At 34.8% G+C, this 72,089-nt stretch overlaps 2 protein-coding genes across 2 annotated transcripts; one reads left to right on the top strand and one right to left on the bottom strand.

Moving 5' to 3' along the window:
• Positions 1 to 21,303: 21,303 nt before the first annotated feature.
• LOC127864189 (uncharacterized) lies at positions 21,304 to 25,117 on the bottom strand. Its single transcript, XM_052403894.1, has 2 exons — positions 24,476 to 25,117; positions 21,304 to 22,829 (listed from the first exon to the last, which is right to left on the bottom strand). The coding sequence occupies exon 2, from the start codon at positions 22,620 to 22,622 to the stop codon at positions 21,654 to 21,656; it is 969 nt and encodes a 322-aa protein (XP_052259854.1). The 5' UTR covers positions 22,623 to 22,829; positions 24,476 to 25,117; the 3' UTR covers positions 21,304 to 21,653.
• A 7,905-nt stretch (positions 25,118 to 33,022) lies between these two features.
• LOC127864177 (uncharacterized) lies at positions 33,023 to 66,209 on the top strand. Its single transcript, XM_052403844.1, has 3 exons — positions 33,023 to 33,554; positions 57,583 to 58,449; positions 65,084 to 66,209. Exons 1-3 carry the CDS (start codon positions 33,217 to 33,219, stop codon positions 65,799 to 65,801), a joined length of 1,923 nt encoding a protein of 640 aa, XP_052259804.1. The 5' UTR covers positions 33,023 to 33,216; the 3' UTR covers positions 65,802 to 66,209.
• The last annotated feature ends 5,880 nt before the right edge of the window (positions 66,210 to 72,089 follow it).

Here is a 72,089-nt window from a genome sequence, read left to right as displayed (position 1 = left end):
TTTTTTAAACATCAAATAAATTACCACACCTGACATTATACCCCCCTCTTTCTCCCCCTATCCCCACCCCCCCAATTTTTTTTAATCATCTAATAAATTACCCCACCCCACATTATACCCCCTCTCACTCCCCCTACCTCCCTACCCCCCTCCAAATTTTTTTTCAAAATAAATTTCAACACCCCACATTATACCCCCCTCTAACCCCCACCCCCACTACCCCCCCCCACCCCCCCACCCAAAAAAAAAATTTTTTTTTTAAACATCTATTAATTACCACACCCCACATTATACCCTCCTCTCACCCCCACCCCCCTTTCACCACCACCCCCCCTACCCCCCCACCCCCCATTTTTTTTCTTTAAATGTCTAATACATTACCCACCCCCACATTATACCCCCCCCCTCAATCCCCCCTACCCCCACCCCCATTTTTTTAAACATCTTATAAATTTCCACACCCCACATTATACCCTCCTCTCACCCCCCTTTACCCCCCCCCCCCCCCCCATGCACCCCCCCAAAAAAAAAAAAAATATTTTTTTAACAACTTAAAAATAAATTACCACACCCCACATTATACCCCCCTCTCACTCCCCCCTAACCCCCCCCCCCCCCAATTGTTTTTCTTTTTTTAAACATCTAATAAATTACCACACCCCACATTATACCCCTCTCACCCCACTACCCCCCCCCCCCCCCCCCTCAATTTTTTTATGTCCCCCACTATAGTAGTGGGGCACGTATTGTTTTTGCCCTGTCTGTTGGTCTGTCTGTCTGTTGGTCTGTTTGCGCAAACTTTAACATTTTGGAATAACTTTGCTATATTGAAGATAGCAACTTCATATTTGGCATGCATGTGTATCTCATGAAGCTGCACATTTGGAGTGGTGAAAGGTCAAGGTCAAGGTCATCCTTCAAGGTCAGAGGTCAAATATATGTGGCCCAAATCGCTTATTTTATGAATACTTTTGCAATATTGAATATAGCAACTTGATATTTGGCATGCATGTGTATCTCATGGAGCTGCACATTTTGAGTGGTGAAAGGTCAAGGTCATCCTCCACAAGGTCAAGGTCATCCTTCAAAGTCAAACGTCATATAGGGGGACATTGTGTTTCACAAACGCATCTTGTTTATGTTTCTTTTTTTTTATTTTCGAAAGATCATCTAATAAATTATTGAATATGAACAATTTCCCCATGATGGCTTACATTATACTGCCAAGCATTCGATTAGTAGAGCGCGCTGTCCTCTGACAGCTCTTGTTAGGTCACAAGGTCAAAGGTCAAGGTCACAGTGACTTGAAATAGTAAAATGGTTTCCGGATGATAACTCAAGAATCTTACGCCTAGCATCATGAAACTTAATAGGCTCATTGATTATGACTGGCAGATGACCCCTATTGATTTTTAGGTCACTAGGTCAAAGGTCAAGGTCACAGTGACTCGATTGAGTACAATGGTTTCAGGATGATATTTTACATTAGGTCAAAGGTCAAGGTCACAGTGACAAAAAAACGTATTCACACAATGGCTGCCACTACAACTGACAGCCCATATGGGGGACATGCATGTTTTACAAACAGCCCTTGTTATCAATATCTTACATTGCAATCTAATTTTTCATTGACAAGCTCTGTGCATGCTGTTATAAAATTATCTGTATGTATTTTTGCACAGTGTTAGGTCATGATGATAGGTAGCTAACAACATTTCCTGGTCTGAAAATAATTAAAAAGTGCATTAAACTGTTTTTTTCATTTCCACAGCTTGCAATCCAACAACAATGTTTAATTTGCTGACATTGACCATTCGTTATCATTCTCAAATTAGTTTTAAAATCATTATATTTTTTGTGAAATAACTTAAAATGTTCTCCATGAATGGAGGAAAATAAAAGTCTACCAGTGATTCTAAACAAAATTTCAAAAAAATATCATTTATTATATTTCATATAATTTTTATAGTAAGTAACTGACCTCCAAACAGTTTACTTCTTGACCACTCTTTCAAATGTCGTTTTTCAGAAACAATACAAGGTCGGCCTTCAGAAATGTCAAGAAACAATAATTGAGGCCCATATTGAGGGCTGTGAATGATTATCTTTCATATTTTTATAATACCCTGGACATTTAATAATTCTCTTGTGCAAGAGTTATTTCTCAATTTCCATTTGGAATCTTGAGTAATTATACCATGAAGACTTATCGTTTGAAAATGGGCATTATTGTTTAAAGAAATCGGAGGTATTTTAACACAAATTTATAAGACATTCTATGTTATGTATTTGTACGTGTCAGGGCCTCATGATTACTTCCCCTGATATATTATGACATCATGAAATATAATGATGTCATTAAGTATTGATGACATCATATAATTTTTATTTTTTATTGCACATAGATCTCTTTACATTAATGTGGACTCATGGAATTTCATTGCGAAAAAGGTCTAAGTGCAAAAATGTTATCATTTCAATACTGTTTATCATCATAATATGTAAAATATTTTGTGTAAACATATTATTTCAAAGACAATTACTTTTAAATAAACAGGAAAGGCTAAATTAAGATCTGATCAAATGTTAGGAAATTATAATCACTGAAAATCATTCTGAACTTATGGAATTATTAAGCGCGAAAAAGTCCTCAGTGATTTTTTTCTCCTAAAATCACATTTAAAAAACTTAAAATTCAAAAGAAAGTGTTTTATCAGTTATCTTAATGAACAATATGTTACTTTCTTTTAATAACTTATAAACAGTTATACAGTGTTTCACTTAGAACTTTACTAAACTCCACACTTTACTCTGCACATAGACCTATTTGCACTCAAAAATAAATTAAATTTCACTTCGAGCTTTAGGACAAATATCAATTATACTTTTTATTTGATTGTCTGGAACTAAGATATTTTAATACATGATGGGCATGGATGTTGCCATACAAAATATACACAAAAGTCATTTTACGAAAAAATGTCTGTTTCGCTTTCACCCCTCGTAATAGTCCTCTACCAAATTTGTTCAAATTATGCCCCTGGGGTCAAATTTGACCCTGCCCCGGGGGTCACAAAACTGAACATATGCTTATATAAAGCCTCTTTTGTGCAAACTTTGAAAATCTTCCTGTCCATAACCAATGGGCCTAGGGCTACCTAATTTGGTATGTAGTGACATCTTATAGTTCTCTACCAAGTTTGTTCAAATTATGCCCCTGGGGCCAAATTTATATATAAAAATGCTCACCCTTTCAACTTTAAGCGCCCAGTGGGATGAGGGATAGAAAGAGAAAGTCACATGCTTGAGTACATTTCAACCCATGCACATTGCACGCTTTTTTCGCATAAAAAACAGTGGATCGATACAGGACCATCATGGCCCTCTTGTTGAAAAATAATTTGGTAAATGACCACACCCCAACACTATACACCCCCACCAACCCCACGCCTCCCCCTTTTTGATTGAAGTATTGAGATAGGTCCCTTCACCTTTATAAAGACCAATGGATGAGCGGTCTGCACTCGCTAGGCAGTGCTCTTTTGTATTCGGCACAGTAAGACCACGATAGTAGTACAATTTTCATAAATAAGTTCCCAAACATGTTTTTGAATTGTTTGCTTGATAACATGTCAATTTTGCATTATTTACCTTATATTTTAAGTTAATTTACAGTACAGCCAAAGCGGATCAAATGTATTTCGCGATCCGCGGCGGCAAGGTGAAACGAGTTGATGCCGCGTCAGTCGTTGAAGCCGCGTCAGTATGCGAAACTTCGCATCTGTCCGCCTAGGCATGCCATGATCCGCGACATGATGCCGAGTCGATGCGCATCATGAAATAAAAAATCTTTTAAAAATTATTAGTTACATGTAGTTAACAAATTTTGAAAGAACAATTATAATAATAATTAAAATCTGTTCATGATAAATTTATTGTGCGCGGATTGTATTAGCATATACATGTAAGCATAGTTAATGTGTCTGGCCAATTAAGTTTGTTTCCCGCCCGTAGTGTATGTATTTCACACATAAACAAGGTCACGTAATTATGTTTTCGCACATACAAGTGGTCAAGGCTCCAGCATATGGTGGATTTATAAATTAATTGCACGTTGATTTTGCTATTATATTTAAGCTGAGAAAATTAGCAGGTTGAAGCCACATCAATAATCAAGACGGTGACGACGTATTTATTGTTTTGTTAATTATCAGCTTATTATAACTATTGTTTGAATATGCGTATATAAACACGTTTTATTTTGTTCATATTATACAGTTAATATCGCTACTAATTACCCGATAATCCCGTATATTCCAGTTTTGATGCAAATGCTGGAAAATATTTACGATACACAAAAATTCTCAATATTTCCTTTAGTATCAAATACAGTTTGGCATTTGTTACTATTTATAGAGATGATGAAATAACCTCTTATCGGGGCGTTTTTTTTCCACTGAACACACGATTTACGCCTGACGTGATGTTCATGTATTTATACAACACACAATACACCCAAACTTTCCAAACGCCGTTCTACATGTCAGCATAATTTTCGCGCGCTTTTTATGAATCAAAGGATATTTTAGCACTGTTTATTTGACGCTAGAATTTGCCAAATGTGGCGTTAACATTAAAATGCGTAAGTGTGTTTTGGATTACAAATTTAATAATGATATTTGAACGAAACATTAACAGTTGCGCGTAATTAATTCTACGCTACACATACATGTATGTACATGTAGGTGGATATCTTTTCACTCGATCCGCTGCGTACGTATGCGGCAGATTTACTCCGCGAAAGTACGCGAGGTTAATACAGACTCGGCGTCATTGCCCGGATCGATGCTGAGTGCCACAGCGATACGCCGCGACAACACACGATTCGGCCGCCGCATACTAATAATCTGGCCGTGGCCTAGCCGCAGATTATATTTGTGCCGGGTTGGCTGTACTGTATCTCAATTAATGTTAGTGAATCATCATAATTTATGATTGTGTTGGTTTGATGGCATCATAAAACACATTTATATATTGTTTTGTGGAAAAAAGGCATATGTTAACAATCATGTTAGATTCAAAATAATATAAAACACATAATTACCACTTTATAAGTCAAACTTGTTTTCTGTACAATAATTAGGTCAATGTAAAATTGGGCCATGTGGGATCAAAAACCTGGTCAGCAGCTTAAAGGTTTCACAAAACTAAATTGTAACCAATGTATGACTTAATCTTGATGAAATTTGGTCAACATGTTTATAATCAAAATATCGAAGATCAAACATAAGTGAAGAGTATTCAAAACTTGGGTCACCCTGCCAACACTGTAAACGCATTATTTGTGAACAAATTACGATAAAACATAGCATGAAAGGTTAAGAGTCTCATGGTTTAGGTTTACATGGTGTATATCAGGGTTTTTTTTGGCCCCATTTTATAGCCGAAATTCGGCTATGTTCCCATTCCCAAAAAGTATACTTTTTTCCCAAAATGTGGCAAAAAATTCCCAATTTAAAAAAACAACAAAAAAACAACATTTTTTTTTAATTTTTTTTTTTAGAAAGAAGTCTAATGTGTATTTTATCTCAATTTTAATTCAATTACATCTAACAAAGTATTATATGATTTTGTTCTTTTGATTTGAATGATTATAAAAAGTTATATCAAATTTAGTATTTCCCTAATCAGTGGACTTTTCGTGTGGAAAAAAAGGCTAATGAATTTATTTTCCCAATTTCATGAAAATGCCGATAAAATTCCCAATTCCAAAGCCATGGGCTATCTTCCCAAAAAGTGGAAAAAAACCCCTGTATATAGACTTAATACATATCCATTATATTATTGGTATGTAATCAGCTGAATGTATCAAGCAGACAAAGAAGACAAACAAATGAAACATATTGTGAAAACATAATTTTTACCTCGGCTGTTTTAAGAGAAAATCTAAGGTTTTGTCATAGCCAGCTCGTCGTGTCTTCCAATGTCCGAAGTTCGCAGTCCGCTGTCTGTGTCGTGCTAAAACGGTTACATTGGCTCTAAAATCAAAGTGCTTCCACCTATAACTTTGAAACTTCATATGTAGATGCAACTTGATAAGTTCCACACGCCACACCCATTTTGGGGTCACTAGTTCAAAGGTCGAGGCCACTGTGACCTCTAAAAAAATAATTTCTGGCAAGCTTTCATTTATTCAAAACTGCAACCACTGCTGAGCATTGACACCCATTAACTCTTGTTTTATAACTTTTAATGCTAAAAAAATTAGATTGATATGACATTATAAACGGGTTATATGTAAAACACTAAAATCAAAGGAATGTATTTTAAAATGTGTAATAAATGAACACAGATGCTAACCACTGACTGCCGACTTAGTTTATCTCAATTTCAGTATTTCCAATGTTTCTCTATTTAATCAGCAGCATTGATATATATATATATATATATATATATATATATATATATATATATATATATATATATATATATATATATATATATATACAGTCCACTCTCGTTATCTCGAAGTCGGCGGGAACAAGAAAAAATATCGAGATAACGAGAGTTCGAGATATCCGATTAGGCGTTTTCAAAGAAAACATGAGACGAAAATTTACCTTGTTTTTAACACCGAAATACCTGCTAAGTGGTCTAATTAAAGCCGTCACCGTGTGGCATAATACTCTCTTCCTGATATATACGCGTTTTTACGAGGTACGATTAATTTTGCTATTCAAATGCTTAAAATGACGTTTTAATTTTTACATAATTGCATGAACACATGCGGTTATAATTTTTCTAAACTGTCGAGTAAACATCCGGTAATGTTGCTATTTAAAGTTATGATGCAATTGACGTCCAAACAAGACGAGGGTTTTCCATCTGAACATGCGTAAATTACGCTCCGGAATACCGAACTGTACATGCACATTTTGTTGTTTGAAATGCTAAGTTCAATCCATTATTAGTACAGGATCAAATAAAAATGAAAAGCCATTTTGAGTCTTGTCTTTATTATCTTTCTTACTCAACATCCCCAGATCTACATACAGGCTGTGTATTAATTGCAGTTAACTGATGTTAAAGTGACAGTTAAAGTGACAGGCCTTACTCAAGTGTTAAGGGCTAACGACATTACACACGTGTGATCATTGATGCAATTAACGGATCAATTTCCTACCGCACAGTATCGTGAGCAGCCGGGCGAAGCGGGGCGGTGAAGAATCAAAGAAATTTGTTCTCACCTTTTGCCGACACTGGAACAGTTATTCGCACTTCGAGATAAACCACAGTAAATACATGTAAAATCGGGACTTGGGACAAAATTTTATATCGAGATATCGAATTATTCGACATAACGAAAATCGAGATATGCGATGTTTATTTATATAGATAAAGAAGGAAAAAAGTTGGGACATTGAACTTACTTCGACATATCGAGAATATCGAGATATCCGATGTCGAGATAACGAGAGTGGACTGTATATATATATATATATATATATATATATATATATATATATATATATATATATATATATATATATATATATATATATATATATATATACAGGGATCATATATTCCCGCAATATTAATCGATCTGGATTTAAATGGGGAAAAAGTGTCCGAAAATTTATATCCTCAATCATGACAAATAACGTTAAAATATATACCATTTATTTTGCCATTCATGAAGGTGGTATAATAAATGTACAAGTTAAATTCCCTTTTAAAGGATTTTTTTTTAACGGAACATACGAGTTTTCTCATTTTTATCATTTGCTATTTCATTGTTGTTTCGTGTGCTGTTTTAGCTGACTTTTTCATCGTTTTCAATATTATTATCACGAGTGCGAAGCACGAGTGATTTGATACCATGTATCTAAACTTCCAGTCGTGGGTTATTCAACAACAAACAATAACTATCAGAAATCAGTTGGGAATCTTTAGAATCTAGGGGAAATAAACACAAACTCATTATGTTTTACAAAATGAAAAAAATTGCATGTTCCTGATTACCTTGCTAACCTTGTCCCGCTTACAGTAGGTCAGTCTGTACCGTACTCTTTAAAAAATAGAAGCAACATTCAAAACATCAACTTCCGAACATCATTCTATAAGAACACATTTCTACCCTCAACCATCACCAGTTCAATTCCTTGCCAAGTCATATTCAAACTGCACCATCTATTGCCGCTTTAAAAAATATGTGAATACTAACACTCAACCTTCCAGTACTAGTCCAAAACATTTTTACCATTGGCTGTGAAATCTTCAAATTTTACATACATGTTTTCGCACCAATTGTAGTTCTCTTGCTGCCCATCTTTTTAGAAAAAACATTTATGACTCGCCTTACTGCAATTCTTGTGACAAAATTGAATACTGCAACCAATTTTTCTTTCATTGTGCTAAGTTCAGTGTAGAACGAGCTCAGCTTATAAATAGTGTATCACAGATATGTTCTCCATCACTGTATGTTTTTCTGTTTGGTGATCCTTCACTTTCTGTCGATGAAAATTGTATCATATTTGACCATGTTCAGCGCTTCATAAAATCAACCAAGAGATTCTATAGCCGCCATCCATTTTCTTGTCTCTGCCACTCTTCTTCTCCATAAATTTCTACATGACCGTTTACAACCTCGAAATCAATACTATTTTTCTGTTTATGTCCCCCCCCCCCTCAATTTTTATTTTTTTCCCCTGTACAATTGCTTGTTTCTTTCCATCAATGTTAGTGGACTTGTATATATGTTGCATTCTGTATTATGTTTTTTGGACTTGTAAGTTGCACTTTGCATCTTCTATTGTCTATTTACTACGATGTCATGTCATAATGTCATGCGTAAATATATTATTAATCGGGAGAGGGCTCCAATCAGGTTTGCCTTTCAGCCCAATCCTATGTCAATGTCATGTAAGTTGTGAATATGTTACTATGTCGTAATAAATAAGTTTAAACCAATAACAATAAAGTTCACAAATTATTTCGATTCTAACACAATTTTTACTAAAGGTTTATACAATGTATATTATTTTTCTTGTGTACTATTTTATGTGAAGTTCCGCCCATAAAAAATCACTTTCGGCTGTTCTGTCGATCAGATCCGCCACTTTCATTTAATTATTGCCGGATTATTACGCTGGTGGAAAATGTATCCGCATGTTTTGTTAAGTTACAGCGTGTGCTTTCAGTGTAAAAGGTCCGCCCACAATTATTGCAGAATATCCGATTTTCTTCTTTGTTTTTATGAATGTTAACTGTACCATGCATGAAATGCACAATTTCCATGATGATTACATCGAGGTTTTCATCTCTGCAGTTACTGTCAATGATTTTATCGTGGACGAGTACACATTACGGACCAATGAGTGTGCAAGATATAAGCCAGTGAAATTATTGATTTCTATTGACACGGGGTTATTCACGCATGACTCATACGCAACCGCGCGAATCTTCGCTGCTTTGCTGCTTGGGGTCATACTCTTAATACTAGTTGGCTGACGTGCAATAAACTGGTCCTGACCAGTTTAGAGACTGCAGCAAATGTTTATCACACTTAATCGAGATAAGAATGTAATTAGGGTGTGTTAGCATGTGCACTGTGTAATCGATTTCATGAAGATGGGAGTTTTAGCAAACAGAATCAGTCCGACTGTTTGGGATTTTCAATTGGTCTTTCATGACCCAAATTGGTCAAGGACCGACAAAACTGAAAAAAATATGATCCCTGTATATAAATATATATATATATATAACAGCCAGCCTCAGTTTGTGTGACAAAAATGACTTCAAACTTTAGAACTATGAACTTTGATTCCTCTAAACATTTTCTAAAATTAAAGCTTAGTTACATAAAGAACAATACAATTTTGTATCTTATTTTGATATTAAAAACCTTACTGAGACTGATATCAACTTGAATGCATTTTTTGTATATTTTATTATTTCTAGCGATTGTAAATGCAAATATCAACGAAAGTTCCATTAACAACAAACTAAAACTAAAGTTGAATCCAAACAATTAGCTCACCATGTTAGGATTTTAAACAAAAGCATGAACTGATTGGATTTAAAATCGGATTATGAACGATCATATATTTTATTTTTTGACTTCGTTTACGACATTCAATTTTAGGAATCAACACTGATACAGAACACAGACAAGATGTATCTAGGATGGTCATACTTGTAAATAAACACACTGATGGTATGATTATTGGCATTTTCCCATTACACACTCATTGTTTCAGTCTCAGAAGGACATGTTGCATGCGTGCATGTGTGAACATATTTATCAATGGATGTTTGTTTTGCAAAATATATAGGGCGATGCAGAGAATTTCTTTGTACGATGTTCATGATTGAAGAAGTTTTTAAAGGCTCTATAAAGGTGACGATCCGTAATTATTTACCGATTTTAAAATATTTATTCCATATTTTATTTATAAAGGTTATCAAAAAACAATATATATATGCTATTGGACATTACCATAAAAATAAACTTGTTTTGAGCTCAAAGTACAGTGTCCTCCAAGTCAATCGTGTTTACAAACAATCAGTTTATTTACATCGCTGTTTACTCTGGAAAGTGAAAGTGAAAGTGACTCAGATAACCAAAAATATTTCGTTGATTTTCAACGTTTTCCGGTATCTCTCACAAAGTTGGTCTCTTCTAACTAATTAAAACGTTTGTAGTGATGTAATAAGTTACTTTCTGCTGGTAAAAAGTTGTTTAAAATAGAATTAAAATTGAATGCTCTTTCGGCTATTTTTAGCATATGTCACCGCTTTGGGGCTACACATCACGTTAGTTGCAAAGTTGTAAACATTTCTTCCAATTATGAAACGGGTATATCTTCCATAATTTTTGACAACGTTTCACCTAAGCTGTGTTATTAGCATTTCCTATGCAAGAGTAACTGAAATCTGGTAAAAATTAGACCAGTTTATATGCAAAATAATTGGATTTGTCACCTTTATAGGGCCTTTAATGTAACTCTTTTTACACTATTGATAAAGTGCAGATGCCAGATTGTACAGTGAATCGCAATTTGCAACGCTGAACCCGTTATATAAAAGCAATAGCATATCCAACGCGAATTCATTTGTTTAGAAATTATAATAAAACTTTGATAATGTTTGTGTTGATACGAATTCAAAATCAGCAATGAGCTTGCAAAGTATGCGGTTGTGATAGATGAAACGGTTTCCTGTTTTGCTGTCAAGAAGATGAGTGCATGTTTGCAACTGACAAATATGAGATATTGTTACATGCAGTTATGCGCCTTCGATTGCCTTAGTTTCATTAATTGTGGAATAAGTTGCGGTATTTTGGCATATGATTTGTATGGTGATTTCCGTGGAGTTCTTTCTGAAATAATTGTTAACTCTGCCTTGTTCTTCTTGAATGATTAAAGCTTTTTTGAGTACATTCGTTTACCGACCCTGGGTGTCATATAGCTGAGAGTTTGATTATTGCAAGTGTCCCGTATAATAATATTGTGGAAGTCAGTCATTGAGAATACGTGAAAGATTGATAACAATGCTCACAGGGATGGAAAACAAAATAATACACATCTAGGAATTCAACCAAATGAATACTGTTACATATGTAACCTTAATATGAGAAGTATAAGAAATAAAAAACGGTTTTTATACATATTTTGTGTTGAATAGTCCCACTAGCAATACTAAGTGTGTGTATTATTATGTCTGTTTTTAAAGATTTGTCACTAAGTTATGCATGTCACTTTTCCAGAGTCAACTTACTTTGCCCCCTGTGACTTCTTTGTGACCACACCTCTTCAATTTCTTTAAATTACAAGTATTAAAATAGCTTTACTGGTACCTCAGTATATATACTTTTTCATTTGTAGTTATTATTTCTATTTGTTTGTGAACAACTACGTAAACGGTGTTGAAGATATTACAAAATCACAAACATATTATATTGATGAGTATTTTTACGGAAGTTCAAGAATCATACCTCCTTTCAGTCTATTAAGACACAACTAAACATAACAACACATGTTTATTTAAATGTATTGAAATATACGAATCTACTATCATAGGTATGTTTTCTGTACATCAATCTGATATTATCAGCAGCTAATTGCTACCTAGAATTATTCAGTGTTGATTGAATCAAGCGTGTCACCTATCACTCACAAGATGCGATAGACACATTTGAGGACATTTAATCCAAGGTCAATTCATTTAAATAAACTCTTGTTTATTTAAATGATTAAAATATGTTTAGTTTTGAAAAATATGGTTTTGTTTTCGCAAATAGAACGATACTTTCCCTTGTCTTAACAGTAATGTAACAATTATCCTTTCTGCGAGTTCATGAAAATTGAGTCGTAACGTTATTTTGAAGTTTTTCACTAGGTTTTATATTTTGGGGTCAGTGTGTCATTTGTATACTGCAAATCAATGAAACGATTGAATATCCATGCACAACATTCAGGGCTTGCACTAAGCGGCGTACGGCCGTATATTACGCCCGATAATTGTTTCCATACGCCGATAGAAAAAACCATGACGTCCACTGTACTTCCTTAAAATTGGTCATACGCCGAAAATAGCAACCCGTGACGTAAGCTGTCCATTAAAATAACTCTTCAATCACGCTTGCTTTCTGTCGACTCCATGTGTTTTGCACAAGTCTCTATCAGTCTAAACTCCGCCTCCTTATATTTGCTACCGCCCGCAGGTGATAAGCAAGTTTATTGTGTGTTGTTTATCTAACGGTTACACAATTTACCCCCTGCGCGGATCGCAAATTGACCGTGACAAAGCAGTCGCTTACAATTGGTTACTTTAACAACACACACGTGCCTCTGCGCGTGCCATATGTTGTCTAATGATTAGGAGATAATTGCTGGTTTTGGGCAGACGGCACGGTAAAAGAAAGACAAAAAATATCATTAAAGAAAAACAAAACTGATCAAAGTTTAATTAATTACGTAGATTCACTACCGTATTAGGTCCCGCGAGTTTTCTCAGTTTGTTAATCCACCGATAATTACGAGTAATAACCATCTTATTCAAACTGGAATCACAGTTCGTTTTCTATACTAACAAGTCATTTTACTAGTCAGAAACATTCAGAAAACACATTTCCTGGATTAGATATAAATTATCCGAGTAGAATTAAATTGCTACGTCATGACCTTCGAAATTGCAAATGGCTGACCTATTGTAACATTCAACCCGCGTTCAGTTCAAAGCTGGCGATTCAAATTACAAGTAATGTTGGTTCAATAATGGAGAAAACATTAAATGGATTTAACAAATATTTAATAAGGTTTGTTAAACCAGATAACAACAAGGAAAGTTTGGATTATTAAAGTTAAACTGGTAAGGCATTTATTAAGTGTACGTATTTCGGACATATATAGTATTCGGATAAACAGTAATTGATATACTACTAGGGCCACGACTTTTTTTTTTATTGGTTTACAAAAATTATTTTGAAAATGGTCCATCGGGCGGTCGAAAAAAAACAAAAAAAAAACATCATTGGAAAAATAAGTAAATACTAATAACATCAGAACAAAGACATCATATCTTTTATAACCTTAACACAGAGACGAAAAATTAAATTATGCAATGAAACACATCTATATCTTCAAATGAAATGAGTCACCTAAAAGCACCTTTTGTAACATCAGGCAATTTTAAACACTCCATTAAATGACATGCGTTTTTCTCCCATTAAAACGAAAAACTGCGCTTCATTTCCGTAATTCGATGCGCACCATTACGCAATGCGATGCCCGTTGCATAAATCTTATATAAGATAAACTACTCATACACAAAGTATGTGTTTGCTCTTATTCGACTTATGACATCGATCCCCGCGTCGTCGCGGTTATGTTTGTTAAAGTTGTTGTTGTCATGAAAACTCGTTGATTTACAACGCAAAACGTCTTATTTGAACTGACGCGAATTAATACAATCATATTTGTCAACTTGGCTTTTGCTGTATTTTGATAATTTAATCCAAAGTTTAATGTTAGCAAGTGTTTTTACTGGAATTGTAAACAAAGAGCCAGTTAAAGTCTTCCGAAAATGTGCAGTCTGTGTGAATTGACAGTTTGACGTCATCAAAAGAAAGCCGCTTGCTTTCTGAAGCAATAAAGCGACAAATTTCGCGCCGACAAATTGGCTTCCTTTGTCTAGCAATCAACATGCCGAACCAATCGTGCGTTTGTTTCTCAATTGCAATCCTCCAATTTAATAATAGCACGTGCATAGCTCCGCCTTCGAATCTTTTGCAGAGAACGGAGGCGGAGTTTAACGGTTAATTGAGCTAGTATTTTACGCAAGTTGAGTTCCGATTTGCCAAAATTACTCGGCCCTAAGCATTAAAACGACAAATACATTTATCAATGATTTTCCGAGATATACCGATTTGTTCCGATTTCCAAACTTTCTGTACAGTTCCTATAAACTATGGCGGACGTGTTTACAAAATTCCTAAACACATATATCGTAAATAATGGCAGTGTTTTATTGGATTATTTATACTAATTATCAAATTGCAAGGTAATACTTTTTTATCTACTATAATATCGGGTTTGTTTAATATAATAAACATGTTAAACAATATAATTGCGTCACAGACTCGTAAATAAATTTTGATGCGGTCGACATGTTACTGACGCTGATTTTCCTATTGTCTGTAATTAAATAAATTTTGAGAAGTGCCCATAAAAGGACTGGTACATACTGTGTCACATTGAAAAATATCCCGATCTCTGTAATATATGTGAACCAATCGTTGATTGTACTTACTTGATTTTATTCGCAACCGTACTCAAACCGGATCGTTTTTTTTTTTCTCGTTTCGCTCGTTTTTCAGTGCGGTCGGGAATAAAATATATAAAAAAAGACGATTTTCGGATTTTTTTTTTTTTCCCATTTTCCAAAAATTAGGGTCGGCGGTTTTGTAAACCAAGAAATATAAAAGTCGTGGCCTAGATGCTCCATCATGGCCATTCATTAAGATTGTGTTTTGTTGCAAATGCAGTCATAGTGATGAGATAATAAAATGACAATAAATATGTGATGAAAATGTGCAACCGCACATATCTCAAATTACTTAAATGTGTTGAATGGCTTAAAAGTGTTATGATTACGTAGATTTTAATGAAAATTTATTGTTTTTTTTCAAATGAACATAGTAAAATGATAGAAATAATACAAGTTTTGAAATTAACATGTTTTGTTTTTTAAGTCGATATTGTTTGCACAAACTTATACCCTGATTTTCCAAACTTCTCCCTATTTTTAAAGCCTAGGGTAGTCTCCGCCTTGTTGTAAGATATATCTAGTTACTTTCACAGATGTACAGTGACCCAAAATGGATGGGAAGAGTTTGTGATCATTTACGCAGTATACATTCCGTTCACATCAACATTAAAGTTGTTTGGACTTCCAACATTTTTGAGTGGGACTTCCATAAGTAAAGGGCAGGAAGTCAGGACTTCCAAAATTTACTTCTTAGTGCAAGCCCTGAACATTAAATGCTGACTTGGCTAATAGCTTGCAACCTTTATCTGAATATCACATGTTATAGAAAAGGACACCTTGATTTTATCATCCCGCGTTCTATCAATTAAATATCTTGAACACAGATACTATTTGAATTATCTTATGTTTAGGTCACCTCGTCACATAAATGATCGCATGTTGTAAAACCACCTGCATATACAGGTTAAATGCTAAGACGTCAACAACACGTATTTGGGGTTTTATCCGTATTTATCTTGATAAAGTCTATTGACGTGTGTTTACATCATTTATTTATCTCAAACTAAGATAGTTGCAATATGGAAGTTAAAAAGTACATTTTTGAATGCAAAAGGAAAGAAGTAATTCCAAATTTTTAGGGATTTAAGGCTAGCCTAAAATTATCTTTAAATATATATGCAAACACAACAAATGAATCAAATAAAGGAATTTTTGGTATACTTATAAGATTAATATGTAATTCATAAATGCATGAATAACAAAACTAACTGTTATTAACTCGCATTATATGTGAAACTTGCAAAATGTGTTTTCTTAATCAAGTGTCACTATGTTGTTTGCATATTGATCATAAAGTTTATATTGATTGTGTTGTAAACTGCACTCTTAAGTGTAAAATCAAACTTTGGTAAAAAGGTCCATTTTTAATGACACTAGCAAATGTACTAGGTTTTATCTCTTTGAACACTGTAGCCATAGTTGTTGTAAATCTGATCCTTTTCTTGTTTAAGAATTAACACTTAATATTATTGTGCTATACATACAAAATTATTTAAGTTAAGAAAAAAATGTGAAAAGGTTGAAGGAAGTATGATTCTAATTCAGCTTGAGTATTGAGTAATGATTGTATTAATATAGCGAAAACACATTACATATGGTAATTTAAGTATATGAACGAACATGCCTTTGAAAATTGTGTGTATATGTATATTTTATGAATGAATAAAAGCATTTAAACAGAAAAAAAAAGAAAAAGATAGTTGCAATATAGATTGCCATTTTATCAGTCAAGTTACATATTTAATATAAAGCAATCTTCGGACTATGAGTTTTCATACTCTGCATTGATTGTAGGTCATATGTAAACAGTACCAATTACAATAAAGTGCCAGTAAATGACGTAATGACGTTTAATCATACCATAGTAAAACACCCAACGATCCTTAAACAATATATGTGAATAAAGAAAGTTCATATACATTATAAGGAGAGAAGTTCTGGGTAACCCTGCTACTATTTCAAACTCAATTAAAAGTCAGTAAACACGATTGATCACACATAACTTAGAGTCAATAAATATAAGTCTTCAAGTAATGATGTTGCAGGTCTAGATTTACAATAAACTATTATTAATAATCTTGAAGTTCAAGCTAATCTTTATGACAAAGGTGATGATAGTGGTTTATATTGTGTTCTTTTTATTTTTTGGAAGGTACTGTCCAACAATTGATACCAATAAATCCATAATAAGCGCACCCCTAGGTGTAAAAAAGTTTTCTTTTTAAATGCTATATATACTTCTTTATTATGCCCCCATGTTTTGCACATGTCAGTCGGTCGGTCGGTCTGTCGGTCGGTCGGTCCGTTTACTAGGTGGTTTCCGGATGATAACTCAAGAACGCTTGGGTCTAGAATCATGAATCTTCATAGGTACATTGATCATGACTCGCAGATGACCCCTGTTGATTTTGAGGTCACTATGTCAAAGGTCAAGGTCACAGTGACTAGAAATAGTAAAATGGTTTCCGGATGATAACTCAAGAAAGCTTATGCCTAGGATCATGAAACTTCGTAGGTAGATTAATAATGGCTGGCAGATGACTTCTATAGATTTTCAGGTCACTAGGTCAAAGGTCAAGGTCACGATGACCCGAAATAGTAAAATGGTTTCCGGATGATAACTCAAGAACGCTTATGCCTAGGATCATGAAACTTGATAGGTATATTTATCATGACTCGCAGATGACCCCATTAGATTTTCAGATCACAAGGTCAAAGGTCAAGGTCACAGTGACCCAAAATAGTAAAATGGTTTCCAGACAATAACTCAAGAACGCTTAGGCCTAGGATCATGAAACTTTATAGGTAGATTGATCATGACTTGCAGATGAAACCTTTTGATTTTCAGGTCACTAGGTCAAAGGTCAAGGTCACAGTGACTCGAAATAGTAAAATATTTTCTGGATGATAACTCAAGAAAGCTTATGCCTAGGATCATGAAACTTCTTAGGTTGATTAATAATGGCTGGCAGATGACTCCTATTGATTTTCAGGTCACTAGGTCAAAGGTCACGGTGACCCGAAATAGTAAAATGGTTTCCGGATGATAACTCAAAAACGCTTATGCTTAGGATCATGAAACTTCATAGGTACATTGGTCATAACTCGCAAATGATCCATATTGATTTTCAGATCACTAGGTCAAAGGTCAAGGTCATGGTTACCCGAAATAGTAAAATGGTTTCCGGATGATAACTCAAGAACGCTTATGCCTAGGATCATACAACTTGATAGGTAGATTGATCATAACTTGCAGTTGACCCCTATTGATTTTCAGGTCACTATATCAAAGGTCAAGGTCATGGTGACCCGTAATAGTAAAATGGTTTCCGGATGATAACTCAAGAACGCTTGTGCCTAGGATCGTACAACTTGATAGGTAGATTGATCATAACTCGCAGTTGACCCCTATTGATTTTCAGGTCACTATATCAAAGGTCAAGGTCACGGTGACCCGAAATAGTAAAATGGTTTCCGGATGATAACTCAAGAACGCTTATGGCTACGATCATGAAACTTCATAGGTACATTGATCATGACTGGCAGATGACCCTTATTGATTTTCAGGTCACTAGGTCAAAGGTCAAGGTCATGGTGACCCAAAATAGTAAAATGGTTTCCGGATGATAACTCAAGAACGCTTATGCATAGGATCATGAAACTTGATAGGTAGATTGATCATTATTCGCAGATGACCCCTTTTGATTTTCAGGTCACTAGGTGAAAGGTCAAGGTCACGGTGACCTGAAATAGTAAAATGGTTTCCGGATGATAACTTAAGAACGCTTATAGCTAGGACCATGACACTTCATAGGTGTATTGATCATTACTGGCAGATGACCCCTATTGATTTTCAGGTCACTAGGTCAAAGGTCAAGGTCACAGTGACAAAAAACATATTCACACAATGGCTGTCACTACAACGGAGAGCCAATATGGGGGGGCATGCATGTTTTACAAACAGCCCTTGTTCAACATGTTTTAACACAGCTGTTGATGTGTGCCACCTGAATAATGTTTGTTTTCATTAGTCTTTGAGTGCAAATACCTTGATTTTCAATAAGAATTGTATACACAATTATGCAGCCGCCATTTTGGAAAAAAATGGCCGCCATGTTTTTACTTTTGGTTGCTAACGGGTTTTTTGGAAAGAGCACATATTAAGGTACATTCATGGAGAATTTGGTGCTTGCTTACAAGTTTGCAAGATTTTGCTGATAAATGAACCTAAATCCCCAAGCTATGATTTTGCGAGAAGAGAATTGGTTATTGGTGACTTTGTATTCGATCAGCGTGACTTCACTAGTTATTAAACGATAATATTCTGAACCCATTTACTAAAACGATGATTAACATGCATGTGCATAATTCTGTGTCACCTAAAAATGTATTTAAGTGGCTAAGTCACACTAATATGATAAGATTAACTCTTTTATGTATGTAACAAGTCAATTATGATTCTGACAAACAACTTTGTATAACTTGTTATATTCTGAAAATACTTTTTACTTCCTTTATTACTTAATTTATTGATGCGTAATGATGTCAATTCGTAGGGATTCTCTTCAACAGTTGTTCAAATTTGAATCCAGCGATAAAAACTGGTCACAAAACAAATGCCACATATTAAATTGTACAACAAAATGACTGTTGAAGTCTTCTCTTATTTGTTACTCTCCTTGCATCTTGTATTTTGGTGTTCTACCCTGGGGGTCACATTGTACATGAAATTAGTTTTCTGTATTATATCTGTGGTTCTAAACTGGTCATTGGTAAACCTGATTCTGTGCTACAAATATAAGCTTCTTCATATGTATAAACAATTAATATTATAAAGAGCATATTTAATTATTGTAGTAATTATTAATGTATAACCAAAACACTGTTTCATTTGAACAAATCTGCTAACAATTATACATTTTCTGACGATGTGCATGCATTTTGTATATGACTGCATTTTATACTGTATAACAAAAGGTTTGACACAATTTTATTAAACTCTGATGTGTTTAATGTTTTGGCATCACTATTTTTTTATGTTTTGATTGCTTTCGTAAGCAAAAAATGTGCAACAAAACAAAACACAAATGAACAACTGCAAGTAATTGTTTTAAAAAAGAGAATGTAAATTTGCATGTGATTTTATAAGCACAGCCGTTTACCAAGAATACCAAAGGTGCTTCCACCTATAACTTTAAAACTTCATAATGTATTTGCATCTTGATGAGTTCTACACCCCTAACCCATTTTTGGGTCACTAGGTCAAAGGTTAAGGTCAATTTGACCTCTGATACAAAACTTTAAAATAGGCTCTAAAATCCAAGTGCTTCCACCTATGAAGATGCACCTTGATGAGTTCTACACACCACACCCGTTTTTGAGTCAATTTGTAAAATGTCAGGGTCACTGTGAACCACGGTAATTCATTTACTTTCATTTATTCAATACTGCACCCACAGCCGAGCGTAACTTGGCACCCGCTATGCGGTGCTTTTGTTTTATCTCTTGTATTACAGGGACCGTTACCATTTTATCAACAAAGCACAAACAATGTATTACTTGCGTTTTTATTTACAGTTGAAAAGTTCATAATAATATGTCCAAACTGGAAAAACGAGTGCGTCTGCCATTGTGTTATTTTTGACAGAAAGTAATGTATTTCCTGCACAAAAAATTACTAGTTAATTAATTAAATAAATATTCCTAATGTTGATTTTAAAATATATTTTTAAAATATGTTTGCAACAAAAGTATTGTTTACAGTTTGGTTAGTTTTTTGCTACCTGGGCGTAGGCATGTTTGAATTTGGATCAAATGGTGTAAGAAACTTAGGATATGCCTTTAACTATGTAAGTACCTTTATCTGTGAGGGCATCAGTAGTAAATGGCTCAGATTGGTGAAAACAAAACACACTTTTTAGCTCACCTGATTGCTCAGGTGAGGTTTAAGGATCGGTCTTAGGTGAGGCTTAAGGATCAATCTTTGTCCGTTGCCGTCCGTCCACATTTGGTTTGTAAACACTCTATTCAGATTTCTCAAGCATTCTTTTTCAAAGTTGCTGATAAGCTATATGGCCACAAGATCTCAGTCAAGTTTGATAACGGGCAAAATCTCAGAATTATTGCCCTTAGATTGTCATTATTTTCATAATATTACACAAAATCCTTGTAAACACTCTAGAAACAATTTTGTTTCAGATTTTATGAATCTTGGTAATAATATTTGTTTGTGTTCAGGGCCCTCTATCTAATCTGCCGCCGAATTTCGGCTGCAGTCCCCCACCTGAAAATATATTTTTTCAGTGGTGAAAGGTCAAGTTCAAGGCCATCATTCAAGGTCAAAGATAAAAAACAAATCCAAGGGAAGTAACACGCTTTAAAAGGATATAATTCCCCCAAACAAACTAGACTTACCTTAAGTTGACGTTTGGTTGGAATTCTGTGTAGTCATATGACAACTGGAGGGATCAAATGAGATGTGCACGAGCAGATCGATATATTGTCAGTCTTCAACACGATTTCAAAAAAGTTATGTCCATATCAAATGAATACAGATGAAAATTTTAAACTCTCACCAAATAAAATAAAGGGTGGTGAGGGAGGGCATTTGATCCCTCCAGTTGTCATATGACTACACAGAATTCCAACCAAACGTCAACTTAAGGTAAGTCTAGTTTGTTTGGGGGAATTCTATTACGTCATACAACTTCCGTGCTCAAATGAGACTTCAACACTGAAGGACATGACTTTTTTGAGCTACGATATAAATATGGGCCAATATTTAAAGAAACCTTTAAATATTACCTTATAATAATGTGTATCTATTGCAGCACAGCAGATTGAAAATCTTCACAGTTCTCTATTGGCTTCTCATAATACTGGGCAAATGTTCTCTCACTTGACCACCCAGCAACTTTTAGAATCTCCGCCAATGGTAAACCACTCTGCTTAGCTTTTGAAGTTGTAGCACAACGAGCACTATGCGTTTTAAACTTATTTACATCAATCCCAGCTTTACTCATCATGAATTTGACCCATCTAGCAATAGTAGTAGGTCCAACAGAGTTATAAGGCTTAATATAACTGATAAACAAATTCATATTTACTCCACGTAATATCCTTGTACGTGAAATATATTCTTCAAGTGTAGTGTACACACATATAGCATTATCTAAATTGTATTTCTTTAGCATAACAAAAGGGTTTACTTTACCCTTACGACATTGCTTCAATAACCCACTATAGTATACAACAAAGAATGAATCTTCTTGTTTCATTCCGTCCAAAGTTAATAAACTAACTGAATGTGAACGACTTGCTTGAGTGAGCACAATAAGAGTTACTAATTTGCAACATAACATCTTCAAAGTCAAAGATGAAACTGGTGTCAACGTCTTCAAATAACGCAGAAGAATGGCCACATCCCAGGTCTCTGTATATTTAACACGTCTTGGCCGTAAATTGAAAACTCCTGTCATATATCTGACAACTAATGGATGTGAACCAACAGAATGTCCATCTACTAACTTACACAAATTTGACAATGCACTACGAGCAGTGTTCAATGTTTCATAGCTATATTTTTGTTTGTATAAATAAGTAAGAAATTCTATTACTGATTCAATAGTCGTTTGAAAAATATCACTTTTCCTTTCGCAACAGAAGAGAACCCATTTCTTGATGTAACACTGATATTGCTTCTTAGTGGATTTTCTCCAAGAAGCCATGAGAATTTCGACAGATTCTTCCGATAAAGCTCGGCTTTTGAAGGAATTCCTGATATATGACATACCATCAAATGCAACTTGTTCACCAGAGGATGTACCTTTTTGGTTCCTGGAACATTCAAAGTCTGTTTCTTCACCTTCAAGATGAGAGGATCCTGTATCAACATCTCGAGGATTGGAGTAAACCAATTCTGCGTTACCCAAAGAGGTGCCACCAGGACCATCTCCGCAGCATCCACCCGTACTTTCTGTACTAGGCGTCCCAGCAAACTGAAAGGTGGAAATGCATATATCAGCATATTTGACCAGTTTAATGCAAATGCATCCACAAAAGCTGCATCAGGATCAGGTTTCCAGGAGACATATCTGTCAAGTTGCTTGTTGAGCCTGGAGGCAAATAAGTCAATTTCAGGCATTCCAAAGCATTTGATTATCTCATTAAATAACATCGTATTTAACATCCACTCTGTATTATCTTGAAATTCTCTAGAAAACTTATCTGCAGAATTATCAACACCAGGAATATGGGTGGCAGACAACCAGATATTTTTCTGACAACACCATGACCAAATATCATTTGCCAAGGCATTCAAATGTTCTATTCTACCTCCCATATTATTGAGATATGTCACTGCACATGTATTGTCTGATCTTACTTGTACATGACAATTTTCGATAGATTTGCAAAATGACCTTAGTGCATGTGAAACAGCTAACAATTCCAGGTAGTTGATGTGATTTTGGTACTCAAGGTCTCTCCATCTACCTCCTATTTCATTTTGCTCACAAACAGCTCCCCAACCATCATTTGAAGCATCACAAGTGATTACTAAACTTGGATTTGCATGAATGAGTCTCCTTTTTTGGTGACCAAGATTATCAATCCACCATTGGAGCTCATTTTTAATGCCCTTACAGACATTCATCCACGAATCAAAATCACCCTTCATGTTTTGTAAAGATAAAATTTTTTGTCTCTCAATTACTCTATAATGAAGAGGAGCAAACTCAACAGCAGAAAACGTTGAGACCATGAGACCCAAAACCCTAGCAACTTGTCGAATTTTTGCGAAAGTCATGTTTTGCAATTCTGAACATGCTTGGACAATGTTTGCAACTTTTTCTTTGGGTAAAGTTACTGTCATGCTTACAGAATCAATTAGATTCCCAAGAAATATTATTTGCTGTGTAGGGACCAAAACAGATTTCTGTTCATGTGTAATGAAACCTACATCAGTTATCAACCTGACAGTATCTTTAACATTTCTTTCACAATCTTGCATTGTGTGTGCTAAAATTATCGAGTCATCTATGAACCCAGAAATTGTGATACCAAGCATGCGCAAAGATGCGAAAACGGGCTTAAGCAGGCGAGTAAAACTTATTGGCGCCGATGAAATACCATTTGGAAGGCATTCAAACTGGTAGATTTTGCTCTTAAAGATGAAGCGCAATTTTACTTTATGTTCCGGTGCAATAGGCACTGAATAATATGCATGCCTTAGATCTACTGATGCAAAATAACAGCCAGGAGTGACTAGTTTGAGAACAGATTCAAGGGTATCCATTTTAAAATGGTGGTACTCGATAAATTGATTTAAATCTTTTAAATTCAATATCAGTCTACATGTACCATCCTTTTTCGGAACAGTGAAAATTGGAGAAATGAACTCGTTAGGGTCATGTTCAACTTGGGTAATAACTTTCATTGATAATAACTCTTGTATTTCATGATCAATTTGATCACTTTCATTTGAAGAAAATCTGTTTGCTTGACAAAATGTTTTAACTGGGTTTACATTATCAATGAACTTGATGTGAAAATGCTCCACCATATCCAAAATGGATTTATCACTAGTTATTTTTCTCCAATTTTCAACAAAATATTTCAATCTACCAGCTTCAAAGGTACTAACCTTGTCTATTTCCTCGGTGCCAATGCTCGGCCGTTTTTTGAAAAGCCAGCATCACCACGGCCTCGACCACGAAATCGGCCTCGACCTCTAAACCCCGATCTGTATGGATGGGGACGACGGAAGTCACGTCCTCTGCCAAATTGCTGCCCAATGCGGCCAATTTTGTTGAGATCGTTTATCTCACGAACATTCCTATTAACGTCATTGTCATCACCATACAAAAAATCTGTACATGGCAATGATGGAGAGGCAAGATAATGGTATTTGGGGTCCAAACTGCTTTTGTGAAGCTCTTTTCTTCTTATGTTAATGTTTCTGTAGGTCTGGCCTAAAAGGGCTATAGCATTGGTTGAAAGATCAATGGCCTTACTACATGCAACTGATGGGTCTTCTGTGGAATTGGCTAATATGTCAACAGATTTGGTAATGTTAGATGCTGCTTTCACCAAAAGTTCTTGAACACTTTGCATTTTATTATCATCATATTGAACCTGAGATCGCAGCAGACGCCATATCCCTTGATTAACACGAGTTTTAACAAGAGCATCACAATTTTCAGGCCGATGCACCTGTTTCAAAAGCTCATTCATTTTATCATCAGACAGTTCGTTCCTGAAAGAACTATTCACAAATTTTGCTAGATCATCATTGACCTTTTTATCAACAGGGTCAGAATTACTAATACGTTCCATAAGGTTCCGAAAAACCGGATTGGGACTTACACTTTCTTGATCAATTTCATCAAAAGACTGTCCATCGTCATCATAGAACTGGTCCTCTGAATACTCTTCATCGTAATATTGAGTAGATTCAAGTTTCTCAATACGTTCTTTCTGACTTTTCATATTTTCATTGAGCTCTTGCAAAATAGAGAGAACTTCACAAGTGAGTTCAGGCTCCTTAGACATAGAACTTGTGGACGTAGAACACTGACCTTTGTTAGAAACAGTTTTAGGTGTGTCCTCAGACACCGAAGAGGTCTTATTTGCGACCAAAACCGACTTACTGGGTGGTTTTTTACTGTTCTGGACTTCTTTGTCCGCCATGACGTGTTAAATATACAGAGACCTAAGAAAAAATGTGCCGGATATCGTAAACCGGTCTCTAACACGTGTTTAGACTGGTAAAAATTTCCGAAGAAATTTTTTACGAAAAACAAGTTTCTTTTTATTTTTTCCGAAGAAAAATAACGAAATTCAGTAAAATTAGTTATGAATGACAAAATAATTCCAATAATTGCTACTAATAGCAATAAAACTGACATGTGCGATACCGAAGTATAAACCGCGAACGAACTAATTCGTTACGGAAATCGATCACGCCAAAGCGTCTGTACTCAACGAGTAGCTAAATCGCACTGACAATATATCGATCTGCTCGTGCACATCTCATTTGAGCACGGAAGTTGTATGACGTAATAGAATTTCTATTTTATTATTCGCCAGGTACAGATCATTTTCACAAGGGAAGTATTATTTTAAAGGGATATAAAAAATCAATGCGTCACAGAATGGGGCATTGTGTTTCTGACAAGCAAATATCTTGTTCTTGATGATATGTAGGCAAAGTTTGACAATGGGCGATGGGGGGTCAAAATCTTGGTCACGGGGTCCATTTCTTGATGCAAATCAAAGTAATAATCGTAACTGACTCATCTGGCTGAAACCTTAGATAGATAGATAGATAGATAGATAGATAGATAGATAGATAGATTTATTTCGGCATAGGAAGCATATACACAGTTCACAACATAACATAGACTAAAATAATAAGCAATTATTAAAAACAATATCATGTACAATAAACTATGACATGCTCACCAAACCAAGGATAACACAAAAAAGAGCAAGCCCTTATTTCCATTGTGGTCCTTAAGGATCGGTCTTAGGTGAGGTTTAAGGATCGATCTTTGTCCGTTGCCGTCCGTCCACATTTGGATCACTGGGTAATATTTTTACAAAGATTGAATGAACCGATTCCTCTCAGCTGAGCAAACTAGGATAAGGGCCATCTTAGCCCTCTTGTTTAGTGTGTTGTTGACTATGAATCATGGACAGACAGAGACAAGATGCAAATACTATTTTGGTTTTAAGTTTAATTTGTACTGCAGGCTTCACATTTGCACATACTACCAGAATAACTGTTAATTAAATGGAATACTTATACTACACATAATAATATCAATTCCCAAGCTAAAGCTTCAATGGATTTTGATGTATATTTAAAATCAAGTTCAAATAATACTGATTAATTATTGTTACTGCGATATATGATTTCATAAGGAGGCTGAATGTGTAACTGCCTTTTCCTTTGCTAATGCAAATTTTGGAGAATACGAGTTACCCATTAACTTAATATCGATAATTGAACAAAACAAAGATATACAATAGTAATACTATACATAATTGAACCTTAGTAAAATAATTCTCAAAAGTATCAATTCGATTTTGACAAGAATAAGATGTTGAGAGCGGATTTTAAATCATTTTGGTCAATACAATAGACACTATGTAGACGGGGAAGTTTTTTACTGGCTCACCGCATTCCTGAGGATTTCAGATATAGCCGCTCTATCATGGTTGATATCGGAGGTCTGATTTTGATGTTTAGAGTGATCACCCGTCAATAGTAATCTACGCTAGAATTTGGGGGTTTTAATACTGGTTCCCTTTTTTGAAACGTGAAATATTTATAATGGCAGTGTATGCAGAAACAAAGACTAATTCTGAATGAGTGACACAATTACATGTATAGCAATCGACTTAAGAAGTACTACAGATCCACAAAGATGTTAAGAGCTTGCTAGATTCAGGAGCAACAAAGCCAAATGCACATAGTTAAACAAAGAACCAAGAATATCTTTAGAAATAACATTAATGAAAATTTCTAAAGTTTAACTGCAGTTGTCAATAACACACACAAAGTAAAGATATAGAGAATAAAATGTTGGTGACGTGGATGGATAATGGTGATCTGGCAAGTCAGAGGAATTTATCGGGTGAGCCGAAGGCGAATCTGTTGACATCCTCAGACAAGCCAGATAACCATTTTCCATCCATGTCACCAATCTATTATTCTATTTATCATGCCACATATATATCTTTTTATGCCCCCGGTAGAGTGGCATATAGCAGTTGAACTGTCCGTCAGTCCGTCTGTCAGTCTGTGCATCTGTCCAAAACTTTAACATTGGCTGTAACTTTTACAATATTGAAGATAGGAACTTGATATTTTACATGAATGTGTATCTCATGAAACTGCACAATTTGAGTGGTAAAGTGTCAAGGTCATCCTTCAAGGTTAAAAGTGAAAAAATTCAATCCAAAGGAAGTAATAAGCTTTAAAAGGGAGATTACTAAACCTGCCAAATGATATATTGAAATTTATTTTATTTCAAAGCAGCGCAATAGGGGGCATTGTGTTTCTGACAAACACATCTATTGTTATTTTATGCTTTTTTGCATCGTTTATTTACACTGTAAAAGAGTTTTAAGTGGAAAATTTGGGTGGAATAATGACGTCATTTCGTAAAACAATGACTTGATTTCACAGTAAAACAGAGCGACTGACATATATTCGAGGTCACGTGGTCAACTAGCCTAATATCTTTTGGGTTATTAGTTTAACTGGTCATCAGGCTGATTTATAGACATGTGTCAGGATAAATATAAATTATGAAGTGGTTATAAACTTATCAATATGTGGCAAAGAAGATTGAATGTTTGCACATCAAATGTAACTAGGGCAAATGCAACTGCCAAAAAGCATATACCAGTTGTTAAAATAAGAATATCATTTAACAGCAATTTGCATGTACTGGCGAATATTCCCTTCTATATAGATCATTACATCATTGTATTTACTGTCAATTTTTTAGCTCCACTGGCCAGAGGCCAGCGGGGCTTATGTCATGGTCCTGTGTCCGCCGTGCGTGCGTTTGTCTATGTGTGCGTGCGTTAACTTTTCTTTAAACATCTTCTCCTAAACAACAAGACCAATTCTGATAAAACTTCTCACAAATGTTCCTGGGGTGAACTTCTTTCAAATTTGTTCAAATAATGCCCCTGGGGTCAAATTTTACCCCGCCTCGGGGGTCAATAATTTGAACATATGCTTATATAAAGCCTATTTTGTGCAAACTTTAAAAATCCTCTTGTCCATAATCGTAGGGCCTAGGGCTACCAAATTCGGTATGTAGTGACATCTAATAGTTCTCTACTTAGTTTGTTCAAATTATGCCTCTGTGGTCAATTTTGACCCTGCCCCGGGGGTCACAAAAATGAACATACGCTTAAATAAGGCCAATTTTGTGCAAACTTTAAAAATCTCCTGTCCATAACCGTATGGCATAGGGCTACCAAATTTAGTATGTAGTGACATCTAATGGTCTTCTACCAAATATGTTTAATTAAGCCCCTGGGATCAAATTTAACCGTTCCCCAGGGGTCACAAAATTGAACATAATAAATGCATGTATTGGGCCAATTTTGTGCAAACTTTACAGGGCCCTCTCTTGCCACCTGGGGAGGCCACCCACAGCCCCCATGAGGGGTAAATTTCGTGCCAATTATCTTTTATAGGGAAATTTTTTACTTAGTTTCTTATTGAATGAATTTTTGTGTACATGTTTGCACTATATCCATTGCTTTTTTATAATTAAGTATATTTGACACTCATATTCGACTATACACTGTAACTCCAATATAAAGCGCTCCGTTAAAACGCTGAATCCAATATAACGCGGAGGGTGCTTGGATCCCATTTTTTCTCCAACCTTCCATTTGATTTCTGATTCAAATCCGTATTATGCAACTTCATGTATTTTCAGACAATTCAAAGATGGCGGCAATCACAGTCATGTTGATTGCTTTATTCAACCGTCCGTTGAACCGATTATAATCCCTTCGAGGTTAAACAACACCGACAGCTAATTGGTGTTAATCTGTTGTGTAATGTCAATAAAGGTGTGAAAAACTCGCGTGTCAGTGTTGATTACATGTATTCCTCATCAGAGCGGTTCAGTGCGATAATTTCCATAAGTGAAGTGCAAGCGGGATAGTTCTACAATTCAAGTAATTCAAAACGATTGAAACATTCTTACTTTGATATGGTTGCAGTTTGACTATATTAAATGAGCGGCTGTGAAATATACTGCCTACTGTATAAAACAACTTTTTCTGTCATTTCATTATCATTCTAGTATTATGTCATTTAATCTTTCAGTTCATGTATAAGAAATTAAATAATGCAGACGATTTATTTACATGCGAACGCAGTGTACCAGCAATTGTTAACAGAGTTTCACTTTCATTTTCAGGCGGTATCAGAAAGTCCCCGGGAAACACGTTTTTTGCATGCGTATGACGCAATAAAACATTTTTTTACATGAGTCGTATTGCATTCAATCTTAATTTAAAGTCGCTCGTCCAATGAAACATCTGCCCCATAATGCACTGTACTCTTAACACTTCTGAAAATGGCATATATGCGTACGGTTGTGTTTACGAATTTCTTAAACATATATCGTCATTAATGTTCAAGATTATTATTTTTAAGTGATGTTGCAATTTTATTGGATTATCGGATAAATGTGCACATAAGAAAAGAGGTATGTGTACTGTTATCGATACGATTCGGTTTATATGCATGTATTTGCGTCAACACAGCATGGCAATATACATGGCCTATATTATAGGCTATTCTATACCTGTTTTTTTTATAGCGCCCTGCAGTAAATGAGCTCAAAACCTATAACGCGGATCCGTTATAACGCTGTTTCGCGGCTTGGACCCCATTGACAGCGCTATATTGGAGTTACAGTGTAGTGTAATGATGTATTATAAAGTGAATGTCAATATAATAAAAGGTGAAATTTCTGTTGATCCAGCAGTATTTCTCTCCTATTGTACACACATACATGGTCCTTTATTAATGGCAATATACCATTATCAGTGCACACATATATATTTTAAAGACACATTTTCTTATCTCATCTCTTAACTAGTCAGCGAATATGTTTGTTTTTAATTTAAAATATAAACTGTGGGATAAAAACAATATTACATTACTTTATAAGGAATTGTGAATAAAATAAATTCTGGTGAAAAATACAGATATTCATTACTTTATTAATAAAACGAACGAAAATTATTTTCAACAATCACATGTTAACAATGAAGATGCCGCTGTCGCCGATGCAAGTGTTTGACAGTTTTGTGTTTCATGATTTTGCACAGAATCATCATCTATCTCCATAGACTAATCATTTGATGAGGCGGACGTGGTTTGGGTTATATTAATTCGATCAAGTTCAGTTTGTTTAAAGAGAATATCTATTTTTTGGCATGATGAAATTGTTTTTTTTTGTAAGCTTTCTGCAGTAAGAAAAGAATTGTGTGACATTTTTTCCCGGAATAGGTGTCGACGTATAAATCATGCAGGTGCGCGAAACGTAATATTTCCCGTCTACGATACGATTAGGCTAGAAAACATTAACAGTATCTGTTCAGCGTTACGGGTTTTGTGTATTTTTTTTTGTTTTGATTTTTTTTTCAAGGGGGAATTTTTTCCACAAGATAGGGGAAAAAAGTATACTTTTTCACGGGGGAAGCCGCCGATATTCGGGGGTAAAAAGGGCCCTGCTTAAAAAAAAAATTCTTGTCCATAACCATTGGCCTATTTCTATCAAATTAGGTATGTATTAAAATCTTAAAGTTCTCTACCAAGTTTGTTCAAATTATACCCCTGGGGTCAAATTTGACCCTGCCCCGGTGGTCACAAAAATGAACATATGCTTAAATTAAAGGTCTATTTTGTGCAAACTTTAAAAATCTTCTTGTTCATAATAATAGAGAATAGGGCTACTAAATTTGGGTATGTAGTGACATCTAATAGTCCTCTACCAAATTTGTTCAAATTATTCCCCTGGGCTCAAATTTGACACTGCCCGGGGGGTCAAAAAACTGAGCATATGCTTACGTTCCATAACCGTAGGGCCTAGGGCTACCAAATTTGGTAGGTAGTGATATCTTAAAGTTCTCTACCAAGTTTTTCAAATTATGCCCCTGGGGCCAAATTTATCCCTTAAAGGCTCCCATTAAAAAGTTGTTTAAGAAAATTTGATTCGTCAAAAAACATGGCCACAGTATTTATTCAGTATGGGATGAATAAACTATTTTCGTCTCAAACTAAAAGTTTATCGAAATACACTTGGAATAACTTTTTAATTATAAGAGATAAATGCATACATGTCGAGCGTGAAAGGTAAACGAACATGTTAACTATCCATAAATGTTAACCCTTTACCAAATGACACATTTTGGACTACCCCAAATTGAAAGAGATTGCAGACGAGAAATAATATTGTAAAGGACTATTTAAAAAGTGGCTGAGTGGGATAAAAATGATTGTGATAAAAGGAGAAATTGCTCATAATGAGCAATTTCTCCTTTTTGAAACCGGAAGTCCTGTTTTCAAAACGAAAACAAACTCTTCAGAAGGAGGTATGGTCTATTGGAACGTCAGATGGAAAAAGTAAAGGAAAGTTAGGTCAAGCTAATTATTTGTCATGATATCTCTTTAAACCTCACGCCATATACAAGTCGTGTTGCCATGATCGCAACAGCTTGATGAATTTTATTCAAATTTTTGTCTCATAAACATTTACTTTGTTAAACAAACAACCTCTACAAAGTTATCATTCCTACTGCCTTTCGGCACCTCATGAACCTGAACCAAAGAAACTTGTAACTTTATGTTTCCTCAGGCAAATATCTTCTTTGTACAATTAACAATGTCTTCACCGCATTAACAATCCTGCTACACTCACTAATGCCTCAAGAATGAAGTATAGTTGAGGTTATCTACCTCATTAGATATTTTGCATATGTCATGAACTATATAAGAAACAGAAACGTTGAAACCAACATACACTTTTTGGAATTTAATGGAAAAAGATTCATGATTGAATGAATGAACTTTTATTCATCTTGTAGAACATGCGTAAATTTGATCTTCAGCATCTAAAAATATGTGAAATAGAAAAAACGTCAATATCTTTTGGAGAGATAAATGTACCTACACAATAAACAAAGGACCTGTGTGACAATTCCCGGGCTTTTTAGTCTGTTTAGTTAACACCGTTGTAACATTTTCCATATATAAAAATGCTCACCTTTCCAATATTAAGAACCCAGTGGGACGAGGGATAGAAAGAGACAGTCACATGCTTGAGTACATTTCAACCCATGCGCATTGCACGCTTTTGTCGCATAAAAAAACAGTGGAGCGATTCAGGGCAATCATGGCCCTCTTGTTAATACTGTATGGGGGAAAGGATCTGATATTGTAATAAAATTGGTTTATGTTAGAACCTGCTTAATATTATCATTATACTTCCATGTTCATAACATGTCATTTATTAGAGCAATTCAAAATGTGGTGTTTTAAAAAATTTGGTTTAAAGGTTTTATCTATACAGCTTCGTTGGTACAGTTTAAACTCAAGTAATCAAAACACACATTACCCAATAGTCATGTGACAGTATACATAGTTACACTGTAAACCTCTATCATACAAGCGCCATTTGACGGTTAACTTGGGTGCTGTTCAGTTAGAAATTTCATATCACTTGTCTATGTTTAATAACATTGTGTGGGTGTGTGTAAAACATATGCTTGGACATAACTATTTCAAGTTATTTCAGATTGTAAAATCTTGTTTGTTGAAAGTGAATTAACAAAATGGCGACATCTGGAATTTCTAGAAATTCTGATGTGGTTATGTATTATTGTTGTACAATCTGCAAAACAGAGCGGTCTGTAGAAATAGATGCAGATTTTTACTGTGAAAGATGTCTTAAATACTTCTGCAGAACATGTATAAACTCCCACAGACAGCATGGTTGGTGGTTTTATAAAAAATCTCCTTATGGAAAGGATAAAATAAGGAAGTGGCCACTTTCTAAGAAGATGGAGACTTCTCTTTTAATATGCATCATACACAAGCGTGAAAAGTTAACAATGTTCTGCCTGGACCACAATCGTCTGTGCTGCTCTGAATGTGTTGAGCTTTATCACAGGTAGCTAAAATTATTGCTTATTTTATATCAGTATAAATAACTGCATTGTATAATTCAATTACCATCATCCATTTTAGTTTGTTTGGATTATTGTAATATTAGTTATGTAAGTTTTTCCAAATCAGTGCATGTGAACAATTTGTTGTTCAGCTTTAATTTGTTAATTTGTGTTTGTTAATAAATAACTCTTCAATGGTTCAAGTATATGGATTACAAGATATTGGCCATATTTCAGCAAAAAACATAGTGTAAAAAGTCCTTCACTGAAATGACTAAATTATAAACTCTTTCTTTGTTGTTTCAAGTCAAAATGGTGATTACCGGAATAAACCCCTTTCGGAAGAAACCCCCTTCGCTAAAAACGGCAGGGCGGAAGAAACCCCCTTTCATAGTTTGCATACCCGGAAGAAACCCCCTCGCTAGTTTTGCATAGGCGGAACAAACCCCCTTCGAGTTTTCAGACAGGCGGAATAAACCCCCTTCGTTTTTTCAGACAGGCGAAATAAACCCCCTTCCTAAGTGTTAAGTCTTTCCCGCAGAGGTAGTAAAATCCCGACTCGAACAATTCCCCAATACATCCGTTTTAACCCGACTCTATTACTGCATGCTTGCTACTTTTCAAGTTTATATTCATTTCCCAATAATCCCGTTTATAACATTTTTAAAGCACTTTCTGGTAAATATTAACGATAAAAGCTCTCAATAATTTCTTTAACACAAACCTTGCCATTTTTTCTCTTGTATCAAATAAATTTCGGCATATGTGACTATTTATAGACTGGATGAAATATTCCCACCAAACATGCATCAATCCCCTGACTAGTTGTGTGCTTGTTACAACGCTCAATACACCCACGCTTTATATGCTGCATAATTTTCGCGCCCTTTTTATTGAGAAAAAGAGTAAACACAAAATAGAATTTATACTGCAAACATATTTCAACGTTGCGGTAACATTTACATTCGGAAGTGTGTTTCGTATTAAAAACGCGTTAACACCAACTTACGGGAATGTGTTTCGGATTTACAGTAAAGAAGTGTACCGGCCGTTTGTTCACAAGTTGTTAATGAAGTTGTTAATGATACACACTAATATTCAATCTGTGAAACTCAAACATCGTTATCGTGATAATTGAATGAAGGTGCGAAAATCTGATTAAAGGAGTGTAACGGCCGTTTGTTAACAAGCTGTGAAGAATTAATCAAGATGGTAATAAAACATAACTTCACACGAGCCGCAAACGCGCCAATCATGACACAACTTCTCATCATTATTTACAATAGCCGGTAAATTAAAGGACCTTTTATATAATTAAATGAAGGTGCGAATATCTATTTCCAAACTGTTATGTGCTGAGTAAAGAGGTGTACCGGCCGTATGTTCACAAGTTGTTAATGATGAGATGCTCGTGTGAATTTGTCTTGCACTCGTTTCAGTGAGATTATACCATTTATATGCGTTAATTTGTACTAGATTGATAAAAATAACAAAAACACAAAATTAGCGCCCAGAGCCGATAGTGACGAAGATATTTCGTACATATTTTCCTATAATAACCGAAGCATTCGTCTTTAAAAATAAATTGAATCATGCAAAAAAACGTGCTTCCCAGGAACTTTCTGACAATGAAAGTGAATTTCTGTAAACAATTACCATGCGTTTGAATGAAACTAAATCGTCTGGAAAGGGGTTTGTTCTGCTATGGAAGGGGGTTTATTCCGCCTGTCTGAAAACTCGAAGGGGTTTGTTCCGCCTATGCGAAACTAGCGAGGGGGTTTCTTCCGCGTATGCAAACTATGAAAGGGGGTTTCTTCCGCCCTGCCGTTTTTAGCGAAGGGGGTTTCTTCCGGAGGGGGTTTCTTCCGTACACCCAAAATGGTAAATGCAATAATCATGATGGACCTAAAGCTGTGACAATCAACAGTTAATAAACATTAAATTTCTCATAAATAATGTAATGACTCCCATGCGGCAATGCGAGCTTTATTTCAGAAAAACCTTAAATCAACCTGCCTGTATAATGTCTGATGCATGTATTCCTTTACCCAATTTACATGTATGAAGGATAGGTCACACTTAATGGCTGAATGTTTGAGCCTGCATTTTTTAACTCACTTGAGCTTATAACCTGCTCATTGTGAGCTTTTCTCAGCCTGATCTCTTTATGTTGATTGTTCGTTGTCTGTCCAACAATTAGCTAATGAAAACTATAGAGGCGCCACATGTATTGCCCAATATTCATGGGACTTGGTAAGAACATAAATTGCCTCAATAATATTTCTGTCAAATTTGAAACTGGGCTGTGTGAGATAAAAACATGTAGGTCACATAGTCAAATTGAAAAAAACAACTGTTTTTCAACTCTATACAACAAAAGCATTGTTCGCATACATTCTTAAATGTGCCAAACCGTCGTACCTGACCAACGTTATGAAAACAGGTCCGAATGAAAATGCTTTGTTGTCTGTCCAAATGTCCAGTAAATAATTAAAGAGCAAAAGTTTCTTTATTTCATTGAATTAAAACATAAAAAACTAAAAGCGAGCTTGAATGAAATATGAGGAGTACAAATTACCTTGTTTTTTGTTAACAGTCATGAAATGTTACTGCACATGCGCACTGAATACTTTCTCCTATGCAAGTAAATGTGTTAATAGGTTTTACTGTTAAACCAAAACATGTTCTGCAACTCAGATCCTTGTATTCGGGTATTTAATACAGTTGATGTTGATATTAATTTACGCTTAATAGTGCTTTTTCATTGATTTTTATATCTTTGTGGTTGGTTTGTTGATATTTGTAGTTTAATTCTGAGTTTGCATATAATTTTCAGACCGGGAAATGTATTTCATTATAATATTGTAAATACCTAGAATTGCTTTTAAAACTTAGTCTGTAAAATTATGTAATTGATAGCAAGATGTGTTTAAATTATTTGAGGTACTTCATTGAGTCCTTTCAAGTATAAAGGCGATGTTTTTGTGTAGAAATAATTTATTTACATTCTTCAGTCATTGTGACACCTAACTATAGGCATCTGAAAACATTGGTGCTCACAGAAATGTGCATGCCAGTATACAATTACTGAATTTTCAATTGAACACTTGCATTGTCTTTAACTTCATTTTGGTTTAAATATTTTTCTTAAGAATACTGTGATTGTGTTGTGATTTGTTAGTGTTAATTGTTCAGTGCTGTGTTTATTAGCTCACCTGAGCGATAGCTCGGGGTGAGCTATTGTGATCACTCAGCGTCTGGCGTCCGTCCGTCCGTCCGTCTGTCTGTCTGTAAACAATTTGTAAACATCTTCTTCTACTAAACCATTGAGCCAATTTCAACTAAATTTCATGTGGAGCATCCCTAGGTCATGGGACAAAAGAATTGTTAAAAAAAATTTGATCACATAACCAAGATGGCCGCCATGACCATATATGGTAAAAACCTTAAAAAATCTTCTTGTCAGAAACCGCTCATCAGATTTTCAAAAAATTTCACAGAGATGACCTTTGAAGGCTCCACTGAAAAAGTTGTTCAAAGAAATTTGATTCGTCAAAAAACATGGCCGCAGGAGCTCGTTGAACTTTGCATGTTTATTCGTTTTTGCCTATTTTGTGAAAACTTTCAAAAATCTTTCACATTTTTTGTCCGATCCTTTCCAAATTTGCACAGTGTCTTTATATCAATGAGGACACGAACCCTACAAAAAATGAGCATTATTGGTCCATGAAGTACAGAATTACCTCCCCTTGAATTGAGAAAATGGTGTTTATGCAATAAAGTCCAAATTTTTCATCCAATTCTTTCCAAACTTGTTTATATATCAGATTAAAGAGAATAAAATTTTCTTTATTATGGTTTTTCTTTCATGAAAATCCATAAAGGATAAGTGTTATTAATCGTTGCTTAATTAATGAACAATGCGAATTATCGGTATTGATTTTTTTCCTGACATGCCGTCCCAGATATTAACCGCTTTCAGCTGTAGACTGTCCATCAATACATCGTCGTGTTATTGACCTGAAAAATTCATACGCAGTCGGCATTAACACCGGTCATAGAGACAAATTACTGATGTGAAAACAAATTGTACATCGTAGAGGATTAAATAAACAATTACATCTGATTAAAGATTAAAGATTGCTGCCGATTTAAATCAATTTGAGTACTTTTTGCGTATATTTGATGCCGAATGGGAAGCTGTGTTTAGACTTAAGTTGAGAAAAATGGCAACGAGATACTTGCCTGTTGGTAGCTAAAGAAACTTCAGCGTACAGTTTATAATGGGTGGCCATTCCGCGCTGTAGTCTACGGGCGGGTAGTGAACTGGTTGAGAAAAGTGGAAGCTTGTGGAAAAGCGGTTTGAGAAGTTTGTAAGAAAACCCTGAATTATCAGTCTTGTGGGAAGAAGGCATTGCGTCTCCACGCAGAGGGCCCTTATCACATAAAGAATATAAGAACCATCAAGACCAACCAGGTAGGGTTTTTATTTTTTTAAACTAACACCCCGAATTTGGTTGTATTTTCTGTTGCTAAAGTTTACTGTTTAGGTTGTTTTGCATCAAAAATCGGCAAGATAGATCTAGCAAATTTGCCAATTTTTTTTTATTAATAACGTATGATTCATTGATTGTGAGCTTTTAAAACATTTTGACCTTTGAATAAAGCATAAATCAGAAAAAGAATTTTAACAGTAATTGAAAATACGATCAAATACGCCATTTTTGCTGACTGGGACAGGTCATTTTTAGTTAGATAAAATGTTTTATTGTCCCCAACATATGAGCCCAGCAGCAAGAAATGTTTTTTTTTTACTTTTGTAAAACAAATATGGGCAACCTACCGTAATCCAAATTCGCTGACACCTTAATTCGACGATGTTCTATTTTTATCGATTAAATGGATGATTATTGTCTTGGAATCATTTCAAAGTAATACAGCCCAGTTTAAAATTATTATTTTGTGCTATTAAACATTCATTATTTCTTAAATTATTTGCTAAATATTGCTTCATGTAACCGTTACATCGTCAAATTTGGGTCACACCAGGATACAATTATTTAGCATTCAAACAACGATTGGGATAAAAACTAGGGGAACCCATGCTGAAATTTTCAATTTTAACTGTTTAGCAGAAGCCACAATACCCAATTTTCTTAGGTGTATGTGGAGGCTTCTGGCAGCATGATTCTGTGAATATAAATGGTGACATTTGATTCTGCATTAATTAAACATGTATTATTGACTTTTTTAAAGTATGTGTGAAAAATATAATTTGTAACCACTGTTACAGGTTTTATCTGGTTCTTCAAAACCAACACCTGCAGTCGAGTCCATGCCAGACAGAGGGTGCATGTGAATGAATTGCCTTTTGACTAAGTTTTGTGTTTTCCTTATCAAATACATGAAGATTTTTAAATATATGTGTATGTTGTTTTTTTAAGAAAATAGAATTACCAGAACAGGTACAGGCACCCTTTAAATGTGTCGAATCCAGGAGCTTCTGGGGGCCTCTGGCCCCCTTGTCCCCTGGACCCACCGAGGGCCCTGCGGCCCCACTGGCCCCCAGCTTTAAGTTCAGGATTTTCAAAATATCCAACTTTGACCCCTGCAAATGCTTTGCTAAAACTTTGGCTACAGTTTCTAAAATTTGGCTACACAAAATTCCATTTGGCTAAAATGTTGGCCACAGAAATTTTTGGGCAAGAGGAGCCCTGTTTGGATTGTATTTGGGTCATCTGGGGTCAGCAACTAGGCACTAGGTCAAATAATAGAAAAACCTTGTGTAGACTATAGAGGTCACAGTTTTCATCAGATTTTATTGAAATATAGTCAGAATGTTTGTCTTGTTAAAATCTGGATTGGGATTGACTTTGGGTCATCTAGGGTCAAAAACTAGGTCAGATTAAAAAAACAAACTTTTGTAGACAGTAGAGGTCACAGTTTTCATTAGATCTTTATGAAATTTGGCCAAAATATTAATCTTGATGAAATCTGGGTTGGGATTGTATTAGGGTCATCTGGGGTCAAAAACTAGGTCAAATCATAGAAAAACTTTGTGAAGACAATAGAGGTCATAGTTTTCATATGATCTTAATGAAATATGGTCAGAATGTTTATCTTGATAATATCTGATTTTGGATCATATATGGGTCATCTGGGGTCAAAAATTAGGTCACCGGGCCAATTCTAGTAAAACCTTGTGTAGATGAGAGAGGTCACAGTTTTCATCACGTCTTAATGAAATTTTGTCAGAATGTATTAATTAATAAAATTTGGCTTGGGATTGTATATGGGTCTAATAAAATTTAAGTTCATGAAGCAAGGTTAGTCAGGTGAGCGATTCAGGGCCATCATGGCCCTCTTGTTTTTCATTTCATTTTTATACCCCCGGAGGAGGGCATATAGTGATCGCACTGTCTGTCTGTCTGTCCGTCACACTTTGCGTTTAGGTTTCGAAAAATGCTCATTACTTCTATGTCGCTTCAGATGTAACCTTCATATTTGGTATGCATGTGTATATGGACAAGGCCTTTTCATTCGCCACAACATTTTGACCCCTGTGACCTTGACCTTGAACTTAGGGTCTGCATTTAGGTTTTGAAATCTGCGTTTATGTTTCGAAAAATGCTCATAACTTCTATCAAAGCGTTTATAGTAGGGATGTCAACGAATATCCGAATATCCGAATATTCGGTCCCGGACCGAATATTCGGATACTGTTTTCCGAATCGAATATTCGGAAGAAAAAATAAAAAATCGAGTAATTTCAAAGACTTTGTATTCGTAAAATTTGCTTCAAACATTGTCAAAAATGTTGTTCCTCGTGTCATAATGTTTATTCCGGTTGGCGCGATAATGCGTCGCTATGGTGATGACAGTATACCGGTCATAAATCCCGCTAACAAAGCCAGACACTTTGTGTCAAAATTATGATAGGTGCAAATCGCGTCGGCAATCAAAACACCGACCTGCACTTGATCCAATGACTCGAATTACATTTAAAATTATCAAAGATTAAATGAGTAAAGGAAAAGCCAACGTTGTGTAAAAAACAAACAAGACCGTTTGGCAATTAAAACACCGACCCGTCTTGATCTAATTACTCAAATTACATTTAAAATGATCAACGATTAAATGAGTAAAGAAAGAGCCGACTTGGTGTGAAAAACAAAACAGATCGTATGGTTATAATCACGTTGTCCAATCAAAAAAGCTTTTAGAAAATAATTTACTCAACCTTTAATGAGTATTTGCGTATCGTATGGTCCAAAATTAATTAATTACTCAATATTCAATCAGGTATTATACTTAAAGAAATGTTTTTGGTATTGCACCCTCATTTAATTGAAAATATTATAATTGCTACACGCATAAAGTAAATATCTGTCCAAGCAAAATGCCACCTACGCCTTCCGCTGCTTGGAAGTATTTCACGACATCATCCGAAAAGAAGTCGCCGATCCAAGTGTCTTTTAAACGTGGCAACTTTAAAAGACTGACTGTTTAGTCTGTAAAACAGGTTCAAAGTGTGTTGTGGCTATGTACATAATTCATGTAAGTTCAGCTTTAATTATATGTAGATCTAACTGTTTTGTCATGTAATTATTTTGTCGTCATGTAATATTATGTTTCTCGTTCTATTGTGGATGTACGATATTAATAGTTTAAAAACAGTTTTTGTCATTCAATTTTAACAATAAAAAGTAATCAACAAAATCAGCTTCGAATTAGCGACGGCAACGCTGTGTCAATATTTAGTCACTTTCGTTGAACTTCCGGTAAAAACAAAAGTAGAATTCATGGAGTAATGGTACGGTAAACAAAGTTGACTTTTTTCCAACAGATGTTGACCGAATATCCGAATATTCGTTCGGAAGGGTGACCGAATATTCGAATACCGAAATCGGTATTCGTTGCCATCCCTAGTTTATAGGCATATGTCATCCTATGGTGACAGCTCTTGTTCCAATTATCATTATGTCAATAAATTTGAGTTGATGACGTGATGCATAGGTCTTATGAATCCCAGTCCGGTTGTACATTTTTTGAAGTCATCAGGACCCAATGTCCTGTGACCTTTAAATACTTTTGGGAATGTCTGGTTTGTCCCATCTTCATTAAACTTTTTCAGAATATTTTATGCCCCCCTTCGAAGAAGAGGGGGATTATTGTTTTGCACATGGCGGTCCGTCCGTCGGTCTGTCTGTCAGTCCGTCCACCAGATGGTTTCCGGATGATAACTCAAGAACGCTTAGGCCTAGGATCTAGAAACTTCATAGGTACATTGATCATGACTGGCAGATGACCCCTTTGGATTTTCAGGTGACTAGGTCGAAGGTGAAGGTCACAGTGACTCGAAATAGTAAAATGGTTTCCGGATGATAACTCAATAATGCTTAGGCCTAGGATCATGCAACTTCATAGGTACATTGATCATGACTGGCAGATGACGGCTATTGATTTTCAGGTCACTAGGTCAAAGGTCAAGGTCACAGTGACTCGAAACATTAAAAAGGTTTCCCGATGATAACTCAAGATTGCTTACCCCTAGGATCATGAAACTTCATAGGTACATTGATCATGACTGGCAGATGACCCCTTATGATTTTTCAGGTCACTAGGTCAAAGGTCAAGGTCACAATGACAAAAAAGTATTCACACAATGCTGCCACTACAACTGACATCCCATATTGGGCATGTTTTACAAACAGCCCCTGTTTAAAAAGAGCAATATAGAAGCAATAAGTCCAGAATGACTTCCCCTTGAATGTGAGAAAATTTTGAAATCCGCTTGTTTACGTAATTAATTCCACATTTTTCATCCAATTATTTCCAAATTTGCACAGTATCTTTAAAATCAATGAGGACTTGAACCCTATTGAATATGAGCAGTATCGGAGATATAAGTACACAATAATCTCCCCTTGAATTTGAGAAAAATTCTCCTTGTTTGCGGGATTAAGTTCATAGTTTCCATCTTATGCTTTCATCTTGCACAGTGTTTTAGCAGTAGAGCAATTCAGGCCCCCAGCGACATAAAATTATACAAATATTTTATACAAATAAATACAAACTGACAATAATTATTCATGTTATTGGTAAAAAAAAATCATTCATTTGTACAAAGCACATTACTCACATGTATAGTCCATCTTCATGAAACTTGGTAATAACATTTAATTTTGTTCAAATGATATCAGTGGAGTTCAAAACTGGTCATGTTGGATGTAAAACTAGATCACTAGGTAAAATTGAAGAAAAGGTTTGTTGACATACTTGTAGATAACATTTGTTGCATATTTTTTTCATGACATTTGGTAAGAACATTTGTCCCATTCATATCTCAGACTAGATCATAAATGATAAGTGGGGTGAAAAACTAAGAACAATGTATTATGTGAATTGGGAATAAGACATCAAACTGGAAATGGGCATCATTTTGATGATTTTCTCAAACAAAACTATTCATTTCATGATCTGATTTTATTTTTGTATTATTTTATCTATACTTCAAGCTTAATAAGCAATTTTCTATGACTCTTTCATTAACAGTGATTTTTTTAAAATAATTTTAACTGCATTTTTAAACTGTGTTCATGCGCCGCATGGACACAGTTTCATTTTATTAGGATTTTTAAAAAATCAATAAAAAATCCAGTTTTGTCGTAAAATAAATTTAAATGATGTTATATATGCACGTTTATATTTTAATTATATTTTGTAAAACTCAATAAATACAACTTGTAAAGCTGCGTATTATGCACTGTTGAAAAAACACAATTTATTCCTCAAATTGATGTCTTATTCCAACTTCACATAATACTGTGTTTAAGTCACTATGTAAAACTGCATGATTACAAATCTTATAAAAACTATAGGTCAAATTGATTTTATAATGCTCGTGAAAGCATTTGTTTCAATGATATCTCGGCCGATTTGAAAACTTTTGAAGTAATATCATTTGTCCAAATGATTTCATTGGTTGAGTTCAAAGCTAGATGACTAGGTTGTATTTAAAGAAAATATTTAAAAAACAGTAGAAGTATTATATGTTTCCTCAATATCCTAGAAACTTGCTGAACATTTATTCGAGTTATTTCTCCACAAAATAAGATATGATTAAAGTCAATTTATAAACATGTCTTCAATGCTGCAGGTAGTTTTGCTTATAATGCTACAGTAAAATTACATGTATCTTTTTTTTCACTCAAAAAGTCATATGTGTGACCCACTTCTAATGAAACTTGCTCAAAACATTGATAAAGTGTGCTGTCATAATATCTGTTCTGCATAAACATTAAACAATTTTTTTAAATGACCACCAGTTGTTGGGGCTGTTTTAAATACCATACCAGGAAGTGCTATAATTGTAATCACCCTTTTCGGTGTAGTTCGGTGTGTGGCTGTAGTGTTAGGTGTCCGTTTTGTACCGTCTTTGTTACCACTTTAGATTCACATGTTAATATATTATCAATTAAACTTTAAACTTTGTTAGAATGTTTATCTAGACAGTATTAAGGCCAAATATGAATCTGATTCATGTGCGCGGCCGGTGCATACAAAACTTCATTATTGAATACGCCTGAAATTGGTGCGAAGATTTCACGTTGCATGCAGCACATCCGTGTATATGAATTCATTACTTATCATATGTTTGACCAATAACAAAGGCTTATTAAATAAAGTAATTCCAATGTTTTTCACACTGTCATAAACCATATATAAAACTGTCGTGTATGCGCTGTTTGAAATTCTTTAAAAAAATGATTTTAAAGTTATTTGAAAAAAGCATCACTTACCTGTGTGTTTACATCCATTGACATGAATTAGTGAAAAAAAGCATCACTTACCGGTGTGTTTACATCCATTGACATGAATTAGTGAACCCTTTAAAGTCATGTGATCCTGCTTCCTGAATATATGTCAAGGCCGAGTTCAAATTTTGTGTCATTTGTGTGTTGAAAGTAGTTTACCAGATGAACAATAAGAAAATCCTTTGTGCAACTACAGAGACCATATTTCATGACTCATTCTGAAAACAACAACAAATGTGTACCTTGACAATATCTAGGCCAAGTATGAAAGTGGATAACATGCGTCTAGAAACAATGTCACCAAGTCAAATCTTAAACTAAATTCTTAACACTCTAGTGGGGTCAAACAATAGACCACCAGTTGAAGCCTTCCATAATTCATGTCCAGGAACTCAGATTAGCCCTTAAAGGGACTGTCAACCACGACGACGAATAAAAGGAAAGTTGTAAAATACCGTATGTTTTTAGCATTATAAGTTTATATTGATTACAGGGGTGGCGAAATCTCAAATCAAAGTACTGACAGTACTGGTGTTACGATGCTTTTGAAGAGGAAGGATATAAAACATCAATTTAAGTCTATCTATATCACCACAATTGTGTATGTTGATACGAACATTAGGGTACGATTAAAAATTTGGGTACGAAAATTTTGGTTACGAAAAAAATTTTGGCACGAAAAAAATTTGCGTACGAAACATTTTTGGTACGAAAAAAAGTTTAGGGGTACGGGGAAGTAGTACCCGTGGGTAACTTGACCCATTGAGCGAAACTGGGAGGCGGGTCACATTCTTGTTCATAAAGTATGGCAATACCTTCATGATGATTCTCGAAAGTAGGTATGAGCACATAGCCGGACCATGTGAGCTCAATCGTATGAGCACTTGACTATCCGAGTTCGCCCACGAACATATGGATAAGTTAACTAATAGCAAAATGACCTTATACACGTATATGCTGAAATCTTACAATCGTACGAAATATCAAATATGGTATGTACACTTAGGTGGTTGTGTAATTTCTGTTAGAATATCGTATTCAATACTGTGAAACCATTATTAATCGTCAGGCATTAATTTTAATAAATTTCGTCAGTCGACCGATCGGCCAATTTAAGATCCTAACGAACAATCATGCTCTATGTTTGAAAAAAAAACAAACACTAAATTGAACAATATTTTAAAACTTTACCGTAGACATGAGGCATTAAATTCCAACATAATCCATGCACACATTCACTGCTGTTTCGTAATCAAGATTAATCCAGTTTTGACACAAAGCGATGTAGATTACACAAGGTACTTAACTGACACGTTACACTTCTTTAAAACGCGTGTGCAGTACAGCTGTATCGAATGCGTTGACTTCGTTTATGTAGAATGGTAATGAATTAGCGCTAATTGTTTATAACTTTATTACCCATTAGGTGCATTGTGTTTTTCAGGGGTGTTGCATATTAGCCATCACGCAGCGAATGCCGATGAAAGATAATAAACCAAATGAAAAGATGACGATGTGTGATCAACATGCGTATTTATCACAAATTAATAAAGAATATTTTAATTGCTGTTTGTTGTTTGATTGTTTGCGTTTAACCACACTTATTACTATTTTATATGTATCAATTTATTTATTTTTAAATTATTGACATTATTGATTTATATACCGGTAGTTTACTTTTAAAGAACAAACACACACATAGAGTTTATAATTTTAATGTTGATATCAGAATAAAAAAGCATTTTATTTGAAAAAAAAACACTTAAGAAACTGGAACCTCTTTCGTATAACACAAACAGTTTTAAAACGGTATTGACAGCATTTTAATAAAAATCATACCAACTAGAACACATACCCAAGAAAATAAACAAAAGTGACTAGTTTGATTTGCTTGCAAAAAAATGCTTCATTTCATTTAGAGAGCAAAAAAACAGGAAACAACATTGTTTCATCAACACAACATGGACAATTTTTTTTAAATCAGTCCAGCTTTAAGACTAATTTGCAATTGGCTTCATTGTTACAAACACTCGTTAACGGTTATTCGATCCCACTTGTCCGCTAATCATAACAATGAACATGTGAATGGCATACATTAACCCTTTACTTGACAGCCATTTAGCCAATATAAGCCTCTACAGTTACCACAAGACCTAGCTGCCTGCTGACCAGTGGCTGATAGCCATCTTATCAATATCAGTACCCCATCTGTACAGGCATTATTGGAAAAACGCTGTTTTATGACCCTCTTTGCTTTTGAACCCGATATTCTCATAAAAATTGAAATATTATTGAAAAATACTCAATATGAAAGTTTTAGCTAATAAAATTTCCTTTCCTGTGGTGTAAACTGTATGTTTCTACCTTAATTTAATGGTCAGTTATAGTCATGCAAAGTTGACTGTTGTGTGTTTTACTGCGTTTCAATGCAAATCTACCTCTTTGGAAACGCAACCTTCATTGCCTTTAAACCTGATTTTCTCATAAAAGTTGAAATATTATTGAAAAACACTCAATATAAAAGTTTTAGCTAATAAAATTTCTTTTCCTGTGGTGTAAACTTATGTTTCTACATTATTTTATTCATCAGTTATAGTCATGTAAAGTTGACCGTTGTGTGTTTTACTGAGTTTAAATGCAAATCTCTTTCCAGCTCATATCGAAACTTTGTGAAGTTGGTGTTTTGAATCAAATACAAATAATTATATTTTGGAATATTTAATTTTTTTCTTACTTTCCAAACTACAATTCTTCTTTCTTGAAGATTTTTTTATTTTATTAATTCATTCTGCAAGCCTCAAAATTCATGTAAATTCTTATAAATAACTATAGAAAAACACAGAGTTTCTCAAACAACTTCATTCATTTTCAAAATCAATTGCATTATTTCTTATAAAATTCTTACAATACTTGGTATTTCTATTACATTAATTCACCAAATGATTTATAAACATTTATAGATACCGGTAACAATTTAATTGGATGTTGCATAATGTGCCATGAATATTCATATAATCAATTTGCATTTTGCATTTTATTACCGATCGAAATCCGGCAATGTCGGCGTCTTCAAAAAGTCTTCAGTTCGTGTATTTATTTGCAAAATTCAATTTTTAGGCGGCTACTTTATTATCAAATACTCCAGTTTATAATCTGATCGCCGACATATAACTTTATAACCCAGAAGTCGCCGACAAACCTGTGTATTCGTGTACCAAATTACAAAACGCCGAGGTAACATGGCACGCGCGCCAACGTCATCTGAAGACTACTGCTGCGTCCGGTATGTTTATTCAAAGTGTCTAAAACCCGTGTTTCTTATCCCTAAATGTTAGATTAGCATGTGCGCTATTAATTATTATGTTGGTCAGTTCAAAGGCATATTGAAGACCGCCGACTGCGTCTTTATTTTATTGCCCAATCAAGCACCGATAATCCAATATCCTGTGTATTACGAAACACAAACTTTAGATAAGCACGTGTCGTTTGTAAAAACATTTGAGTGTACATGCCATGTAACATATCGATGTAATTCTCGTATATGATCTCGGAAACAAACATTTACCATAAAATTGAATCAAACAACAATAAGAATGAAATCGATTTACACCCAAATCATATTATATCCCTATGGAACGTGTTTAATTTTGCTGCATTTTTAACGAGTTATTAATACGTTTTCGCAAAATGTCCAAATTAAATACAGTTCGAGAATAGCAGTTATTTTAGGAAATTACGAAATGCCCGAAGCGCTCACATCCCGGAACGTGATTTACGCATGTCAAATGGTAAACCCTCGTCTTGATTGGTCGCCAATTGCATCATAACTTTAAATAGCAACATTACCGGATGTTTACTCGACATTTTAGAAAAATGATGAACGTAGGTGTATATGCATTTCTGTTACACTTCAAACGTCATTTTAAGCATTTAAATAGCAAATTAAATCGTGCCTCGTAAAAACGCGTATATATCAGGTAATAGATATGGTAGTAGAAATGCGTAGATAACAGGGAATCCATACAGGCGTAAATACGCGTATTTGACAGGGAATCGATAGGGTCGTAGAAACGCGTACCTGTCAAGGAAAGAGTTAAGAGGGTCCATTACTGTCCCTTGATAACAAAAGACTAGTTAATTGGCATGTGACAAACAGGCCCCACCTCCTGCAGTGATTCTCAAGTGTGTTCCCGCATTCGTAACACGATTTTTCGCAACTGCGCTTGATCGCGAATATGTATTTCACACAAATCGGATAGTGACTGACGCATTTTTTAAAAAATTCAAAATCAGAAATCGGCGAATTTAAGTGCTGACGAAATTGTCATTTTTATAAAAATGCCGAAATTTTGTGCTGTCGAAAATAAATGGTTTCACAGTATGTAAATTTTAAATGATTGTGCCCGCACTTGAGTTTGTTGCCTTGTTTGAGTCTATACGCGCCTAGGCTGCACCCAGTCTGTGTATTTGTGTTTTTCCAAGGTAATGAGTTACCTCCGCGCTGAGGCTGCATAATGTTGGGACCCAGAGTGTGTCCAGCATTCCTACCTAATAAGATTAGATTGACGACAGTTGGGACGAATTTTGAATGATAGCTGCAATTTCCAGCTATTTGTTTTGTACTGAAATACTTTTTGATTTTTTATATGGTCAACTGCTGCCGGGGGGGGGGGGGGGATGAGATTATCCGGAAAAAAACACCTGTCCGGAACGGTGACCACAAAACATACAAAATATAACATTGCGCCGGAAGCGGGAATCGAACCGGTGTCGTAAAGGTGAAAAAGCGAACGTCCTTACCACTGCGCTAGCGGGACGGACAATTACGCAAAGAAATGTTGTTATATCTATATATATCATAGCAGTGCAGCGTTTACAATTTGCAGGTTCGAAATTGTTCGCATTCTTTAGTTTTGTGATCACGTAAAAAGTTATATTACATGTTTTATTCGCAATTTATTTACTAAATCGAGAACAAATATCAAACAAAATAGAGAAAATATATAGTTGTTTCATTGGTCCATAAAAATAAAATGGATGTAAAATTACTAATTTTAAATTAACGTTCTGATACACTTATTGAATCTGTTTCCCCAGGATATGCTGTTCTATTAATATTTACCTTTATCAACACGAAGGACAACTCTGCTAGGAGAATGTTATCAATGAAAATCAACGAGCAATCTCCTACGCAGTGGCGAATGCCAAGGGAAGTAACTGAAAAATCGAGTTATCTCAATCGGACTGGCTCGGTCTTTTACATAGGTTCCCATTGTGAAGAATTTTTTTAACTGGTTGTCATGTAACAGCTTATAACATATTTTTTATTCTTATGAGTTTATTCTTACGATAGAAATTAAAAAGGATAATATGTATATTTCAATAATGTATATATGCAATGTTAAGATAAAGCTTGAGCATTTAATAATACATATTGGGAGGTATTTGCAAAACTAAGACCTGATTTAAGATTAAATCCAAATAAGAACACAATGAGTCCAGAGTCAGCATTTAGATACGAGATTTTGAGTAACACGCATGGTCAACAAACAGCACAGATGAAAAGGTCACCTATTGTCTGGTGTACAAAAGTTATAGTACTGACGAACGTAACGGAATTACTCTATACCAATAAAAATTGATTAGTACCAATATACATTGATTAAATTTTAGAATATCCGCCAAGCAAGTAAATACATGAATAGGTTGTTCCTTCTATAACATTCTAATAAGTCAACCAATCCGTAATAAGCCCGGACCTTGGTGACCAATCGAAATTACAAGTAGATTTTATGTAAATTAACCTGGGGATAAAATGCAGTGTTTTAGTTAGTAGAAAAGACTCCGCGGTTAGATTTGAGAAGAACTTGGAGAGTTGTCACGTCTTCTTAACGTGGCAGCCATGTTGGCTGCCGCGCTGTAAAATTGTACTTCATGAACATTAGAAGCGTTGTGTTAGAAATTATTAAACAGAAATAAATCTCGATGAAAACAGAAATGAACTTTGGTTGTTACTGTGTGATATCAACGAACAATACGCAATTACGCTACACAGTACATTTTATGGTTGCCGTGACTTCAGGACGAACATTGGAAAACATTGGGAAACGGAGTACAAACAACACTATACGGAATCACAGGCCAACGGATCAAAAAAACAACGCGACATGGAAAACGGTCAGTTTTTTCATAAATTATGGCAAACAGGGGTTTATTTAAAATGTTATCAAGTAAGAAATACAAAGTAAAAGGCGTTATGACAACGAAATTTTTAAGAATTGTTTTAAAGAATTTTACGTAGATAGGTGTTAAAGAAATGATTAATCATGTACGGAAAAATTATGCAAGTATCAAAATCAATACAGTTTTTCATTGATCAGTATTTTTTCTAAAAAATCGGTAAATTGAGAATAAAATAAATGAATAAGAAAGTATTTGAAATTTACATAATTATATGAGTTATAGAAATACTGAAATTAGATGCGCACAAATAATTGAGGGTATTTAAAGAGTTTTTTATATTTTTTGTATTATTGGAATATATAATTATGTACGGACACATTTTTGCATAATATAAATACATTTGTAATTGATGGTATTTTTTAAATTTTTGATATTTTTGCAAGTTTTCATGAAATATGAACGTATGAGGAAATTAGAATATTTGAAGAATGTTTCATTAATTTGACATTATAGGAATACAGATATATGAGGCATATACATTTTTATAATTAAGGAATTTTGAAGGCAGTTTAATATTTTGATATTATATTAAAGGAACTTATAAGGTAGGAATAAACATTAGAGAGTATCCGATTTTGACGTCATTTTATATAAGATATGAAATAGAAACCTGCACATAAATGGGAATTAAGAGACGTACACAAAATCAGTATACTTGACTATGGTTTCATGCATTCATAGAATAAAGAAATTAGGAGGGTAAACACATTTATAAGAGAAATAATGTTGAGTGCGAATATGAATAGGGCAGACACTTAAAAAAAATATTATGTAAATATGTATATACGAAATTTTGTTTATTGCAAATGTATGTAGGGTATCGGTAATATTGAAGGTCTTGAGTAATTTTAAGTAAGAATTTAATGTGTTCTGTCACGAAAACTGTGCAGTTAAAATATACTGATATATGCGCATTAAATTTCTGTTATTGAATAAACTCTATAAGGTACATAGAGGTTTATGAGAGCCTATCATTTGCGAAATGATGGAAGCCTACCATTTACTCATGGTGGAAGAATACTTATTGTATTAGATTTATAGGATTAGTTCATTAGGAGAACAAGACTTGAAATTTGAAGTATACCGATAAATGTTCTGGTATTATGAATGCATATTGAAAAAAGTCTGCCCTTTTTCATCAAAAATTTCACAAGTGTTTAGAGAGACGCGCGTATTTAAGAGCGCCCAGGTACATATGTCGATAGAAAAGGTCATTAAGTACATAATGATACACAAGCGATTAGTGATTTTAAGATACGAACGCGATACGTCTGTTTAAAGTGCAATACCCTAGGTAAATAAAGTAGCGCATACCTGTCACAAATTTACTGATAGTACGTACGTAAAATATCGAGCTGTTATGTAATGTTTAAAGGAGTGTTTCGATAGTAATTGGTGTAATAAAGGTTGTATTTACTAAGGCGTTCTATTAAGTTGTCATGACGGTATTTAAGAGGAACTAAAGGGGATATTTATAAATGTTTGCCATGATTTTGAACAACTGATACTTGTATCACCACAACGCATATGAAAGATCGAGATTTGAAGACAACGCCGAAAAAGAGCGACTTCGCGAGATAACGCCTTCCACAACGAATAGAAGAAACAAACAACATGATTAGGATGGAACATCACGGTGTTTACTCTCAAAGTGAATACCTGGTTCTATTGCTAAAAGAAGACCCAACGCCAGACGTTTTCGAAGGACAACAAGTGACGCAACACTGGACACAATACTTGTGACGTTAAACACTATAGGGTAGATGCAGCCGTTCAACTGTTTGACGTGCGTAGATAACGCATTTGGAATGATACTTCCGAGGCCTAAGACATCAAGGAGAACACTGCTATAGTTAATACCTCGTGAGCATTATGACCAATAGAAGATCTTAATGTCCCGAGAGAAACGAAGATGCTGGGACCATCAACGAACGAACGTAACGGAATTACTCTATACCAATAAAAATTGATTAGTACCAATATACATTGATTAAATTTTAGAATATCCGCCAAGCAAGTAAATACATGAATAGGTTGTTCCTTCTAGAACATTCTAATAAGTCAACCAATCCGTAATAAGCCCGGACCTTGGTGACCAATCGAAATTACAAGTAGATTTTATGTAAATTAACCTGGGGATAAAATGCAGTGTTTTAGTTAGTAGAAAAGACTCCGCGGTTTGATTTGAGAAGAACTTGGAGAGTTGTCACGTCTTCTTAACGTGGCAGCCATGTTGGCTGCCGCGCTGTAAAATTGTACTTCATGAACATTAGAAGCGTTGTGTTAGAAATTATTAAACAGAAATAAATCTCGATGAAAACAGAAATGAACTTTGGTTGTTACTGTGTGATATCAACGAACAATACGCAATTACGCTACATGGTTATCAAACCTTAGACGACGTTGTTCCAGCATCGTCAAAAACTATACTTGTCCACCGACAACCATTTAGGAAATTTAACTTGCCCGTTGCTGAACTACACTTGTCCGTTAATGTTTATATAAATTGTAAACGCATTTATTGATTAATGTTAAATAATGTGGAATATATCAAAATGAGTATGATTTGCTTGTTTTGTTTATAATTGTATTTCAATGGTACATTCATTATAGCAGTATATTATAAACAATATAAAGACTTTCTCAAACTTTAAATCTTGCAAATGTGCTGAACATAAGTACATTGTAATCTTAACAAATTAAACTAGTCCAATATGTGGACCTCATCAGACTGAGGCTCCGCTACTGGTAGCAATTTGATTATATATAACCATTGAAAATCTGTTAGCCAAGTTTCTTGAAAAGTTCTGGTGCGTTTACTTAGATCATATTTTTTATCATAATCTTTCTTAGTTTTTTGGGAGGTGGGCTGCTCAAAGCTTCGGGTTTCTGCTCCGTTCTTAAAGATTAAAAAAAAAGTTTCATCTTTACCATTAAAGTCGTCTTAAATAACAAGGTAGACCGTGTTTTGATTATCTTAGATTGATACTTTTTATTTCCGTCTGATTGTAAAAATAAAGAAACAAGTCTGTACACATGTCTAACAGTCAGGCCCAATGCTGAAAATGCGGCATGCTCCCTGTCTCTTATAGAATAAGGAAGATCACTGTGCAGGAAAGTGCACGTATTTTATCTTGATTGCTCCGCAAATAGCACTGACAATGTAATCGCGTGTCAACACCTGGTTTTGTAAAACTTAATTACGGCTTTAATACAATGTATTTTGTATACCTGGACGCGACTTTTAAAAAACTTGTTGTCCACGGACAACTTAATTGAAAAAAGTCAGTTGCCCAGACAAGGAAAAGTAAGACTCTGGCAACTCGGACATTTGATTTCGTCACCCCTGGATTATAATAGCACGACAGGTATATTACATTACTTGAAATAAGTTGTTAAGTTTTCATATTTTCAGTATATTCGGTAATAAATTTTACTGGGTATGTCTACCAGGTAACTACCAGGCAAAAATATAAATAACGCCAGTAGATTGAAAATCATCGTCATGTGGTAAACCCAGGAATGCAAATTATGCATGCGTAGTGAATTGTATATATTTTATGTATACAATTATCAATATACTTATTTGTAGTGTGTATATCGTTATGTCACAAATTTTTCGTGATGTACTTTTGATTTCACATCGCGAAATTGTATTACTTAATATACTGAAAATATGAACTTTTTTCAAGTTATGTAATATACCAGTCGTGATTTTTTTAATCAATATAAACTAATAATTGTAAAAAAATGCGGTATTTTACAACTTTGATTTTCTTCGTTGCCGTGGTTGACAGCCCCTTTAAGGTTCATGATGGCTTTCTTCATTCATACTATGTTTTTTGTTTAATTATAATATGACATGATGCCTACATTCTTTATACTCAGAAGAAAGTCAAGAGTGGGCTATTACCGGTATGCAACCAATTATGATGGGAGCTAAACATTTTGAAACTATTATATTCAAAGAAATGGTTTCATAAATGATAACATGTTTAAATGCAAGATCAATTTGCCATTGCTATGTGCCTTCTCATTTCAATGTCATATGATACCTTTTTGCACCAAGGGGGCAAATTATACTTCTGAATAATCACTTGAAATTTGTCCATTGCTTTACATTAGACGGTAATAAGAATTTATCTCTTGATTAAAAATTATGGAGTTTCAATATTTGTCAATATACTTGTGATTTGTGTCGAAATGGTTGAGTGTATGTGTGTATGTGCTAGTCCATTGTTAATTTTTACAGTATTTAACAATAAGTATGAATTATCACATCATTCTTCATCTATTTATGTATGAAGCTAATGCCAATTTATGCAAGAAAGCAATTAGTAAAGAGGAATTAAGTTCTCATAATTTATAACCTTAAAAGAAAGAAAAATATTATAGTAAAAAACACATATTACCATAAAACGTTGTGTATAAGGCGCATTTATGTATAACGCGCATCTACTTTTTTAAGGTAAAAAAACGGGAAAAAAAGTTTTTGAAGCAAAAAATATCGGGGGGAAAATTTCGTACCGCAGGCTAACTGAAAATCGTTATATTTAGATTGCCGATCTTACGTGTTCTTTTATTGCTTCCATTATTAATTATTTTAAAGACGATAACGATACAACTAGTTTGTGTTTTTTTTTAATCATATTATGCGTAAAAATTAATGTTTGGATTTAAATGAATTATGCATGAAATGCACACTTTCCACGAGGATACCATCAAGGTTTTCATCATATGTCTCCGAAGTAACTGTCCACGATTTTATCGTGGAGTACACATAACGGATGGATTAGTTATAACTAAGAAATTGACATTATTGATTGGTATTGTCACGTGGTTATTCATGCATGACTAATTCACAACCGCATGTTTTATTTACAATGCCGATATCATGCGTTCTTTTCGAGTGTCTATAATTGACAGGAGACTTAAACGACTCAAACTTCTCAACACCATTACGACATTACCGGCGATAAACAAACAATGGAGGTGTGTGAAGCCGTTTGCTGGTTCGCATGTTTTGATAATAGCCCAGCTACACAAAACTTGACAGGTGACGCAAATTGCTCGATAATCACATCCCCAATCTTGACAAGACGTATGAAAACGTGTAAACAAACACAACATCAATTTTATTAACACATTTGAAAAGCAAGAAAAATATTCATAAATATATCGGGAAAGACCTTGCCGACATACTATTGTAAATCGACAAGTGCCCCCAAATAAATTGTGTAACCCTAGTACAGTAGGGTATAATATTGTGGGAAAACAATAACATTTAAATAAAAATGGCTTCCTTGTTTTTCATTCTCTCCTTCAAATTTATTTGATTTCAATGCTCTGTACGTACCTGAAAAAGATAGAAAATATTTATGTTAACGTTATAATGTTTGTCCATCTTATTCAGATCGTAAATATAACACTATTATTAACATAGTTACAGTTAAAACACCGGAAAACAGAATGATGCAAATTACCGCAACTGGGTAACTGACAGGGAAAAAATGTCTTCGCATGGCTGTAGTTGTTTTTAAAATGAAATTTTAGGGTAAAAAAGTGCGCCTTATACACAACTTTTTACGGTAACTGCTTATGCAAACACATATTTTATTTTATACTTAGATTGCCATTTCATAAGAATTATTATGCCCCCCTTCGAAGAAGAGGGGGTATATTGCTTTGCTCATGTCGGTCTGTCGGTCTGCCACCAGGTGGTTGTCAGACGATAACTCAAGAACGCTTAGGCCTAGGATCATGAAACTTCATAGGTACATTGATCATGACTCGCAGATGACCGCTATTGATTTTGAGGTCACTAGGTCAAAGGTCAAGGTCACGGTGACCAGAAATAGTAAAATGGTTTTTGAATGATAACTCAAGAACGCATATGCCTAGGATCATGAAACTTCATGGGTAGATTGATCATGACTTGCAGATAACCCCTATTGATTTTGAGGTCACTAGGTCAAAGGTCAAGGTCACGGTGACCCGAAATAGTACAATGGTTTCCGGATGATAAATCAAGAACCCATACGCCTAGGATCATGAAACTTCATGGGTAGATTGATCATGACTCGCAGATGACCCCTATTGATTTTGAGGTCACTAGGTCAAAGGTCAAGGTCACGGTGACCCGAAATAGTAAAATGGTTTTCGGATGATAACTCAAGAACGCATACGCCTAGGATCATGAAACTTCATAGGTAGATTGATCATGACTTGCAGATGACCCCTATTGATTTTGAGGTCACAAGGTCAAAGGTCAAGGTCACGGTGACCCGAAATAGTAAAATGATTTTTGGGTGATAACTCAAGAACGCTTTTGCCTAGGATCATTACACTTCATAGGTACATTGATCGTGACCCGCAGATGACCCCTATTGATTTTCAGGTCACTAGGTCAAAGGTCAAGGTCACAGTGACAAAAATCGTATTCACACAATGGCTGCCACTACAACGGACAGCCCATATGGTGGGGCATGCATGTTTAACAAACAGCCCTTGTTTCAATTTGAAACACTGAATATGTCTTAATAAAAACACATTTTGTCTTGTGGCACTTCAATGAGTATAATAATGATGAGTTAAATATACATAACTTTATGTTATGTATATGCATTCTAGTAATGGCATTACTTAAGAGTGGTAATATCATTATAATGAATAAATGCACAATTTGTTGTTCAATGCGGTTTGCATTATTTCCCAAACACACAGTAGATAGATACATATTTATTTATATATTTTTATTTTAATAATAATCATATAGTATTGCCTCTAGAAAAGTAACATGTGAATTGATGTAACATATGCATTGTTATTGTATGTGCCTAAATATTTTTTTTTGTTAAAATGCCCCTTTTAATTTGTATTCTAATTAATATCGTTTCGGGGTACACAGTTGGTTATTGGTCAGTTGATTACTATTCAATCACTTACTGTCTCCCATGTGGTTGTATTTCAGACTATGCGTACAAGTAACTCCATTACCTCAGGCTGCCAGACGGAAGTCAACCAACTTTGAGAACCTGTCTGTCAGCACGGAAAATACTCTTTCACAACTGAAACAATGTCAGACGTATCAGGAGGACAGAATCAAGTCTCTTAAGGTTTCATACAAAGAACATGAGAGGCTTATTGTGGATGGTTTGCGTGTGAATATAGTATCGTATTTACACGAATGTGAAACCAGCACAGTTAATACAACACATAAACATATGCAATACCCAATCAGTGAAATGCGTGAGGGAATCAAATATTTATTAGCAGATTTTGAGAAAAGCACTATTAAGGAGAAGAAAGAAGAGCTAAACCTGAAACAAACTCCTCTCAATGTTGTGAGAAACAGCTGCATTAGACTTCACTATGAATTGTTCCATCTTCATGTAGCCATACCGAGAGTACTGGGTAAACCTGAACTCTCTTTTATTGCCAGTAAAAAATGTCTGGAAAATATGCAACAATCTGATATATTTATAAAAGAGAACTTTTCAAACATGCAGTTTGTAAACAAAATGGCGACACAGTCTGATAGAGTTTTCTTCTTCTGTTGTTTATCATGCATGAAAAACAAGAATATCGAAGAATATGCAGTGTATTACTGTGAAAAATGTCAACAGTGTTTTTGTAGACAGTGCTGTGAGCTACATCATGACTATTTGTTTAGTGAACATGTAAAGTATAACCGACTAAATATGAGGAACTGGCCAGTCTCAAAGTATTTGGAGGCTTTTATACTAATGTGTGAAATACACACTCATAAACAACTAGAGACGTTCTGCAAAGATCACAGTCAGCTGTGCTGCTCAAAATGTGTTTCCTTAAGTCACAGGTATTTAAACATTAAAAATCCTTAGAACAATATAATTTGAGGTATTTCTTATTTGTCAGACTAGTTATCTTTTGCTCGGGTCCATTTAATCGTCAGGAATTAATCAAAGCGCTGAACGCACTAAAGATGTTCGCTATTGCATAATTTAACATGCAATTCATTTTACAAAATCAATCGCAAGTTTGAAATGAGCACACGTCATTCAACTTTATAAAGTGTGTGTCATAGCACACAGGTCGAGTTTTGTGGTCACTTTTTATCATCCTTATTATTTCATAGAAATAACTTAGACAAAATAAAAACAACATGCTTTTTGGACGTTCTGAAAGCATAGAAAGTATGATGAAAATGGTAATGAGAACTTAATATAAAGAAAATTTGCAGTCACCATCATATTAATGGAATATTTTTTCTGATATCAAATAACTATCTCACCAAAAATATAAATTCATAATGAAAGTTCCGTGTACAAAACTTTTGATTTTTTACACCATATACAAATTCAAAGTATACAATAATCTTCGTATCTTGTATATGGAGGAATAAAAGTATATAAACATTGCTGTTTATGCTTTACTTGTTACCCAAGCAGTTCACACAGTGTAAACAACGCTGACATAAACATAGGTATAGAGCACTAATGCGCTTTGTTTTACTCAGTTTTCATCTTAGTGACTTTTACATAAGGCCAACAGACACGCATGAATATTTTTGAATATTTAATAAGCTGATTCGAGAAACAACCTCTGAATTGTTGTTACATCACTGCGTATGTGCTCAATTCAAAGGATGTAGCACTGTTCAGTGTAAGGATTTCCGGACTACTCTCTGTATGCTCAAATGACACAAATTGTGGCCCTGTTATAATTACGCGTAACAATCCATCTCGCAGAATTTCACTTTCACCTCCAAGAGGAGAAAACAATCATTAGCGAAATAGTATAGTGTCATGATAAGAGAAAATCGTTTATTTATCATACCACAATGTTTACCGTACTTGGTCAGCACGTCTGGAAATCATTCCTTAATGTGTGGATAGGCTGCCATTATTAACAAGTTTGCTATTTTGAATTCAATTTTGTATCAGAAAGCATTGTTCTTTAATGTGGCATTTTCAATTCGCAATTAGATTTGTAATGACCCTTGTCATGCAAAATGGGTCTTATTCCATATGCGCCCATCATATAAATAGCCCACTCAGCTATCTCTCCTTCTGGTAAGGAGAAACATAACATATTGAGTGATTTTATAGCGAACAGCATCGCCTATGGCCTGACTGTGCAAAAGCACATGTTGGGTTTAACAAACGCTTGCCGAAACGCATAAGACCCATTTTCGCATGATGGCGCTATTGACATGTGATTTAAATGTTTCGAATGAAAACTGCGTTTAAATCAAATATCAACATACGATATATTTCGAAAGTGAAGAAAGATACTCATAACAAGGCGTATGAGGACACATATGAAGTGCTCTCTCGTAGTATATATATATACCCCCTTCTAAGAAGAGGGGGTAGATTGCTTTGCACATGTCGGTCTGTAGGTCGGTCTGTCAGTCGGTCCGTCCACCAGGTGGTTTCCAGAAGATAACTCAAGAACGCTTGGGCCTAGGATCATGAAACTTCATAGGTACATTGATCATGACTCGCAGATGACCCCTATGGATTTTGAGGTCACTAGGTCAAAGGTCAATTTCATCGTGACCCGAAATATTAAAATTGTTTTTGGATGATAACTTAAGAACGCATACGCAACCAACAGGGCGAACTCTGAACAATATAACTGAAGCAACTGGTCTGTAATCCTAAATCTATAATTATCAGTCCAATGAAACATAATCATTTGAGTAAAATAAAGTGGATCAGTAAAAATATTATCAGAATATGAGAATTTTTTTGTATATTTTGTATATTAAATATTGTGTTAATGTTTAATTTTGTTGATTAATATAAATATAAGCAGGACAGGGGAGGTAATACACTTTTATATCTTTCTTATATACAGGGGAAACAAATGCAATAAGTTTAAATTTTATGTTTAATAAATAGAGGATATTTGTTAATGTCAGTGTGAGATCATTTGTTATTTTTTCATTGTCCCTTGACATATTGCTTTTATATTATGCATACTTGTTCACCCCCAACCTCACCCCCCCATTTTTTTTAAACGTCATTTAATAAATTACCACACCCCACATTATACCCCCTCTCACCCCCCACCCCCCTACCTCCCACCCCCCAAATTTGTTTTTTTTAAACATCTAATAAATCAATAAACCCCACATTATACCTCCCTCTCACCCCACCCCCCTACCCCCCACCCATCAAAAAAAAAAAAAAAACAATTTAAACATCTTATAAATTACCACATCCCCCATTTTAACCCCCTCTCACCCCCAACGCCGCCTACCCCCCACCCCCCCATTTTTTTTCAACATCTAATAAATTATCACACCCCACATTATACCCCCCTCTCACCCCACCCCCCCTACCCTCTCATCCCCCCCCAATTTTTTTTTTAACATCTTATAAATAACCACACCACACATTATACCCCCCTCTCACCCCCACCCCCCCTACCCCCCCCACCCACCCCCCCCAATTTTTTTTAAACATCTAATTAATTACCACAGCCCACATTATACCCCCCTCTAACTCCCCCTACCCCCCCCCTAACCCCCCACCCCCCTAAAATATTTTTTTATTAACATCTTATATATTACCACACCCCACATTATACCCCCCTCACTCCCCCCTACCCCCAAACACCCCCATCCCCCCCCCATTTTTTTTTAAACATCTAATAATTACTACACCCCATATTATACCCCTCTCACCCCCACCCCTACACCCCCCATCCCCCTCCCAAATTTTTTGTTTTTGTTTTTCGAACGTCTTATAAATTACCAAATCACACATTATACCCCCTCTCACCCCCCCTAGCCCCCCCCCCCCCAAATTTTTTTTAAACATCTAAAATTACCCCACCCCACATTATACCCCTCTCTCACTCCCCCCTACCCACCCCAGCCCCCCCCCCCAACATCTAATTAATTACCCCACCCCACATTATACTCCCCTCCCACCCCTATACCCCCCTACCCCCCAATTTTTTTTTATGCCCCCCTTCGAAGAAGAGGGGGTATATTGCTTTGCTCATGTCGGTCGGTCGGTCTGTCGGTCTGTCCGTCCACCATGTGGTTGTCAGACGATAACTCGAGAACCCTTGGGCCTAGGATCATGAAACTTCATAGGTACATTGATCATGACTCGCAGATGACCCCTATTGATTTTGAGGTCACTAGGTCAAAGGTCAAGGTCACGGTGACCAGAAATAGTAAAATGGTTTTTGAATGATAACTCAAGAACGCATACGCCTAGGATCATGAAACTTCATGGGTAGATTGATCCGGACTTGCAGATGACCCCTATTGATTTTGAGGTCACTAGGTCAAAGGTCAAGGTCACGGTGACCCGAAATAGTAAAATGGTTTCCGGATGATAACTCAAGAACGCACACGCCTAGGATCATGAAACCTCATAGGTACATTGATCATGACTCGCAGATGACCCTCATTGATTTTGAGGTCACTAGGTCAAAGGTCAAGTTCACGGTGACCCGAAATAGTAAAATGATTTCCGGATGATAACTGAAGAACGCTTATTCCTAGGATCATAAAACTTGATAGGTAGATTGATCTTGACTCGCAGATGACCCCTATTGATTTTCAGGTCACTAGGTCAAAGGTCAAGGTCACAGTGACCCAAAATAGTAAAATGGTTTCCGGATGATAACTCATGAACGCTTATTGCTAGGATCATGAAACTTCATAGGTACATTTGTCATGACTGGCAGATGACCGCTATTGATTTTCAGGTCAAAAGGTCAAAGGTCAAGGTCACAATGACAAAAAACATATTCCCACAATGGCTGTCACTACAACGTTGAGCCCATATGGGGGGCATGCATGTTTTACAAACAGCCCTTGTTATTGTTTTAAATATATTTAATATAATATATTTAGTTGTTTTCCGTTTTAGCAATTATAAAGCATTTTCGAGGTTGCCTGTAGTAATTGATGAACTCATATCCTTGTGTATGTATTGAGAACTGTGAAAATAACAAGCTAAACCTTCTACTAACCTTCTACTATTGCGTTGCTAGCACCCGTAAATACAAAAGATCGCCGCTATCTGTTGAGAACCAAAGAACGTTTTCTAGAAATACCCGTTGTAGTAGCATGAACGAGGTTACGAAACAGGTCATTTGTATTATTATTATAAATTGTTTATGATATTCGGGTTTAGCGATTATGAAACATTTATTGTTTTTGTCTATCGTATCGCTTAAGTTATTGCTGAACTTATGTTCAAAGTTTTATAAATTGAGAATGTAAATAAGCGTTCACTTTTCCCGAATCTATTTATAGCCTCAATTAACGACCTGTACTACGTCATTGAGGTGTATGTGAGAGCGTTACCTATTGCGTTGTTATCGCCCGTGGACGTTCCTTTGTTTATCGACTATTAATAGCCTCATATTATGAATGGACTGAGCAAAAATACTACGTCATGAAGACGCTGCAGAAAGTGGACAATTTTATTCATTCATAAACAATCTCCTCCGCGACATGTACAATACGATCATTGTTTATTGATTCTTTTCTATAACAGCACTGTTCTAAACTATTGCATTGAACACGATATTAATATCATGTTTCTATTTGTGAATGAATATAATTGGAGAACTCATACCTCTTGCATAAATGAAACAACTCTTTCTCGCGCGGATACGCGTAGTAAGCGGGTATTGGGCTCCTAGGCTAGTAGCTAAGACGTATCGACCTGAATTTTAGACTAACCACCTTAGACGGTCGCTTAGCGACCATCAAAAAATGGTCCTATGGTTTATACAGGCGTTAGTAGTTAAATAACTAACAATGTAGGGTATGTTGTATTGTGTTTACATAAACTCTGCTAATGACGCTTCTTGGTTTAAATTTGCTATGTACAGTAGTCTTATGGTTTTTATAATAATAATAGATTTGTGGCCAGGCTTCAAATTATGACAATCAGTTCATACAACGTAGGTAGTATGGCACATTGTAGGGTGACTCTGTAGGATTATTAAAATAAAGAAGACTGAGTGTTTTTTCCAGGCCCTCATTGCGTGGCTCTTCGCCATTCCGCCATTTTGAAGCGCCCCTTTGCCCTTTTTAAAGGCAAACGCCACCATGCATCCTAATAGATAACATCTTAATTGCCTCAGAGTTCAACTATGACGCTCCGACTGTGATTGATTTTATTCATAGGTGTGCACGTCTAATCGAGTATTTCAATTGAGTAAATCCATTTTTGTCTGGATTTTCTGTTTAATCTTCGTAAAGTAAAATAACTGGTTCATTAGTGACTTATCTAAAGGATCGTTATTATAGTCTATAAGAGCCAGTGGGTGAGTTGAACGTAATGAAGAAAATGTCAATTTTCAAATCATTCGTGATATAATTTTTTATTTAAATGCACACAAAAACAACATGTTTCCCATGCTCAAGACAAGACTTTATAAATGACCAACATATAAATTTTTGCTTTTTATCTTGACAAAGGACACACAAAGTAGCTTCAAAATTTAAGCTACAATTAACTTGTTACCATGGCGTTAACATAAATGGCGTGTTTCCGATTACAAATTTTAGTATGCTCATTTGAGAACTCATAACAAAATACAGTTTTGTGCAATGGATTCAATTATACTTTTTATTTGCTAAATCACTTTTCGTGTCAAAATATTTGTTTTTTATGATATTATGCACAATTTTCACGAGGATAACACCCGTTGGCAATCATCAGTCTCTGAAGTAAGGGGCTGTCCATAAAGTATGTCACGCTTTTCTTTACCATTTTTAATCCCCCCCCCTCACCCCATGTCACAAACTGTCACAAAATCTTGGACCCCTTCTATAGTACGTCACATACTCACACTTTTGAACATATTTTTTTTAATTAATAACTTTTACAGATTTCTTAAACACAATTCACTATTAAACAATATTAAAATTTCACTTGGGGACTTTTACATTATTAAAATGACTTCATTACTAGAATAGTTGATTGTCAACAGTTGTCACAGTTTTTCATTGAATAACATGTTAAATTAAAAAATGTTCACTTTGGACATCATCCATGCATGGTGAAGTGAAGTGTTCATCCATAGTTATGACTGGCATCTATTCAATGAATATTATTTACTTATTAAATCTGCGTGGATGTTGTGCTAAGGTGCCTTTTAAAATTCGAACAACACATTCAGAAGATACACAATTCGTCTTATTTTGACAAAAAACTAATTCAAATTCAAATTATTTTTTTTTTAATTATTTTAAAATTCTACTTAAGAAATAATAAATATATTTTTATAAGAAATGTGTGACATCACACATTGGCCTGACCCACCCCCTCCCCATGTCACAAACTGTCACACTTTCTAACACCCCCTCCCTCCACCTGGAGCGTGACATACTTTATGGACGACCCAAACTGGTCACGATTTTATCATGGACGATACATACCATTTACATGTAGCATAGCCAACAAACCTCCACAAAATCCCTGAAATTATTGATTTTCTTTCAGAAAATGCAAAATAGTAACACTTAACTCAGCCAAGAAGCAGGCAGCAGAAGTACAAGAACTGTTTGAGAAGCTCCTGATCAATATGAGAAAACTGAGGAAACTGCAGAGTTGCTGTGAGTCTGGAATCCAGGATCTGAAGAGTTCATACCAGGGGCAAGAACGCATGGTACACAAAATGAACGACAAAATTAAATCCACTATGGCCAAAATTGTGAGGAGAACTTTAAAGAAAATACCTAAAGTTGAGCAAAACAAAAACCATGAATTAATGCATTCCACTTTGTTTCATATAGAAAATATTACTTTAAATGAAGCAAAAATTACACTATCAAGTCTTGAAGATTCTCTCAAGACTGGCGTTGAAACCTGCATCCGTCATCATCATGAATTAAAAGCACTCCATGAACTCCTTCTATACAGCAGGGACAACAACAACGAGAACCTCTGTATTATAGCTAGTCGAAAATGCATTGACAAAATACAACAAGTTGAATCATACCTGGATGAGAACAGTGTTAAACTTGAATGTTCGGTATTACAACAGACTATACAAGGCACTGAGCAGTACATTGTCAGATTGTCAGGTCTGGGGAGGCTGGAAGAGAGTATGAAAGCTCACACTGACATTGAACAGTACTTGTCTAAACTGTCAGGTCTTGTGAGAGTTGTAGGTCCTAACTATGTGTTTACTGTCCGGGAAAGTCTGAGCACACTGTGAGAATACCAAGTGATTCAAAATCATGCTCTATCACAGCCATCTGTGTTTTCCCAGATGGGCAAGTGCTTCTTGCAGACAGAAATAATAAGAAGGTCAAGCTGCTGAACCAGCAGTACCATGCGGTGAGCCACTTGGATGTGAGGGCTGAGTCACAGGACATTTGTCAGATCACACCCAGAGAGGTTGCAGTGGCTGTGAATAAGACTAAGAGTCCCAAACATGAGGTCCAGTTTATCACAGTCATCCAGGGCCAACTCGCTCTTGGCAAGATGTTTCAGTTACAACATGAATGTACAGGTATTGCCCACAACCAGGGTGACCTATATATCAGCTCTGGTACTGCTCTGTACAAGTTCACATTGAGTGGCCAGCTGGTCTGCAGACTTTATAAAGATACATCAGCTGATGATACAGGTAAGAATCATGGTGGATTCATCCTAATAACATTAGGCCAGCATTATTTTTTTTTACGGGAAATTTTCAAAAAAATTGAGAGGGGGGATAAATAAATAAAATAAAAATAAAATCATGAAAAGTAAGCAGTCTACCAAAAAAATAAAAATAAAACTGTCTAAACTGATTTTTTTTTTTTTTTTTTTAAATTTAAAATTAAGCCAATTAAACCTCATGTATACTTGCATTAACCTTTAAGTGTTTTATATATCTTATTACACTGTTGTAGAAGCTTTTTATAATAATAGTAAACATATTTTAATATATATTTATATGTAAAAGCACCTTTTGCATGTATTATACTATATTGCTTCAATAGAGACCATTAACCACGCCAGGTGTGTAGTGTATTATTGTGATCGTTAAACTTTTGTTGAGTGTTAATCATATGTATGTTTATAACAAATATAGCATGCATTTGACTTAAATAAAAAAGAATTGAAAACTTTTTAAATTGTTTAATAGCTTTAAATAACAACCAACTTTGTAACTTTCGTCCATGGGTGGAATATGCACACTAAAAATTACTATTTAATATACAACAAACTTGCTTTACATCATAATAATTTGTATCAATCATGAGAAAAAATGAGCCACATAACAGGAAATTGGACCTTAGGGTGATTGCGACTATTTTGGCTCCAAAAGAGCAGTCAGATCAGGATCCAAACTGTTCAATATAGATGTCATTCAGTCAGTACTTCTTTTTGAAAAATTTCAGGTAAAAAAAAATAATGCTGGCCTAATGTTATCAGGATGTGCTCAGGGCCCTCGTTTGGCCGTTTTTGGGGCCGAAATTCGGCCCCATTCCAACCTTAAAATAGTATGAATAAAGCTGGGGTCAACGCCTTGGAACGGTCAATGCAAAGTATTGGGGGTTTAAACCTGGTTATAGAGCGTTCAACCTCACACTTGGCCCAGAAGGAATGTAGTTGACAATTGTTAATAGTTTTATTTGATCGTTTGTCAAAAAGTTGTAACTCTGTTACTCTTGTATCTTCAATGCAATTGAGTAATTAAATAGTAATTAAATTTAATGCGTTTTAATTCCCTTTTATTATTGTTTAATTTGAGTTACAATGCAATGACGTTAAATTTTATTTACACTTAAATGTATTATGAATATTGCTGGGCCAAGTGTGAGGTTGCTTTGCATTGACCGTTCCAAGGCGGTGACCCCAGCTTTATTCATATTTTGTGTTTATGTTGGTTTGTATTGTGCTGTATTGTGCTGTTTTGTACTGTTTGGGCAATCGGTCACTTGCCTTAAATAAAGGACCAACTAATTGTTTTAATGAAAATTCAATACTGCTCCAGCAGCTGGAGTTTCACTTCTTTATATTGACGTTGAAGTGGTTTTATTATATACAAATCAAATGCAGGTCGTTAGAACATGTATGCGGCCATTTGCAATGTTCAAAAAGTGTTATCTAATGCGTGATTGGCTGTTGCTATACACATGTGTGCTGGTTTCTCTATTAAAATTGTTTTCTTATGCGTGATTGGCTGTTGCTATATATACTCGTGGACTGGTTTACTACATTAAATAATTATTATCGGAAAATAACCTACCTCCAGTTGAAAAAGTGTGCCAGTCCGCAGATTAATCATAAGCTAATTATATAAACTTTCGTTTTTGATTTTCGGAGAATAGAGTAGTTTCGTTTTCAAAAAAAGATACCACGGAAATTTTACTTGTCCCCGGACAAGTCAGCTTTCAAAAACTGCTTGTCCGGAAGGGGAAATAGACGACTCAGACAACTCGGACAGCATATTTCAGAACCCCTGATAAATATAAATAATATAATCATTCTCCGAAACTGCAAGGCTCTTTGGTTTGTTGCGTTGCATGCCAACCATATAGTGGTTCTTTGCTAAGTTTCCTCAAAGCATGTCTCCCTGGTCAAAACTGTTTGCGCTTCATGGGTCAACTGATTTATATAGATTAATGTCTTTGATAATCCCTAACAACACAGACACGCAAGGCTCAGGGGTTCAATATTTGGTGTGTAACATGTTAGTGTTTTCTTCTTCTAGGTGTGATCAAATCATACATTTGGAGTTAAAAATAACCGGTCCTTGTTTCACATGCTTAATATTTACTAATATAATAAAGAGTTAAACAATATTATTCTCTCAAAACGCATGGGTTAGGTGATAATTATTTTGTATGTGACATTGTATGGTGGTAATCTTCGTAGGTTTTGTATCATGTCCATTAATGGCTTCACATTAGCCCTAACAAAATATTGAGGTAAAAGACAATATACCTAGAAACCTAGATTTATTTCATTGAACATTTTCTTAAGTGAAAGCCGTATAAAGAATTAGATAGCACATGTAGCAAGGATTTAAATTGTTGTAGTAGAATTACTCTGCTGACTGTATATAACTAACTAGCAAGATTAATTATATATAGAACACAACTTTTGAACTACTGTATGTAATTGTATACTTTAAAATAGTATTTTACTTTAAAAATTTCGTAAAAGACTCACAGTATTGTCAAAATAAAAAGGTGTGAACTTTTGCACATATTATTTTGTTCCTCTCTTATTCACAGTTTAAGTTCAAATGAAAATTTCTATGGAATGTGTTGTCTGTATTATTTTAAGGAGAAACAGCAATAACATGTTTTGGATATACAATAAACAGAGAGAGCTATATAAATGTGAAGATAATAATAAAGCTTGGAACAAATACATAGAGCCGATTGAGCACCAGGGCCCTTGCTACACTTTTGGGGATTGGGGCCGGGGCCCTTAGAGGGGGGAATTTCACGTCGTTTTCGGCGAAAAGGGGAATTTTACAAGATCTTTTCACCAATCATTCAACACTTAATATTGCCCTATTTTAATGCAATTTACATAAATATACATTTAATCAAAGGTTTTTAGCAAGATACCAGCTGGCAACATAGGTATAAAAGTAAAAAAAAATAAAAAAAATTGTTTTGGAGGGTGGAATTTTTAAGTGAAATAGGGGAAACAAGTATACTATTTTAAGGTGGGAATGGGGCCGAATTTCGGCCCAAAGAACGGCCAAACGAGGGCCCTGAGCACATTTATCAACAGAGCCTGAGGTGTGATAAAGTTATTTGCATTCCTTGCAGAACAAATCTTGCAGTATGAAAACATTATTTACAGTTGATAGATCATCATATTTCGGCTAAATAATAACTCATTTTCGAAAAATAATGTCAAGACAAATAAATAAAACTTTCTTGTGACTTTGACGGACATACAAACATCGGGAGCCAATGTTATTTTCTTCAGAAGCTGTGTTGCATTCTTTTTTTTTATAAATAAAGAAAATATATGAGTGGGTGGGGAACGGGATTATTGATGCACGTACCTGTGGTTTAGTCCTAATGTTCATTATAAAGAAACTTAAAGTACCGGTAGTACTTCTTGGACATTTTTTGGGATGTTGATTTTTATCTATAAAAATATTACAGGATATGCATTTTAATAAATATGCATATTTATTAAACCTACCCAAATTGTTTAAACACACCGAAAGTAATCAATGGTGACACCTCTGAAAAAACTCTTTTTTTTTTAAATTTCGTATCACATAATATGGGCATGATATCAACAATGGTGTTCTGAAGATTAACTTTTCTAATTGAAATTGTTTCTGCTCCGTTTTTAATTAATTTGATTTTAAAATATGCTACATTTGTCTCGTTGTTGTTAATGTCCGTCATTTCGGAAATGCAATATGAAAATCATTTGTTAAATACTCACCTATTGGCTAATAGCGTGTGGTATTGGCTGCAATAGCCAATGAAAATCGCTGACACTTTACAAGTCGACTTGGCACAACGAAACAACCCGTAATATAAACAAATTTTGAACAACACTTTCGGTAATCTCCGCAATTTTTTTTCTAGTTTTGGATAAAATACCTGGTCGGCGGGTGAAATGTAAATAAAAAAAAGAAAGTGACTTTTATTTTTATTTGTATTTGTCGATAAATAGGGGTCGGGCGCTCCCATAAAACAAAAAATTGAAAAAATGCTGGCTTTGAAGAAGCACATAGTAGTATATCTATCTATCTATCTATCTATCTATCTATCTATCTATCTATCTATCTATCTATCTATCTATCTCTCTATCTCTATCTATCTATCTATCTATCTATCTATCTATCTATCTATCTATCTATCTATCTATCTATCTATCTATCTATCTATATATAAATATATATATGAGGTAGAGCAATAACCAAGACCAGCCTTGCCAAATATGCAACATAAAGCAAAAGATAAAGCAAAATGATAAGCAACTAACAGTAATAAATAATAACTGAGAGATTTGCGCTAATCTAAACCGTAAGCTTACAAATTAATGAAGACAATTAAAGACATAAAATAAGCATGGCAAAGAGGTTATTAAGCACATGGTAGTATACAAATATATGACAGAGCAATAACCAAGACCAGCCTAGCCAAATAAGCAGAACAAAACAAAACAAAAACATTGATCTTCATACAATGATACACTATTAATTATCAAAAATAATTATTATTTATCTATCCAAATTGCAAACTTACGATATGTTCCCATAATAAGCTATTTCATTTGATTACACATTTAACATAAACATACACGAAACTTTCAATGTGTTTGTAGATTAACACTTGCTTTTCATCACCATTTCGGCCTTTGTTTACATTTTAGCGGAGTGATGCTATCTGCGTAAATGGGCATGAAAATTGTTCTCATGATTGTTATTAAATATCTCGATAAATTAACAATAAATGCAGTTTTTAAAGGTAATTACTTAAAATATGCTTGGTGTCCTAGATATTTCCATGAAAGAGCGTAAAATAACTTCGATGTGTTTCGCCAAGATTTCTGGAATTTATTGAGACCGCTGCAGAGATGTTGTATGTTGAGGCACGAACAAACACTCTGCTAGGAGAATGTCTTTCTAGATAAAATGTTTTGTGCCTGCCAAAAAGAGTTAATTTATTAAGTGCCTTATTCGTCTGCTTGCTTTAAGATTCTGATTTCATTTCCAGTCGGTTAATATTAATGCTTTTTACTGATAATGATTTAATCACATGAAATTAAATTGCTTGGATTATGAATAGTTTCTATGAGTGTCTCCTTTATTTTTGTTCTTCATATATATAGTTAAACCATCAATAGAGATACAATTAAAATTAGGAATAATTGTGGTAAAAGTGGAAAATTCTAAAAAAGAGCAATATCTCTGTATCCCATATTTTTTAGAAATGTCTGCAAAATTATGTAATTAGATATATGCTCATTTATAATGAATCAAAAAAGTTTCCAACAGTTTTTACAGATACCTGAAGTGTTTCATTTTGACATCAAAGAAATATATTATAAATTCATATGGGCACAGTAACAATAAAAACTATTTTCATATTATTCTTCAAGTCTTTGCTGGTTCATTATATAAACACATGGCCAATTGTTTAGTTTTATATGGCCTGCGATATATGTTTTTTGAAAGTATATGTTACTGTCACATGTGACTGTACATAGCACTCAAAGAACAACAATACAATGACAAGATAAAACTCATTCAAAATTAACAAATGTTTTATTTATCAATACAGTACTTGCAATGAAGAGGTTTTTTTTCATTTTGTTGCATCACAATTCAAATAATTTGTATATTATGTCATTGAAACTCATCAACAGGTCAACTTTTTTTTACGCCCTTCTCAATCTTAACAGTTTTCAGTTTTTCAGAACATAACTCATAGGCACCAAATTCAATCGATGTCAAAAACAAAGAATTAAAAATAACGAAAGTTTGGAAGTCCAATTCTGATGAAATTTCTCAGGAATGTTC

Source organism: Dreissena polymorpha, chromosome 1 (genome assembly GCF_020536995.1).
Source record: "Dreissena polymorpha isolate Duluth1 chromosome 1, UMN_Dpol_1.0, whole genome shotgun sequence".
NCBI classification, from domain to species: domain Eukaryota; kingdom Metazoa; phylum Mollusca; class Bivalvia; order Myida; family Dreissenidae; genus Dreissena; species Dreissena polymorpha.
Note: the sequence above shows the minus strand (reverse complement) of the source record. Positions and strands in the feature narration are given on the sequence as shown.

Coding starts and splice junctions, on each gene's coding strand:
- LOC127864189 (XM_052403894.1), bottom strand. CDS start 22,622: ATGTCATATATCAGGAATTCCTTCAAAAGCCGAGCTTTATCGGAAGAA.
- LOC127864177 (XM_052403844.1), top strand. CDS start 33,217: ATGGCGACATCTGGAATTTCTAGAAATTCTGATGTGGTTATGTATTAT. Junction 33,555..57,582: donor TGTGTTGAGCTTTATCACAG/GTAGCTAAAATT, acceptor GTTGTATTTCAG/ACTATGCGTACAAGTAACTC. Junction 58,450..65,083: donor TGTGTTTCCTTAAGTCACAG/GTATTTAAACAT, acceptor ATTTTCTTTCAG/AAAATGCAAAATAGTAACAC.